The 57,704-nt window shown below is 35.6% G+C and overlaps 1 protein-coding gene, 1 long non-coding RNA gene and 1 pseudogene across 31 annotated transcripts; 1 reads left to right on the top strand and 2 right to left on the bottom strand.

Moving 5' to 3' along the window:
* Positions 1-9,441: 9,441 nt before the first annotated feature.
* LOC148296451 (uncharacterized) lies at positions 9,442-10,436 on the top strand. The gene is made up of 3 exons (XR_015833801.1): positions 9,442-9,599; positions 9,689-9,805; positions 10,359-10,436. It is a non-coding gene; the product is annotated as an uncharacterized LOC148296451 (long non-coding RNA).
* A 16,595-nt stretch (positions 10,437-27,031) lies between these two features.
* On the bottom strand, positions 27,032-40,894 carry LOC148296449 (DNA repair protein recA homolog 1, chloroplastic-like). Of its 30 annotated transcripts, none has more exons than XM_088248923.1 (15): positions 40,557-40,728; positions 40,404-40,468; positions 38,335-38,401; positions 36,118-36,184; positions 35,404-35,918; positions 33,895-35,277; positions 33,566-33,790; positions 30,652-30,807; positions 29,615-30,180; positions 29,229-29,541; positions 29,041-29,097; positions 28,351-28,430; positions 27,935-28,052; positions 27,658-27,727; positions 27,032-27,272 (listed from the first exon to the last, which is right to left on the bottom strand). In XM_088248923.1, exons 5-8 carry the CDS (start codon positions 35,879-35,881, stop codon positions 30,800-30,802), a joined length of 2,094 nt encoding a protein of 697 aa, XP_088105049.1. In that variant the 5' UTR covers positions 35,882-35,918; positions 36,118-36,184; positions 38,335-38,401; positions 40,404-40,468; positions 40,557-40,728; the 3' UTR covers positions 27,032-27,272; positions 27,658-27,727; positions 27,935-28,052; positions 28,351-28,430; positions 29,041-29,097; positions 29,229-29,541; positions 29,615-30,180; positions 30,652-30,799. The 30 variants fall into 30 exon arrangements, 24 of the variants coding, with proteins under 24 accessions (XP_088105049.1, XP_088105042.1, XP_088105052.1 ...); XM_088248916.1 differs by having other exon boundaries at positions 29,229-29,333; positions 29,442-29,541; positions 40,404-40,727; XM_088248926.1 differs by having other exon boundaries at positions 29,233-29,333; positions 29,442-29,541; positions 40,404-40,727.
* LOC148296450 (uncharacterized) lies at positions 31,985-33,558 on the bottom strand (annotated as a pseudogene).
* Positions 40,895-57,704: the final 16,810 nt, after the last annotated feature.

Raw genomic sequence — 57,704 nt, 5'->3', positions numbered from 1 at the left:
ACATGTTCTCCAAAAGGTATAAAACAATTCCTTATATTGTTTTGGTTTTTGGAGCCGTTAACTTGTTAAGTTCTTTTGTCTATGGCTTTAAACAAACAAGTGTGTTTAATGACTTCTCTATATATATATTCTATACCTATCGGCTGGAGGGGGCAGGACTTGTTTTTGAAATGGCATTGCATCTCATTTCTTATCCCTTGCCGAACCATTTCTAAGTTCCTCAAGAACCACTCATGCTAGTCATGTGAAAATAGAAAATCTGCATCCTTGATGCAGAACCGGTTCTATGTTTTTGAAACATTTTATATTTGCTATTGAGCATTCAAAAACTATTTTATTGTCTCAGCCATTGTTGATTACTTGAGAGTATGAGTATGATTGCATACACATTAATTTCCTCCAAGTATATTCACATTGATTTCGGCTGAGTTTATTGTTTCATTGTTGTTATGTTGAATTAAACTATTTGCTTCAAGTTCATTACTTCTAGTTTAATCATCACAACACTTAGGTTTCATTTGTCTAGCTCAATCACACTTTGTGATTGAGATAGATGAATATGTGAAACCATAACTCACTTCATACATATGCAACTTGAGCTTGGTGCTCTTGAGAGGATTTGCTGCTGCTAAGAAACAAAGGAATTGGTGCTTGCTGTAAGGTTGATTGAAGCTGCCTATAGGTGATAGATTGAGTTTTGTCTTCCTTCATTTCTTGTATTTCTTAATGAGTGGATTGAATCTCCCCTAGCTTGGTGCTCCCAGTTTTTTACCCACTTGGGTTTTCTGGGTTAACAAATCTGTGTGTATGTTTTTACTCTTGCTGTCATTGCTGTACTTGTTGCATATTGTTCAAATCACATCAGTACACTAACATGGATTAATACGACATTGCACTGTATTGATCCGAAATCACAAGAGTTTCTATTTGGATTAATACGTGGAGTTGTCTGTATTAATCCAGTTTCCGCATTTCATTCTTAGCTGGGCTTAAAATTTAATTTGGTAGGTCTTTGACCTCTAGCCTACTTCACCCCCCCTTTGTAGGATTTTAGAGCCTAGGGCCTGGTTTTACAATTGGTATCAGAGCGGGCACTACATTTTAATTAGTGTAGATCCGACTCTAAGTCATCTCTATGGAAAGAGATAGAGCTCTTTGCTCTCTGACTCATGCATTCTTTTTAAATGATGAAATTATGTGTTGCATGTTTATGTTTGTGTGGTTTCCTACTTATTGACCGGTTTCAATAAGGAAGGAAGTTTTTTGTTGTAAGTGTGCCATGTTTGTTATGGCGTGTGTTGTGTTTGAGGGGGAGCAACTCCATGTTGCTTTTAATCGTTCTCTTTTGCAACCTTCAAGTTTTTCTTTGACATGATCTTATTGGTTCACACTTGTGTTGGTTGCATGCTCATTCACTGATTTTAATGATTTACTCGTTGCTTTTGCTATCTTCTATTATTGCACATTGTGTGTTGCTTTGACAGGAGGAAGGTGCTTCATTTGAGGGGGAGATCTTATTTGGATCTTTGTTGTTTCTCCCTTTGTCTTTTCTAAGACAAAAAGGGGGAGAAAAATTGCAATTCTGTAGACTAATCCTTGTTTATTTTTGGAACCTTATAATTGAAATCTTTTAATCCTTCTTGTGAAGCTTGTGCAGGTTCCATGTTCTATCAATGTCTTTTGGCATTTTTTAGATGTGTTAGTCTTTGAATTGTAATTTGGTTTTTTGTTTAAGAAAAGGCCAAAGGGGGAGATTGTAAGGTTCTTATTTGAACCAATATTGTATTTTGGCTCTTCTCTTAAACCAACAAAACCCTTGTAATATTAATTAGATTCTAGGTTAGAATCAGTGTGGGTTGAAGGGCTTCCAAGTCTCCTCGTTGCAGATCAAAAGGTATAATCATTTGCATTGCACACATGGATTAATCCATATTCACTTGGATTGATCCAACGTACATTCATGCTGCTGTCTGTTCTTTGTATTAATACATTCTATGAATGTATTAATCCATGTTGCGTCTGTTTTCAAGCTGTTGGCAGATTTCTTTATTCATTCCTTGTTGAATGTTTCCTCCTTAGCCCAACGGGTGTGTGTGTGGAGTTTGGTTAATTTGTGTGTGGAGACATAATATATTATAACATAATATATTGTAGGGAGCATGTCTTTTGTTTATTTAATTAACCCTTACTCTTGCTTCTTACAAAATGTTTTCTTGTCTCCACCTTTTTAAAGTGATGGGATGTTGTTATATTGATTCTTCTCTTTGTTCAATTACCTTGTGCGGCTCCTCTTGGTTTTAAAGAAACACACCCATGCTTTTTATATCATTGTGTTGAAGAGTCCATGTGCATGTGTTTCTAACAAAAGCATGGGATGATTATTACATTTCTTTCCCATGCTTATTTCTTGAAGAATCCAACGGCTCTTTGCTCAAACACTCCCATGTTTTCTTTATTCCTCTCCATACCTTGTCTGCCCACATGTTCTCCAAAAGGTATAAAACAATTCCTTATATTGTTTTGGTTTTTGGAGCCGTTAACTTGTTAAGTTCTTTTGTCTATGGCTTTAAACAAACAAGTGTGTTTAATGACTTCTCTATATATATATTCTATACCTATCGGCTGGAGGGGGCAGGACTTGTTTTTGAAATGGCATTGCATCTCATTTCTTATCCCTTGCCGAACCATTTCTAAGTTCCTCAAGAACCACTCATGCTAGTCATGTGAAAATAGAAAATCTGCATCCTTGATGCAGAACCGGTTCTATGTTTTTGAAACATTTTATATTTGCTATTGAGCATTCAAAAACTATTTTATTGTCTCAGCCATTGTTGATTACTTGAGAGTATGAGTATGATTGCATACACATTAATTTCCTCCAAGTATATTCACATTGATTTCGGCTGAGTTTATTGTTTCATTGTTGTTATGTTGAATTAAACTATTTGCTTCAAGTTCATTACTTCTAGTTTAATCATCACAACACTTAGGTTTCATTTGTCTAGCTCAATCACACTTTGTGATTGAGATAGATGAATATGTGAAACCATAACTCACTTCATACATATGCAACTTGAGCTTGGTGCTCTTGAGAGGATTTGCTGCTGCTAAGAAACAAAGGAATTGGTGCTTGCTGTAAGGTTGATTGAAGCTGCCTATAGGTGATAGATTGAGTTTTGTCTTCCTTCATTTCTTGTATTTCTTAATGAGTGGATTGAATCTCTCCTAGCTTGGTGCTCCCAGTTTTTTACCCACTTGGGTTTTCTGGGTTAACAAATCTGTGTGTATGTTTTTACTCTTGCTGTCATTGCTGTACTTGTTGCATATTGTTCAAATCACATCAGTACACTAACATGGATTAATACGACATTGCACTGTATTGATCCGAAATCACAAGAGTTTCTATTTGGATTAATACGTGGAGTTGTCTGTATTAATCCAGTTTCCGCATTTCATTCTTAGCTGGGCTTAAAATTTAATTTGGTAGGTCTTTGACCTCTAGCCTACTTCACCCCCCCTTTGTAGGATTTTAGAGCCTAGGGCCTGGTTTTACACATTGAAGTTCCACTCAAGAAGGTGTTTAGGGATACTTCACAAGAACAGTCAACTGAAGACGTTCAGGAGGAGGTAGAGTCCGACCTTGAGGAGGAAGATGCTGGGCAACAACAACAAACTCAAGAAGAAGAAGAGGCTCAAGAACAGGTGGAGCCGTCATCTATAGCTCGGTCCAGGCCCAAGAGAACCATCAAACCACCACAAAGGTTTGGATGGGAAAAGGATGCAGTTCACTATGCTTTGAATGCTAGTGAAGAAGAACCAACCACATTCCAAGAGGCTGTTGAGAACAAGGAACGGGAAAGTTGGATGGAAGCTATGATGCAAGAGATGGAATCTCTACACCAAAACTCAGTTTGGGAGTTAGTTCCTAAACCCAAAGGTCGAAAGGTTATTGGCTGCAAATGGGTGTTTAGGAAGAAAGAAGACATGCATGGGAAATGAGCCACCATATTCAAAGCTCAATTGGTGGCCAAAGGATACTTGCAAAAGGAAGGAGTTGATTATGACGAAATTTTCTCTCCGGTGGTGAAACATACTTCTATACGACTACTACTCTCCTTAGTAGCTCAAGAGAACATGGAGGTGGAACAAATGGATGTGAAGACTGCTTTTCTCCATGGGGACTTGGAGGAAGACATCTACATGAGCCAACCTCAAGGGTTTGTTGAAGCAAGCAAGGAAAATCTGGTTTGTTGGTTGAAGAAGTCTTTGTATGGGCTAAAGCAATCTCCAAGACAGTGGAACAAGTGCTTCGATTCTTTCATGATGAAGATTGGGTATAGAAGATGTGAATCTGATTGTTGTGTATACCCAACTCATTTATCACGACGTGTCTTTTCTGAACGAACGCGTTCAGTAAAGTCTTCGCGCCTTTCCATGAGCCCGTAATTTTTGCTTGTGGAGTCTGCGGCGCCTCTATGCGTCGACACGTGTCTCGCCCTGTCTGTTGGTCCCTTACACTGAACCGAGACATCATGACCCATGTTAAAATCCCGCTCTTTGTGTTGCTAATCACGGTTCGATAGTTTATTTTTACAAAACTAAATAATAATAAAAAGCCGGAAATGAAAACAAATTGTGGGTCGGGTTTCACTTTAGTTTGGGTTTCAAAGTGGGTTAAATTCACCGTGGTTTGTGTTTCGAAATTGTGGGCTTTGGGCTTCAAAATTTTTTTGGGTTTCAGAATTGTGTGCTTAGGGTTTACTGTTTCATTTTTTTTTTTTGTTTGTTTGTGTTGTAATTTTTATTTTATAATTATTTTGTTTTTGTTTTCTTTTGTGATTTTGTGATATTTTTTTTTTAATTTGCTTTAATACCTTTCATTTGTTGTTATGACATTGTTTGTGGCTAATTTTTAAACATTGAGGACAATGTTCATTTCTAGGTTTGGGGGTATTGGAGTTTAGCATGTAAAATTGGTTTTTCCTTAATTTTTTTTTTTTTATTTGCTTGTTTTTATTTTTATTTTATTTGAGTCTTGCTTTTATTTTTATTTTTATTTTTATCTTATTCACTTTCCGAACACATTTGATGAGATTGTGATAAATGTTTGCATGACTTAAATGAAAATTGAATTTTATTTTATTTTATTTTATTTTTTATTTTTCCTTGTAAATTTTTTTTTTTTGTAAAAATAAAAATAATTAATTTGGCATCGTTCTAGCATGATATGTTTGAAACCTTCTTTGCACTTGCCATTTGTTTCATAATTTTCCAATTAAAGGATTTGCATGATCTAAAGAATTGTATGAAGCATAAATTAGACTTATATAACCAACCATATAAAGTGAGCTTTTGAGCCTTGTACTTCAATTCATGAGTGTTATACACATACTCTTAATTTCTTGTCATCTAAGTTGTTGTTTGATCTCATTATTCATTGATTTGGTTGAACACTTAAAAGTCATTTATTCTTATGCAATTTGACTTCACGACATTTAAGAAGTGATATTAAGGCCCTCTTTGGATCGTTTGTGCCTTTCAAGCTAACCTTTTGCATGCTTAAGCATGATTTTCCATTGTTAACCATATTGAGCCTACATGTAAACCTTTTCTTTCATTTACCAATTATATTTCCTCGCCTTAGCCTGAAAAACAAATATTTACCTTTCTAAGGAACTCATAGGGAATGGGTGTTACATTTCAAAAGAAAAAATATATATATATATATATATCACACAATTGATGAAAGAAAAGAGAAAAGTTGTGATTAAGTGGTGGTTGAATGAAATTTCATTTTTGGGTTTCATTTTTGGGCCTTCAAAATAAATTGGTGGTTGTTCAGGAAAGGAGTGAATCAATGTAAATGAAGGTATAAGGAGTTTTGATCATGTAAAAGAAAAATAAATTCTCATTGTGATGATTCGAAGTCTTGTAAACAATTGTTTTATGCTCTTATATTTTGAGTTGCTTGGACTTTGTTTTATCCATACCTTTCATTTCTTACTCACCTTACACCCTTGGCCCCATTACAACCTATGTTAAAGACCTAAATTGATCTTAAATGTCATGTGGTTGAATTGCATTCATTTTTCTACTTTTAAGTGTTTGGCATCCTTCTTGAGATCATATTAATGCAAGTTCTTCATCTTTCTATTTCGAGTTAAGTCTTTATGGTTTAACTCTAATCTCATGTTTATAACTGAGTGTTGCATTATAGCCCTCTTCCGAGTGATTCATTTGTGAGAGGACAACTTTGGTGAGATTTGAAGTTGAACTTGTGCTTTGTATGATTTTTGAAATTGTGTGAAAACTAAGATTGGGGAATTTGTTGCATTTGGCTATCACACTACCACACTTTGAGCATATTATGTTTTGAACTTTGCCGCTTTGTGAATAATGTTTAAAATTGAGCTTTTATTGTTAAAACTTTTGAGTCATGTGCATGAGTCATTTCTCTTCAGAAAATGTTCGGAAAGATTGTTTTGAGTTCTTTTTATTTTTGTAATTTTTTTTGTTTTGTTTTGTTTTGTTTTTGTTAATGTAATTATTTTTTTGTTTTTGTTTTTTATTTTGCTTAAGGACTAACAATCTTTTAAGTTTTCTAATTACCTTGTTTTACAGAGTCAGTAAAACGTTTGTGGGTATCGTATCTGTTAAACCCTCAGGAGACACAACTCCTCCTACTAGGGATGCCTAGAGGTTTAAAGGCTTGTTGCATATGCTCAATGCAATCGAGTTACCTACGAAAGTGGGAAGATGTGATGAGGTTTTTCTCAAGTGCAAGGGGTTGTGTATTTGAGAAAGAGATGAAGCAAGACAGCATTGTTAGAGGCAAAGTAGCTGGAACTAGTGAGTCAAGTAGAAGAGAGAGTTCTCAATTGTATCAAGGTGTTGAGCAAGGGTGTGAGAGAAACAGATTGTGAGGGTAGTGTTCTAAGGGGGTTTTCAGTTGTAAACCAAAGTTGTAACCTATCTTCATTAGTGAAATTTCTCAAGGGGATCACCAAGAGGATGTAGGCAAAATTTGCTGAACCTCTATAAACACTTGTGTCATTTGTGCTTGGTTATTTTCTGTGTGTTTGTGTAGGACTCATCCATCATTGAGTTTTGTCCAAAGTCCATCAACAACAAGGTCTAAAGGGGAGTGAATTGGTTTTAATTCACAACACTAAGACCTACGATTACCATCAGCTGCCTGATCGTTGCATATTTACATATCATTTTGTACCCTTCTAGCTTATGATTTGGTTATGTTTTTGAGTTAAACTTGTGCTTTTAATCCTTTTTGTGTTTATCTTTCAGTTCATTGAGCTTTAGGTAATAATGAGGGCTTTGGATAGTAAATGATGCAATCCATGCATGTTAGGGCCTAATTTGGATGAATGGATGAAGAGCTTAAAGACAAACTCAATTTTGGCTACAGTCCCCTGCCAGCTCAGTTTCGTAGGTCATATTGCAAGCTTTGTTTCAGCAACCTACATAGCTCGGATGAGGCCACATTCTTCATGAAAGTTGTTCCAATGGGTGTGTAATATAACATATCCAAAATTCAGCCCCATTGGATAAATATGGAGTCTGTTACCTAGCAAACACAGAGCCATGCTCAGGATGGATTTTATCAGCGCGCAAAATGAGTTAGCAATTTGTTTTGGCCTTAACTTCCTCCTCCGACCTTGGATTGGCCCAAATGATATATGGCTGGAAAGAAGACATTCGGAAATTCAAGTTTGAGTGCTTAAAGTCTTAATTTGCTTAAGGGAAGCCCAATTCGTAAGCCCTTGAAGTTGCTGGTCATGCTGACCTCAGGATGAGCTATTATTTCTGGTTGGAAGCTTGGTCATGGTGACATGAAGATGAGCTAGGGCTGCTGGTGGGATTTATTAGTGAAGTGCATCAACCATTTCAGATTTTATAATGGAAGTGTTGTATGCATTAGTGAAGTGCATCAACCATTTCAGATTTTATAAAACAAGTGTTGTATGCATTAGCCATACTTAATTCAGATTTTCAGCTTCCTTAGGCCTATATATAGTGAGGTTTCCCAAGCTTGTAAACAGACCCCAAGGGGGGGAGCTCTCAAACACTTCTCTAGAGCTCCCTTCCCTTCTCTCCCTCAAATTCTCTTAGTTTCATTTTCTAGTTTTCAATTGTTGTAATGAAATCTTTTGTGCTGAAATTTTCCTTAAGTTTTTCTTAGTTCCACTTTACTTTTCATTATGTAAATTCTTTTCTTTAGTTTTTCAAGTTTGATTAGTTTCCAAGTTTCAATTATGGTTCATGTTCTTATTCATTATGCTTATAAGTTAATATGCTAGTTTGAATGATTGATCACCATTTAGGCTTGCATGTTAGCTATCTTGGTTTGAATTAAGAGTATACACCATGCTTTAATTCGAATTGAACTATGAATAGGAAGAGTATGTATGGACATTCGACAACAGGGATTAGATACATACTTGGTTGTTTAAAATGTTCTTCTATGCTTAATGGGTTCCTAATGCTTAATTTTAGGTTAGACAACAAATGATCAAATTAGGGAATTAGGAACACAAGGTTATGACCACACACCATGGCTTAATCATACTTTAGCTAGAATCAATCCATTAATCTAAATTGAACTAGGGAACTTATCTGCTTGAGTTAGTTATTTCTTTCTTCCTTGTTTTATTTATTTCCTTTTGTTTTCATTTATGTTTTGTGTAGGGAAATGAATTGGATCATTCAATCACCAATCCTCGTGGGATCGACCTCGCACTTACATATGCTATACTACCTAACGGCTCGTGCACTTGCGAGTATCACAAGTTGAGGATGCAACTGAATCCATTTTGGTGCAGTTGTATCTACACAACACTGCCCGCTCCCTTTATTCAGGTTTTACTTACTTTCAATAAAGTTGAGCTTATTAATGCGTGAAGTTTTTGGTATGAGTAATACATGTTGCCTTTTATATTCTAGTTCTATCATGGAGTATTTTGTTATTGCTTATTAAACACCCGATGTCATCCATGCCTGATATTCTCTCTGCAGACCATGAATAAAGTGGTAAAATCATGGACATATCATGTTAGGAGGATGAGTTGCCACGTCAAAGAATTTGACACATAACTTACAGGTGTCACTTGTTCTAGTTAGTTATAAAATTATGTAAGTTACTCTCAAGCCATTTCATGCATATAACGTTTGAGACCTCAGAGGTGGATTTTTCCGAGGGTTTTGGTTTACCTCATTGCGAATAGAAGCATTTCTTATTACTGCTATGTTTGTTGTTTGTGATGAAAATCATTTTGATGTTGCAAAATTGCTAAGGCTTTTCATTCTTTTTGCCATTGAGTTCAACAATCCCTGACAAATTCAGCATAGGAGATATAATGCTGCATTCACCTTTTTATAGTACTGCTATTTGTGTAACATTTGAGGATTATATTCTAGTAGTATGTTTACAACATTTTGTGCATTGCTTGCTTCTGCACTATGTCTTAAACCATTTCCTTGCTTTCCCTGTTTCTGCATGTTAAAGAACTAAACTTCTTTATGTGCAGGTGGAGTCATATTTGCGTATAATTGGTGAGCCAAAGCTTCCATCTGTATTTCTTCAGGTACATTCTGTCCTCTCAGTTCTTTTCTTTATGTAGAAAATTTTGGAAGAATATTCCTGTTGATATCTGAATTTTAGTTGTGATCTCAGGTCATTTGTTGGGTTTTGGGGGAATATGGAACTGCTGATGGAAAATATTCTGCTTCCTATATCACTGGGAAGTTATGTGATGTGGCAGAGGCGTATTCAAATGATGAATCCGTTAAGGTATCCCTCAAACTCAGTTTTTTGTAACTAGAGGTTCATTATCTGCATTTGTAATTTTTTAGGGTTTGATTTGAAGAAATTTTCCATGCTTCTTAAATTTGGTAATGAGGTCAGGGTATAATTGTATTAAACGAGATACAATTTAATTATATCTACAATTAAAAATGCATATAAAGCTAGAATCCGAATAAAAATAATGGGAGTGCAAATCATAATTTGAAAAAATATTTTCTTAAGAATTGGGATTAAAAGGTAATTTGAAGTACAAATTTACTTTGATTAGAATAAGCAGGGTCCCTGTGTAGTTATAGAAACATGAGAGCTTTTGGAAAGAATAAAGAAGAGAGCGCAGGGCACACAATTTTTATTTTCCATTTGCTTAAGAAACAAACAACCACAAATTTTGTATTTTATGAGTATTTCATAGGTTTAAAATTTTCTTCTCTGAATTTTATATTTGGTTATCTATTCAGAAAAAGAGCACCGTTTGTATTTGTGTATATATTTGTATCTTACTTGTTGAAACTGAAGTGAGTCTGTTCTTCTCATACAGGCTTATGCGGTTACAGCAATCAAGAAAATATATGCCTTTGAAATTTCAGCTCAGAGAAAAGTGGATATCCTACCTGAGTATAATGAACTTTAATACTTTGACAACAATATCAATTTGCATGCATTAATCGTCAGCATAGATTTGAACACCTTTCGATGGCAATCTTGCTTTTGTACCATAATGTGGAATTTCAATTTATTTATTTTAATCTTGTCTTTATTATTTTTGGTTACCATTTTTTTTTTAATTTTAGATTAAATAGGTCATATAGGATGATCCCATCTCTCTTTTCCCAAGTGATGGTTTGCTAATAGCAAGGTACAAACTAGTTTTCTGTAGCACAGTACTTGGCTATCAAGGTGCCATCTTCTAGAACTTTGTTGCTGTAGGGGTTGTTAAAGCTATGGAAGTTACTGTTTTACCCTCATTGGGCTAGGGTGATAAAAAAATTGCTCCATGTTTGTTCAGTATAGTCCTAATTTTTGCATTTGTATTTGAGGTTGAATCAGTTGTTTTCCTGCGAGTGGTTTTTTTCTTTTAGTTTCCTGCTAAAAATAATGCATTATGATTAGTAATTATGCTCATAATTGTAAGAGATCTACTGGTATTTATGCCATTTTATTTTGCTTTCCCTGAGAGAAGATAAGATTTGTTAACTTGCATATCGGTTGGCACTAAAACTGAACAGATAGAGATGAGTGCAACTTACAAGTGATGTGGACGATCTTAGAGATCGATTGAGTGCTAGATGTTGATTCTTCCTGTCCTTGGATGCTGATCCTGAATAGAAGGAAGCTGAGACTCGTCAGGTCCATGGAACCGGTGTGGGACCAGCCTAAGACCCTCCGATGCGAAAGTAAGTTTGTTTTTTAAGAGCTTTTGCTGTTGGCAATATATTAGTATAAAAGTCAAGCTGAAAAGTCTTACCCTTGTATTGTAGTGAAGGGGCCTCTTTATAGAGGGCATTTTGTATGCTCTTGGTACTTAATTTCGATGTGGGACTCGTGGGAGGGCCCTATGAGGTTGACACGAGTCTTTAGATATTTTGGGCGGGTGCTTCGAGGTTGATTCTACGTAATCGGTAGGAGATACCGATTGTAGACTATGCTGGGCCTGTAGCTACCGTTTGCTGCTTTGAGACAATATCACCAGTAGCCGATGCCGATTGTTCGGAGCCTTGGGCATTTGGGGAGTTCCTCTGATCCACGTGTCACTCAATGAGTGGAGGGTCAGATATGGTACAAACAGTAGTCCCCCAAGTTACCGATTGAGAAGCGACTTCTCGGTTGGGGACTTGAATCTGTCTTCGGCATTCTGATCCGGACTCGATGGTCTCATTGTTGCCGATGGTGGCATGTAGTCCCCCAAGTGCCCGAGCGAGTGAGCTTGGAAAAGAGACGGCATGATGTGCCGAATGGTTCGAGAGGTGTGGAGGTATGGTTTTAGGAACATCTGTCGTTCGGCATGAGAGGTGAGTGAAAACTCATCAATGTGCGCCTGCCGTTCGGCACGAGAGGTGAGTGAAAATTCATCAATGTGCGCCTGCCGTTCGGCACGAGAGGTGAGTGAAAACTCATCAATGTGCGTCTGCCGTTCGCCAGTGGAGTTGTGCTCGAAAGTGGCTAGAGTGGAGCGTCTGGGAAGTTAAAACGTTTGTGAGGATTGGAAACGTTTCGAATGACGACACTTGAGCTCCCCCATGCATGCGTGACACGTGTCGGCATGGCTGTGAAGAGTCGCGTCGTTTCATATCCCGATGCGTCACTTCGCTTCCCGATGCTAGGTTCGTCCTATAAATGTAAGGAAGGGACGATAGTTGGAATACTTGAAGATTTTGAGAGCAATCAGAGCTTGTGAGAGGCGATTTCCGGAAACCGTACGAAGGCTGAGGAGGCGATTTTCGGCGAGTTTGAACAAGGCGGAGGCGATTTCCGGCGACTAGGAACCACCGTGTAAACAAGGTATGTTGTTGTGTTTATGATTTTTTGTGAATCAAATTGTTGAATTCGATGAATTTTGTATGAACAAAGCATGAACAAGCATGAACATAAGTTTTTAAGAGGTAGGATAGGACTTTTGATTCTAGCATGGCCCTTAGTGTCCCTTCGTTTGTGTTTGTAGATATCAGATACCGAATCCGAGGGTAGGCGTAGTCTGAGGGCATACGAGGACAAATCGTCCTTGGGGAGTTCGTCTGAGGGGAGTGAGAGTACCGATTCTGGGAGCTCTTCAAGTTGTGAGATAGTGGAAGGAGCAGGAGTGCGCACCGAGGCTGGTGGCACTTCGCGTAGATTGCCTCAAGGTAGTGAGCCTTCGACCTCGGGTCGTGGGGCCAAAGCAGGCGACGTCTCTGTTGCTGTGCCAGGGGAGCGGGTGCTGAAGGTTGTGGCGGGGAAGTAACTGATACCGATGGCGAAGCCTAAGGAATTGGTGTTCGGAGTAGATCACTTAGAGCCGAACACACTGACCGAGGCTGAGCTGGCTAAGATTCGGGCGGAGTATAATATTCCGGAATCGGTAGTGATGCGAATTCCGGAGCCCCTAGAGTCGTTGAGTGACAATGACAAGGGAGTGGTCTTCTTCACCGATGTTTTTAAACATGGGCTTCGGCTGCCGTTGAGGCATTCGGTGCAAAAGATCCTGGCGGTGCTTGGGTATGCGCCGGGGCAATATAATCCGAACTTTTGGATTACTTTGCTTGGGACGATCACTGCGTTCGGCATAGCGGACAAAGGAGAGCCGAGCTATGAGCAATTTGCCCAACTGTATAGTGTAACGAGGGCGAAGAGCGCCGATCAGGGGGGGTGGGTGCAGTCCAACTGTCTTTCGGCAGGGCAGCGTGGACACTTTGTAGTGGGGGTGCCGAGCTCTCAAAAGACCTGGCGCAAGTGTCGGGTAACTGTGTCTGGTGCTTGGGAATCGGCATCGGGGGTGATCATAGAGAGGCAGATCCCTACGACCTTCCAAACAGTCGGTAGGTTAAGGCCTGCCGTTCGGCAGGCGTGTTGTTGTTGTTGTTTTTTTTTTTTTTTTTTTTTTTTTGGACTGACCGTCGGGAGTTTTTGTTTCAATGTCCCTGAAACGGCCTGCTGCGCCGATCAGAGAAGTGGAAGCGATCGAGCGGGTGCGAGTGAAGATTGCCGAAGAAGATCGCTTTTTCAAGGAGCTTCTGTACTTTCGGAATCTGTTCAAGGCAGGCTTGATCGGCAAAGCGGAACACGAACCAAAGGGTGAAGGAGGGAGAGGAGGAAGAGAAAAGGCAAAGTAAGTGATGCCGTTTGGCAGTTTCTTTCTGTTCTCGTTTTCATGACTACCGTTTCCTATCTAACTTGTGTTCTTATGCAGTGGCAAGTGGGAGGCCGATGAGTGAGGCGACTAGGCAGCGTCTGGAGGGTCATGGGGCGCTGAGGCCGAAGAAAGGGGACTCCCCCAGGCCGAAGAAGAAGAAGGCAGCAAAGGCGACTGGAGGGGCTTCGGCTGATGAGACGACGGTGGCCGATCGTCGCCAGGAGAAGAGGGTGGCCGAAGCCGAGGCCGTTCGGGAGGTCCACCTCCAGGTGACGGGCAAGAGGCAGATCGAGGGTGCCCTCGATGTAACGCCGATGCCGAAGAAACCTAGGGGGCCGAACGAGGGGACCTCCGTGCTGATTCCCGACGATGAAGGGGAGGGAGAAGAGGGGCCGGTGTACATTGCCTGCCCTCAGAAGGCCATGCCGTTCATCAACTGCATGATTGATGGCGCTCAAATAGAGCTGTAAGAGATCGAGCAGTTGTCGATGAAGACGGTGCGCGAGCAGACCGGACACGCCTTCCGGCTTCAGGCTATAGTAAGTTTGCAGATTTTGTTGTTGTCAAGTGTTTATGCGTTCGGCATATACTGAATTTTTTGATGTGTTGCAGGCTGATATGGAGATGTGGCTCTGCATAAAGCGAGCCGTAAATGCTGCCGAACGGTACCAGAAGAAATTCGAGGAGGGCCGTTCGAAGATTGCCGATGCCGGAAAGCTCATTCAGGAGGCCAATCGGCGGGGCGAAGAGACACTACTACAAAAAAGGCAAAAGACGACGGAAATTCACCGTCGTGTATCGGGTTTTCAAACCGTCGTAAAATCGACCGACATCTTTTGCAAAGTAAAACCACGACGCGAAATCACCGTCGTTATAATGACAAACAACGTCATGAACAAAAAAAACCGTCGTCTGTATACTGAAAAATGAACCAAAAAATTGTCGTGGAAAAGAATAGACGACCTATTTTATACAAACTCCGTCATTTAAATAAATACAATACGTCTTTAAATAAATTAAATCTGACGTTATTTAAACATACGACGTCCAATGTATTTATATAACCGTCGTGAAATACTTTTTCCACTTCGTTTTTTCCATTAATATCGACGTGGAAATAGCGGTTAGGGTACATCACCGTCGTTGTTCTAACAAACAACGTCATTACCACAAAAAAAAACCAACGTCTGTATACTGAAAAATGAGCCAAAAAATTTTCAAGGATAAGAATAGACGACCTATTTTATACAAACTCCGTCGTGTAAATAAATACAATACGTCTTTAAATAAATAAAATACGACGTTATTAAACTATACGACGTCGGGAATATTTATATAACCGTCGTGAAATGGTTTTTCCACTTCATTGTATATAAAATAAACGACGTGGAAAATATGTTAGGCTCATGACTTACGACATATTTATTTCTATAAACGTCGTCGTATTTTATATACATCGTCGTGATCATGTAAAAGACAGCCGTGTTTCTCTATTTATACGTCGTCTTTACCAAAATAATAGTCGTCTAATATATCTGAGACGGCGAAGTTTTTCAGCCAATCGACGTGGAAAATATATGTAACGACATAAGAATAAAAAAAGAGACGTGGATATTTAATATAACGTTGTTTTTGTAAAAGAACGACGTCAAAATATTTTTTTTACGTCGACAAATTTACCTCTGGATATCAAATTATGTCGTGAATTGTTTATTTTTTACTTCGTTTTTGATATAACAAGCGACGTGGTAAAATTTTAAGACGACGATTTTTTATTTGTTACGGACGAGTTCATGCTCTAAGACGTCGTCTTTTGTAACGTTCAGGTTCAATATCTGTCCTTTTAGACGTCGGTATTATGGTACTGGAGTCGTGTTATTTGTAATTACATGTCGGCTCTTTATGCTTCTCCGACGTGATATCGTTAATAACTGTTTCACAATACCGTCGTCTTTCTTCAATTTTACTTCGCTTTTAGACGTCGGTAAATTCAATGCCGTCGTTGAATGCTCCAAAACGTCGTTTTTTATTGACAATTTTATGAAAACAGACGTCTGTTTTTCACAGTTTTATGAGGACCGTCGTTTTATAATACTGAACCAGTATTTTATGTACTGATTGTTTTGTGGCCAAACCCTGCATAATGAAAGTGAAGAAAACACATTACAATTTATTACAAAATTAATGTCATACAGTAGTGCGGTTTAGGGCATAAGTACTTTCATAAATTACAAGAGCATCATTCAATCCATATATCTTCACACCCATCTCGAATATTTTGACTCCCAAACTCACCCACTAGTTCATCAAATGTGTCAACATTTGGCATCCCTCTAGTAAATGGCTCACACTCAATTCTCACATCACCTAAGACATCATCACCAATAACATCATTGTATTCTCTATTAGGCGCTGATAACACTACCGACCAACCATGATGCATCGGGTCGTCAACAAAAAATACTTGTTTGACTTGAGAAGCCAAAACAAATTGGTCATTCCTATGTCCAATTTTACTCAAATCTACAAGGGTAAATCCAAGTTCGTCGACTACAAGGCCGGAAGTACTATCTATCCAATCACACCTAAAGACTGGGATTGTAAACTTTTGGTAGTCAAGGTCCCAAATTTCTTGAATGACACCATAAAAACCCATATTTGAGAGAATTGAGTTTTTATCCTTGGCACTAGCAACTTGCATGGTATGTGCAAGTAAATAAACTCCACTATTTTGAACTGTCCGCACATCATCTTGTGCCTTGATGTTAAATTTAACACCTTTAATAAGATAGCTCCTATATAATGGCACTGCCATGTTTGGACCAGCTGCTAGCTACCTTAAATTTTCTGATACCCCATGATTGCCTCCCTCATCAAGTTCACTTTGAACCTGCAAATTAATCATATCTTAATTCAATCTAACATAAAAAGAAGAAAATTAAAAGTCCAATATGTTATTGAATAACATATACCTTGAAGTGTAGCCCTTGAATAAAAGTGCTATTGTGCTTATCTTGCAGCCACTTTGTTCTCTTTCTAAATTTTGGATAAGCGGCCTTAATGTGGATCATATGTTCCCTACATGACACGAAAATTTCAAGCATTATGGTCCCAATCAATTATTGCATACCTTAAATTTAACATAAGGAATAATTTAAAATGGAAACTTAAAGAATAAAACTCATACTCGATATAAGGTAGGACTTCCTCCGTATTCTCCAAGACATATAGATGTGCTTGGTTCAACAGGTCCCAATCAACTACGCTCACTGTGCAACCTAATAATGGCTTTGAAACTCCTATCTTCTGACTTGATGGCACTCCAATTGTACTAATATCAGATAAATGTTCAATGCAAAATTCTACAGCTTCTTCAGCTATATAACGCTCCGCAATGCAACCTTCGGGATGAGTACGGTTCTGAACATACCCCTTTAGAACTTTCATATATCTTTCAAACGGATACATCCATCTAAAATATACTGGCCCACATAGACTAACTTCTCTGACAAGATGTACTACTAGATGAACCATGATATCGAAGAATGAAGGTGGAAAGTATTTTTCAAGCAAACACAAAATAACTACTACATCTTCTTCCAACTTATCTAGCTTGGAAACATCAACCGTCTTTGCACATATAGCATTGAAGAAGAAGCACAAACGAGTTATTGCATACCTTGCAGGCTTCTCCAAAACAGAACGAATTGCCACATGGAGCAATTGTTGCATTAAGGTATGACAATCATGTGATTTAAGGCCAAGAAGTCTTGAATCTTGTAAAGATACAAGATTTTTTATATTTGAAGAATAACCTTCAGGGACCTTCATACCATAGAAAGAATTGCAAACCGCTCTCTTCTCTGCTCTTGACAAATTCCAAGGCCCTGGAGACAAACGAGTACTTCTTTCTCCATACTCGGGTTGCAAATCAGTTTTGACCCCCATGTTCAATAAATCTAACCGGGCAACAATCCCATCTTTATTTTTTCCAGGGATCTCCAACAATGTACCAATGATACTATCACAAACATTCTTCTCAATGTGCATAACATCTAGGACATGCCTCACTGGAAGGTATTTCCAATACTCAAGATCAAAGAATTTTGACTTCTTCTTCCAACAAACTCTGTCACCATCATTTTCACCTCCACCTCCCCCTTTTTTCGAGCCCCATATGTAATTAATATCTTCAACCATATGCAGCACTTCTTCTCCCGTTAATGGCTCCAGAGGCGTGCCATATTCAGGTTTCCCATTAAAAGCTGCACGTTGCCTCCTATATGGATGATTGATTGGTAACCATTTTCTATGCCCAATGTAACAAATTTTGTGGCCATTTTTCAACCTGTGACTAGGTGTATCATCGCCGCATATTGGACAAGCTTTATATTCTTTAACAACCACTACTACAAAAAGGGCAAAAGACGACCAGTAAACAACGACGGTAGATCAAAAAACCGTCGTTGTTTTTTAAAAGACGACGGTAATAGAAACCCGTCGTAGAAACATACTTTAAACACCTAAAAAACGGCACACGTATAGATATTTTGAAACCACGACGCACCAAATTAAAAAAGCGTCGTCTTATTACAAAGGTATTTTCAGAGTTAAAATCTGAACCTAAAAACAACGACTGCATCTATGAAATCACCGCCGTAGAAAGTAAAGACGACGATATAAAAATAAGACGCCGTGTTAATTAATTAATAAACACGACCCAATTTTCTTAGTCAGCGATGCATAAATTCAAAGGAATCTACGACGGTTAATTACAAAAAAAATCACCGCTTTAAATTAAGTTACCACGACTGTAAATATAAATTTATCGACTTTTTAATTATAATATACTACGACGGTATCCATAACTCTACTGTCGCATAATTGTACTAACCACGACGGTTTGTTAAATTAACGACGTACAAATTTTATGCAATTATTAGTCTATCATTACCAGAATGAACTCTGTTCCTCATCATAATCGAACCAGAATGAACAAAGGCAATGTTTTAGAAGTGGATGATGTGCCAATTACTCTCACAAGGAGTTTGAGGGCAAGAAGCTTGTCTCAGCCGCCAAGGAAGGTCTCAAGCTTGATGAGAGTGAAGACGAGGCAAAGAAGAAGGAAGAGTTGAAGGAGAAGTTTGAGGGACTCTGCAAGGTTGTGAAGGATGTTTTGGGTGACAGAGTGGAGAAGGTTGTGGTGTCTGACCGTCTGACCGTGCTGGACTGCCAACATGGAAAGAATCATGAAGGCTCAGGCCTTGAGGGATAACAGAGCGGCTGGGTACATGTCGAGCAAGAAGACCATGGAGATCAACCCAGAGAACCCCATCATAGAGGAGCTGAGAAAGAGGGCTGATGCAGACCTTGTTCTCCTTCTGTGCAGAAAGACAATATTTAGATGATGTGTGCGTGTTTGTGTCTTTCAGATACACAAACGCGCCCACACATCAACATCCAAACTGAAAAATGAAAGCGAGATGAGACAGAGAGGTGATGTGCCTCCAGAGAATTGAGAAAAAGTTGAAACCCTAATTGAAAAATGAAGACGACAGAAAGACAGAAAACCCATTATTTATAAACAAATCTTATATACCACGTCGGTGTTTTAAAATATAGACGTTTATATATAACATACACGTCCTTTAAATTTAAAATAAGGTCGTATAAATTATTTAACAACGACGCTATATAAAAACGACGTTGTAATTTTTTGGAAAATTAATTTATTGTGTAATTAAAAAAATTACACGTCGGTATGAGTAATTAAAACGACGTGGTATTAATTTTTAACGTCGTTATTATTGAATATAAGGTCGTTTGGTAAATTGGAAAATGACGATTCATCTTTTTTGAAGAAACATGCGTCGTGTAATTCGATTTCAAAACGTCGTTTCATTAAAACATACCGTCGTTGAAAGTAATATTATAGGGCAGTGTTAACAATAGCGCCGTATAATGTATCATACTAGGGCGCATACTATTAATAGCGTCGTTGTTATGAAAAGGTTTTTTTTTATTATTTTAAACTTTTCGCCTTCCTGACCCATACTTGCATTGGTTCCAAACCCGAGAAAAACTTTCAAGCTTTTCTCATTTTTCATTCTCCAAGAACTGTTTCAAACTTTCAAGCTTATCTCCTCTTCGTCTTCATCTCTGAACTGAAACACCAAACTCCAGAAGAAAGCTTTCATCGCAAGCAAAGGGTAAGCATTTCTGGAAGGATTTTTGTTCCTGTTTTGCATGCGCATATCATTTTCTTTTTTTTAAATCTTTTTACATTTTTTCTTTCCAAGTTTGATAAAATTTGCAGACAAAGACGAAAAGTTTCCAAGTTTGAACACTACTCTGGTTCTTTTACTTCAACTAAATAAGACGACGGTGGCTTATTATTTACGTGGTTAGATTTATAGACCACGACGGTTCGTCAGTCACCCTAGCGTCGTGTGAAAGTGTTCGTCGTTGTTTTTTAAAATGATATCCTTTTTTTGTTTTTTATTTGTAAGGATATCATTTTAAGTTTCCAAGCTTTCATCGCATGTTTGATTTCTCTGAACAATGGTTTTTGTTTCGAAAATCTTTTTAATTATTTTTCTGCTGAAAATATTTTACGTTGTTCCTAATTTGTTTTTGTGGTATAGACGACGGTATATTAATATTTACGTCGTTTTATTTTCAATACCACGGCGAATGTTTATTATTAACGTCGTTGTAATATTTAATACTCTGTTTTTATTATATCATAAGACGTCGGTTGTTTATTATTGACGTCGTTGTAATATTTTATCACGTCGGTGATTAATTACCGTCGTGTAAAATTATTATTACGTCGTTTGTTTTGTTCTTACGTCGTTTGAAATATTATAATACGTCGTAGTTTATAAATAATCGTCGTGGTTTTTCTTAATTTCACTGATATATTTTCACTTGCAGGTTTAATTTGTCTGTAACCATGGTTTCTCAATCCCAAAGTAAGGAGTCTGGTTTGAAAAAAAATGAATCCTCGAAGGAGCTTAGAGTTGTAAATCCTCAAACCAAGGCCTCGAAGAAGATGAAGCTTGTTTCATCTTCTGAGACAGAACCAGCCAACACGGCAACTATTTCTGAGGAGGCAAAGTCAGGTCGGGGTATGAGCACAATGCCCCGTGTTGTGCAGAGAAAAATTCAGAAAATCAAGCCTGTTGTTGAGTACAATGAAGAAGGGAAACCTTATGGCCGTGCACATAATGAGATGCAGTCCTACATTGGTGTGTTGGCACGCTCCAGAGTCCCACTTGTGGACAAGAAATGGGTTCAAATATCCAAGGATATAAAAGAGCAGATGTGGGAAGCCGTTGACATGGCTTTTGTGGTTGGTAAAGGGGGCAAGCAAATGGTGCTATCTTCTGCCGCCAAGAAATGGAAAGATTTCAAGTCCACACTAACGAGGTTTCATATCCTTCCATTCATCAAGGAGCAGGATAGATTAAGGCAGCCCCCTGAAACATACAAATTCATAGAGAAAGCTCAATGGGATGCCTTTGTAGCTTCAAGGTTATCTAAAGAATTTGAGGCTGTGCATGAAGAACAATCACAGAGGAAGGAGAAACTCAAGTACAATCATCGATTGTCTCGAAAAGGATATGTTGGTTTTAAGGAGGACTTGAAGGAAATCATGCCTGGGGTAGATATTGATCGATCTACCTTATGGAAAAAAGCAAGAGAAGACAAACATGGTAACATCCCGGATCCAAAGACTGCAGAAAAAGCAAAATTAATTGTAAGCCTACTCACTCTGTTTTAAAAATTTTATTACGTCTGCTGTTATATTTTTCCGTCGTGTGAAAAGTTTTACTACGTCGAAATATTTTAAAAGGCGACGTTAAAGGTCTGAATCTGGAATCCATGCTCTGTTTTTTGTAATTATAACATAAGACGTCGGTGTATTATTATTTATGTCGTGTTAATATATTAATAACGTCGGTATTTAGTTAGCGTCGTCTTAAATATTATATTACGTCGATTGTTATGTTATTGAGTCGTGTGAAATATTATATTACGTCTATTTTTTATAAATAACCGTCGTTTGTTTCCTTATTCTGACTTTTTATTATGTCTTTTTGTTAGGATGATTTGCAAAAGCAAGTCTCTGAAGGCACAATTTCTCTGTCAGGATCCAATGATGTTTTGACAATGGCTTTGGGTCCCGAGCATCCAGGAAGAGTTAGAGGTGTAGGGGCTGGGGTTTCCCCTAAGCAATACTTCAACTTACCTAGACAACAGAAGGTTAGGTTTGCTGATCAATTGAAGGAAAGTGTAAGACTTGTCCTTCAAGAAGAGACTTTGAAAATGGAGGCTAGATCAAGGGAAGAGAGTTTAAAGATGGAGGCTAGGACGAAGCAATTGGTAGAAGCTGAGAGGGAAAATTTGCTGAGTCAGCTTTCAAAAATCATCCCCAATTTTGATCCAAGCCTGCTGAAACTGAATACATTGTCCCAAATCCAAGGGCAAAGTCCCAAAAATCCAATGTCTGACAAAGCAAGCTGTTCTGGGGCACTTGATGTTAGAGCCCTACAATTTGAGGAGGATACTGCCAAGAATGGGGAACAGCAGGAGGAAATGGTAACGTCTTTGAACTTTGAATTTTCTGTTTCTCTGTTTATATTTACCGTCGTCTGTTAATGTTTACCACGACGGTTTATTTATTTGTTTTAATTTTTCTACAATGTCATTTATATATTTCTTTATTTCTTATAACAGAAATCAGGGGAAGTTGAAAAGAGAGTAGAAGGAAAGATACTTGAGATAGTTGAACAGGTAAATTCTCATAACTTTGCTTTTTTCAATTTTTTTTTTCAATAAAGGAATTACCACGACGTTTAATGAATGTTACACGTCTGCAATTATTTAATTGAATGTTTAAATTGTTGTACAAGCTTAGATACCGTCGTAGTATATGAAATACCACGACGTTTATTATTTACCGTCGTGTGATTAAATATACACGTCTGTAATTATTAAATACCGTCGTTTGTTATTATTACCACGACGGTTTAATTTAATTGTTTTACTTTTTTTTTTTGCCCTTTTTGTACTATGTCTTATATATATTGAGTTTATTTCTTATAACAGAAATCTGGGGATCGTGAAAAGATTGAAGAAAAGAAAGATGAAAAGGTAAATTCTCTTAACTTTGCCTTTTTCATTTCTTTTTCAAGTTTCAGACGTCTATATTTTCTTTCAACCGTCGTTTGTTTTAATTGAATGTTTAAATTATTGTACAATCTTTCTTATATATATATATCTCTTTATTTATTAAAACAGCAATCCAGTGTTGGAGAAAAGAAAATTGAAAAGGTAAATTCATTAATTATGAATTTTGCATTTGAATTAGACGTCGGTTTTATTTAAACGACGTAATAAAGTATTCATTACGACGGTATTTTGTTACCGTCGTGTAACTCATTTTAAGACGACGTTTTGTTATTTAAACCGTCGTTGTTATTTATTTACCACGTCACTTATGTTGCTTTATTTGTTCAAACAGAGTACTGAAGTACCAGATTATACAAAGCTGGAGTTGCCATCTTCTTTACAATCCCTTTGTAGTTATGTTGAATCGACACTAAAGCCTCAGGAGAAGGCTATGAGCTTTATGATTGAGAAGGAGGTGTTTGGCATAGATCGTAACACCTTCGTCTTGCATGAAGATATTACCCAATTTGCTGGCATGGAAGAAATTGGGGTTACTGTCGTTGCAATATATATGAGGTTTGTCCTTATCAAATATTCATTTGACACTCTCCTTTTGTTTAAAAAAAAAAACACTCATGGTTTCAATTCATATATTTAGGTGCCTGTTTGATCATCTGAAAGCTGCAAATATGGTGAATATGGTTGGCTTTATAGACCCTGCTCTAGTTAGTGCTGACGCTGGTTCATTAACTGAAAGATCACGTCTCGTAGCCAATCGTCTTCAAAAAACAGATGGTGAACAGATTTTCTTGATGCCTTACAATCCAGGGTTAGTCTCCAAAACAAAAAACAGGATTTTGTTTGTATGATGCTCTGCATATAACACTATTTAACCTTTATATTTATTTTGTGCAGCCGTCATTGGGTCTTGATCATTGTAAGAGCAAAGAAGGAAACCGTATATTTTCTGGATCCACTGCCTGGAAATCGGTTTGTGGATGAGGACGGGAAAAACATTGTGAACTCTGCTCTAAAAATGTATAATACACACATAGGCAGAGTATGCCGTAAAACACCTCTCTGGAAAACTCTGCCCGGCACTCCAAAGCAACCAAGCAGTGTAGAATGCGGGTATTATGTCATGCGCTTTATGAGAGACATCATAAAGGATACTTCCCTGGAATTTGAGAAGATGGTAAGAAGAAAATTTTCAGATTTATTTTTATGTGGGTTTTTATATTATCAACGACGGTAAATTAAAAATACCGTCGTTGAATATATATACTATGTCGGTGAATGAATAATAGCGTCGTCTGTGAGATTAATCTTTGTTTATGGACTGCAGTTTGCCAAAGGAAAGGATCAAGCGCCATACCCCCAAGCTGCCATTGAAGAAGTTAGGAAAGAATGGGCAGAGTTTGTGTGTGTTCATATGGAGTAGAGGAATTTTAGCATACTTAAACATTTTTATAAAATGTACAAATTTTGTTAGAATTAGACAAGTTTTTGTACAAAATTGGTTAGAATTCCCAAGTTTTTGTTGAAATCAACGTCCCTGTAAATTTGTTGAGGTTTTCATGTTGTGAAAAACCGTAGTTTGTTCAAAAAGACATTGTATACACATAACAACGTCACAGTTTTTAAAAAAGCGACGTAAGAGGTTTTTCAAACGACGCTCTTGGTTCTATAGACGACGTTGTTTTTTTGATATTGGACGGCGAGAAGTTAAGAGTTGTGGTCGTGGAAAATATTTTGTACGTCGTTTTATGTGCAAAAATGGTCATGGTTTAGAATTTAAACGACGTTTTGTTTTAAAATTAAGTCGTTTATAATAATTTAAAACGTCGTTAATTTATTAACGCCGACGTGGTTTGTGGGTTTTATTCATAATATTTTATTCCATTTCATTCAAATATTCATAATAAATTGAAAATAAATCCAAAAAATGCAACGTCAACTCCTATGAAGTCATTGAGATATTTTCTTTCCCCTTAAGCTTTAAAAAATTAAGTTTGAGTTATACAAATTTAAAATTACCACCAAAAAGAAAAATGTTTTCACGAGTCACAACATCACTTATACTTTAATGGTTTAGGGTTTAGGGTTTAGGGTCTAGGGTTTAGGGTTTAGGGGGATGAAGGTTTATTTTTGGGGTTTAGGGTTTATGATTAGTATATATTAGGCCCTAAAACCATAAATCCTTTTCTATAATTATTTAAAAATATATATATAATTTATGGTTTATATTTTATGGTTTAGGGTTTAGGGTTTAGGGTTTAGGGTTTAGGGTATAGATGTCATATTTAACGACGGTTTTATTGTTTTCCGTCGATGATTTACGAAGAGCGCATTTCTAAACCTTGGTTTCTTTAAAATGACGTTGTACACACATAACAACGTCATAGTTTTTACCAAGCGACGTAAAAGGGTTTACAAACCGTCGTATTATAAATTTATAACGACGGTAAATAATTCATAACTGACGTAGTTATCACAACTGCCGAACGACTGTATTTTAATAAACCGACGTGGTTACTTTGGGGTTCTGAAAACGACGTCGTTCTCTTTTTAATACTCGCCAAGTGACTTTTGGATTTCCGATGTAGTTATGACGGCGCTTGTTTATCTAAACGGACGTTGATTATTAAAATATGACGTCGCTATGTATATTAGAACCGACGTTGTACTTATATAATTTGTTTAAATATGATTTTTTCACGCGTTTTTTAACTCTCAGTTTTCAATTAGGGTTGCAGAATGTTTCCTCACAAGAAATTGTCTTTCTGAAAGCAAATGGGTTTGCAGAATGATTCCTCACAAGACCAAGCATGGGTTTGCTACATCCTCCTGTGTAGCAAGGGTGGAACCAGCTTTAGAACCTGCATGGGTTTGCAGACGCACAACCCACAACAGGATCTAAGGCTGGTTCCCCCCTGCTACACAGGAGGATTGAAGTTGATCACTGTGGAAAAGGGGACTACAATGTAACCAGGAATCGAGGAGTGAGCTTTTCACACTTTGTTGATTTTGATTTTCTGAAATTATTATATATTCATCTGTGGCTGTGCAGGAGCTTGAGAACAAGAGGAAGGAGAGGGCCCAGCTTGCATATGAGAGGAAGAAACAGTTGAACAAGCTGAGGGTGAAGGCAGAAAAGAAACCACGATGTATTTGCCAAATTTGTGTACATATATTGTGTAAATATTGATCAATATTTAACACGAAGAGATTTGCCTTTTAAGATGAAAATGTTGTTAAGGATTGAGAATTAAATTTTGTTTTGTGTTAAGAAAGATATTACCAAAATAAAAGAAAAATTAATTAATTTTAAAAAGCTATAAAAATAAGACGGCGGTTTACAGAGAAGGCAGACGTATAAATTGAAAAAATACGACGGTAATTTGAACTTAGGACGTGGTAAATAAACACGACAGTAGTGTTGTAGGTACCGTCGTAGTATGCTCCAAAATAATAAGTCGATAAATTAATCTCTCGCGTCATGGTATATTATTTAACACGTCGTTTTTTGTAATATACCGACGTGTATTAATTACATATACACGTTTAGGTTGTGGAAAATGGTTTGTACGTCATTTTCTGTGTAAAAATGGCCATGGTTTTAACTTTAAACGACGTTTTTTTAAAAATTACGTCGTTTATTATAATTTAAAACGTCGTTAATTTATTAACGCCGACGTGGTTTGTGGGTTTTATTAATAATATTTTATTCTATTTAATTCAAAATAATTATAATAAATTGAAAATAAATCCAAAAAATGCAACGTCAACTCCTATGAAGTCATTGAGATATTTTCTTCCCCCTTAAGCTTTAAAAAATTAAGTTTGAGTTATACAGATTTAAAATTAAAACCAAAAAGAGAAATGTTTTCATGAGTCACAACATCACTTATACTTTCATGGTTTAGGGTTTATATAAATTTAGAAAAGGGATTAGGGTTTAGGGTTTTATGGACGAGATATTTTAGGACATAAAACCATAATCCCTTTGGAGAAATTATTTTTTTTTTTAAAAAAAATATATATAATTGTTGTTTTATTTATTCGGGTTTAGGGTTTAGGTTATACTAGCAAAGGTGCCCGCGCGATACTGCGGGTTATAAAACCGTTTGAAATGTGTACAAAATTATGAAAATATGTAGGAAGTTTAAGTTAGAAAATAAAGACTAATAACATGTTTTATATATTGCTTGTCATATTAAAATATTGATTATATTTTATTAAACCAAGCAGCAATCAAAATATCAACAATTGAGGTGCTCCTTGTTCAAAAGAGTTTGGACATGTCTTTACATATATGCTATTGGTGGGGGAAGGGGCTTTTTCTGCCTTGATGTCTGTTGAAAGGGGATCTATCTAGGGATCTGTCTCTTGTTGGCTCTACCGTAGAAGTGGTTTCTATTTTTCCTCGTCTTCTGCAGGGTTTTAACTCTGTTGGTACAAATTCAGAAAATGGTAGGTGTTAATGTAGATAAATGAAAAAATTTGAGTGAAGTCAATAACTATTATCACATAATTAATATCAACAGGACAAAAAACAATTTAGATGCATCAAGTATTCTATTAACAGTGAGAAATTAATGTTCAAGCAAATATGTAGGTTAAAATCAAGTTTGTAACAAATTATTAAAAATGGTATAATAGCAGTTGGCTATGAACAAATTTAAAAGAAAATTCCAAAAAAAAGGATGAAATATCAAACTTTCATTGAAATCAAGAACACAAATAAAACATTTAGGACAAAAATTTAATTACTTTGAGCATAATATTTAGGGAAAATAAGTGAACAAAAATAGGGAGAAAAAAAAAAGATAACCTTTTTCAATCTTGTCTAGCCTGCAAAGAACCTCCTTCTACTCATAGCCTCTTCTTGATTCTCTTGTACACTGCTAACATTTTGCAAAAATTGAAAAGCCACAAAAAGAAAATAAATGAAAATCACCAACCTCAAAAAAAAACACCAAATGAACTAATGCTTTCTAATTGAACACATTGTAGTCCATAAAAGCCAAGAAAAATGTCAAATTATGACCAAATAAATCCTGCATATTTTCCTTATGACAGAATATTAGGAAACAAAACAATCGCTTTACCTATGAAGCATTTTGTGGAAGGCATTGAAATGAATGAGATCTAAATCACACAGAGTTCTATCAATATCAAATAGCACTGCTTCAAGTGGAGCAAGTCCAGAAAGTACTTTTGCTGGTTCTAGAGACACATCATAGAAGGAAAAAAAAAAAGGCAATGAGGCATTAGTATAACAAAAGAATGAAACCAAAAAAATACAAATGTAACATTTGCACCACCTGTTTCTCTGTAATTGATCTTTCACCTTTTTATTGCTCAATTTGTACGCAACATGAGATGATACCGAATATATATATACTTTTGAATAATTGCGATAATTTATTTAATTGCTTTGGGCATAATATTCAAGAAGAATAAGTGAACAAAAAGGGTCTAACAAAAGCAGGAAAAATAACATAAAATAAAAACTATTTTCAACCTTGTCTAGCCTGCAAAGAACTGTCTTCTACTCACGGCCTCCTCTTGACGCTCTCATACACTATTACCATCTTGCAAAAACTAAAACTCCACAAAATGAAAATGATCACAATCTCAGTTAAAAACATCAAATGAACACTTTGTACTCTATTGCTAAACCCAATAAAAAGGCTATATAATGCATAACTGCTATTTCTTAATCTGGGCTCTCCATATACATATAGTTCACAAATTTAAGCAAGAGAAAAGAAGTGTAAATCTGTTTGAAACTGAAAAAGAAATGAAAACAAATCATCCATGCATATAAGAATAAGAAAAGAAACAGTGCAACAAAAAGATGGCAAAATATTTAATCCCTTGAGCATAAACTCAATTTAGTTTATGAAGATAGATGTCTTCTTGAAGAATAGAACCAAGCACTTGATTCAAAATACCCTTTAAGAAGAATTTAAATATGCTACTACATTATTTACACGTCATTGATAAACAGATCATTAAGTAAAAAAAAAACAATAATTGGAAGAGCAAAAAGCACAGAGTAAAACAAATTTCAGTACAAATATTCCACTGAATAGCAAATTTTTTCATGTCTTTAAGTAATCATAAAGGCAAAAGTAATAGAAATGTTTTTTTTGTACATGGCATACAACTCTCATAGATGCAGAAACCATTTTGATGCATTCAAATTTACCTCACTTTTTTGCACTCTTAGACAAATCCGAACCCCAATTTCTTCATCTCCATTTACCTAATCAGTATAAAAGCACATTCTATTAACAAACAATATAGATCAAACTCTATTAGATGACCTATAGAGATAAATATACTCATTTATCAAGTAGCTGTCATGCAATAAGAAACAATGGCTATTGTTCTTACAGACTTTATCTTCCTTGTAGAACGTATTTCTCTCCGAACTGTGGCAAAGAATTTTAATGCAATTCCTCCAGATGTCACTTGTGGAGTAGCATAATATACACCAATCTTGCAAAATGAACAAATGATGTCATTAGTTTCTGGAAGTGAAAGAATTGTCATTAGGGGAAAATAACTAATAAAGAAACCTGAAGGAATAATCAAAATCATATACACCTGAAAAATTAATGACTCAAATTCAGCTGCTTAGACCTAGGCACTCAAATCTCAATTACTGCAACGGACCCAAGTATAGGTCATCATAAATATCTGAAAACTTTAAGGTTCAAAGTCAGCTGCTAAGATACAGGCAATCAATCTCAATTGTTTCAATGAATCCAAGTACATACCATCCATTTAGCTGGTTATCTCATACTTTAAAATCACATCCCAAATCCTTCAGTTGCTTTTCATAGTGAAAGGAACCAACCCAAAAACCAGGCAATAACCGCACTGGAGGGAAGCGTAAGGTTTCACATCCAACTTTTTCATAATGCACGTTGAATTTGGGCTTCCATTTCCAAAAGCAACTACTTACTGGCACATCCAATTCGCCTTTGGATTCATCTGGTAGACCAGGAATTGAAACTTTAGTTACTGGTTCCCCTGTTTCTGAAATACTTTCATCCTCTTTCCCTCCAATTACGTAGCCATCAGAGCTTCCAGTTGATAAAATTCGACCAACATGTTTCAAGTTTTCACTGGTGTTTAATGACCTAAAACCTCCTTGATTATTTAGTTGCTTCAAGAAAGGCTGATCTAAATTGTAACAGCTCAAAAACTTCCTTCTCCCATCAAAGTTAGCACAAAAAACTCTTTTTCTTCTAAAACCTGGGAGACTGAATTTATGTGAACTTGACTATCACAGCATGGTGCAATTTCATATGAGAGTACTTCCATACCCACAAACTGAATTCTGTAATGATCAATCAAAACAATGATTCAACAACAATTTGATTTTATCCTTTATCGCATGAGACCAATTGAGAAAATGAAAACGCATAATTTGCAAATCATATGTTGTATGTAGCTTTGATGCTTCCACCTTTTCCCCAACACAAAAAAAAAAACGCACAAACCGATATGAAGAGAAGTTAATATCAATTACTAATCCTAAGCTTCAGTTAACACCCAAAAACTGGGTAAAATATTTATTATAACTTGAGAAAAAAGACTAAACAAAATTAGCAACCTGTAGCTTTCCTGCACAACTCTGAAAGAAACACAAAGATTTATGGCAAAAGAAGAACTAATTTCTTGAATATATTAGTTGACTTTAAAATGAGAGCAAAATGCATTAGTAAAATTGAATCTAGTTGGATTTAATTCTTTGTAAGGGAAGTTATCATAATTAAATTGAAATAATATAATAAAGAGATTTGCTCACCATTTGGTTAACCAGTATACACTGTAAACCACTATATTGATCATACGATCCGATAAGTTTTGGTTCCCACATTCTATAGATGCGAACCTTGATCTTCTTGTTAAATTGGAATGGTTCGAAATCACGAATGCGACCGAAACTCTTTGTATTATAAAGCTGAAAATAAAATATATTTATTGTTAGTATAAAAACGTATGCAGGTATGTATCAAAAGTGACAGTAAAAATATAGAAATGTTTAACTATGAATAGATCAAAGTTAAAACCTGATTGTAAATTTTGAAGAACATCTTTATATACAATGTTTTTAGTGTAGTTGTTTGGCACTTCTTTATTATTTTCTATTATAATTTTAAGACCCTGTCTTGATGTAACTCTGGACAGTGCAACATAAAGTTGTCCATGGGTGAACACAGGTTGAGAAAGATACAGTCCAACTTGTTTTAAAGATTGGCCTTGACTTTTATTGATCGTCATTGCATAGCATGGCCTAACTGGGAATTGGCGCCTTCTAAAAATGAAAGGCCATTTGTTTTCAGTTGCCGTAAGGCTTATTCTAGGTATGAAAACTTTGTGGCCAATGTTGCTACCAGCAAGTATTTTTGCTTCAATAAGTCTATCATACAATTGGGTGATAACTAATCGTGTTCCATTGCATAAACCTGAAGATTGATTTAAGTTTCTCAACAACATGATAGGCATTCCTATTTTTAAAGTCAAACTATGTGAAGGCAAACCATTGAATTCAAGTTTATTCAGAAATTCGGTAGGGTACATAATGATAAGGTTTTCAGAATTTCCAGATGATGAACATAAAGAATCTGAACTTAAATAAATGTGTTCTTGTCCGGGTAATAAATCTATTGCATAATTATTTATCTCTGTTACAGTTGTGTTTCTAGGTGTAACAATGGCGCGTTCTCTTAAATACGCAAAATTGTTAAAATTTATGTCAAAATTTGGGTATGTTGCTGAAAAAATGGAATGAATAGGATGTGTGTATGAATGAATCAGTAAATCTTCAGGAATTTCAATCCAAGATGCATCTTTATCATTTGGATCATCTATATCAACAATTTGACCATCACCGATGCGCAGAATCCAAGCAGCAAAATCACTTAGTTTCCGTTTTTCTTCGGCGCTTAATCCATTTTTTGATAGCCTCATATTTTCTGTTAAATGAAAGATTTTAAAAAAAGGCCATAAATAGGAACTATTAAGAGAGGCATCTATTATTTCTTCCCTTGTTCCTCCTGGAATAACTGGTAATATTTGTCTAAAATCACCACCTAACAAAAAAGGTTTGCCACCAAATGGAGCATTATTATCTGAAATATTCAAATGTGACAAAATGTCAGAAAGTGATTTATCCAATGCTTCAAAACAATGTTTATGATTCATAGGAGCTTCATCCCAAACAATTAGATCGGCTTTTTCAATCAATTTCGCAAGATGAGTTCCTTTTTTTATCTGACATGTTGAGCAATTGCTAACAGTTAACGGGATCTTAAATCTGGAGTGAGCTGTTCTACCACCTGGTAGTAATAATGATGCTATTCCTGATGAAGCAACAGCTAAAACAATTTTGCGTTCAGATCTAATTTTACTTATTATTGCATGCCACAATAAAGTTTTTCCTGTTCCTCCATGGCCATGAACAAAAAAGAGGCCTGGCTTTTTATCATTGACAGCCTTCATGATACAATCATATACATCTCTTTGATCTTTGTTGAGCTGTGTTACTAAAGTTGAGTGTTCTTTGTCTAAATTATGATAATCATAATTCAATTCTTCTCTCAGCAACTTATTTCTAATTTCAAACATTCTAGATTCATCAGGCATAGGGAGATGATGCTCTTTTAAAGAGCTGGATGATGCATTAAAAAGCTGTTCTAATTCAAACAAAAGAGAATTTTTTAATTCAAATTCTGACACAATTAGATTTGGCATTGCAAAAGTTTTTCGCAATTTGTACAAAATGTCATCACACATATTTTGCCAATAAGTGTCAAAAAGGAGTTGAGGATTTCCTACATCACAAAATAAAATGATCGTGACAAACAATTGTCTTAATTCAGGACATAAGGCTGTGTTTACAGCATTTGCTAAAGCTTCAATCCACTCTTTATCATCTCCTAACAAACCTAGGGCCTTGCATGCAGCTTGATATGATGGTTGTATGATACCATTAATAGTTTTTATGTCATCAAAATGAAAGGCCCCTTTTTGCAAATTCAAAAGCATCCTTAAATAATATAACTCACCAGATGCAGGATGCACATAAGCTATTCTACCTATGGATCCCTTTTTTTTCCTAGGCTTCCACATCTTAGTGCGAGAATCCCACACAAATTTTGAGGGGAATTCTGTATAAGTTAAAGTTCGCGCTTGCACAAAAGTTTTATTGGCTTCGAACCAACTTGTTAACATTGTATGCTCAATACCCTTTTGCCTAACAATTGACTGAAGTGATCGATCACCATTGAAAACAACGTTTTGTTCTAAAGGCAGATGTATTGGCAATCGTTCAACAGAGGGTTTTCTAGAATGAATAGGATATTGAAACAACCTCCAAACAGCTTCATACGGAGATATATATCTACAATTAAGATAGGCTAGTATTTCATCCTCTTTGTTCTCTTGAAAAACCACTCTTGCTCTATCTGAACCTTTGTTTATATATTTGAAAAGGTATTTTATAAGCATTGATTGACAACATGATTCAACATTTATATGAGCATTGTATCTCAGTAGTAATTCAGAATTGTAAGGCACTACAAAGCTGTTGTCAACTCGTATTCCATTTTTTAACACAAATTTTGTTGCGTCGTCACGACGTCTATACACAGGGAAACCATTTGTTTCAAAAATTGTTTCACTCTTATATTGTTTGGGGAAAGATTTAGAACACTTACCTTCCCGCATGCACGGAGAATTAGGATTGATTTCTCCGCAAGGACCGTGGATCATAAATTGATTAACAATATCATAAAGAACAGAATCCACAATCTTGTCCGGTAATTCAGCAGAAATGATAGAGTCTATATCAGCTGCTGAAAAACATTTATAACTTCGCTTCAACCAAATCAACATGTGAGCATGTGGCAATCCTCTTTTCTGGAATTCAACTGTACAAACTTCTGTTGTTGATTCGGTGAGAAACCAAAAAATACCTAGTCAGTTTTATCATCTTAAAAAATGATAAAATTGAGAACACTAGAAATTACGGGTTTTTAAAATTCACCTGCCTCAACTTCTCCAAAAGGTTCTCCTGATTTGATATAACTAATCATATCATCAAGCTTCATTTTAAATAATCTCGAAACTATATCAGGCCTATCTTCCGGTTTGTATCCAGGTTTTGCATCAAACTCTCTTACGATTTCAGGCCATTTGACATTGCAGGTGAAAGTTATGAACAAATCAGGATGTCCATATTGTCTACAAATTGCCATAGCATCTTGATAATTATTAAGCATGTATCTAGCACTTCCAGTATATGAGCTAGGCAATATGACTCTTTGGCCTACGTTATTGGCATCATTATCACCCTTTGAAATTGCATCATAAATGCCTTTATAAACCTCACTCCTTAAATTTTTTTGATTTTGTCTAATGTAATCCAATCGATCCTCTTCAAGAGTAGCATAAGCGTCGACTAAAAATTGTTGGAACAATCTTCCGCCTTTTAATAACGTGTCCAATTGAAGCATTCTTTCTTGTATTTCATAAGCTATAAAGGCTCTCATAGGAATTCTTCCTCTTTTAGATTCATGACCTCTACAACTGTTGTTCCATTTTAAATTAGGTGTGTACCCATCTTCACCATAAGGAAAAAGAATAGGATATTGCAAAGACATGAATTTTGGATGTAATTTTGTGACACGTTTTAACCCTCCATCTTGAAATTCTATAACAACATCTCTATTCGAATAAAAAAGGCCTATATCTCCCACTATCAAACCTCCAATTTCATCACATGTTGGCTGTTCATATTGTCTATTATCATTTGGTTGTCTGCCTAACAATGTGATTTTTAAAGGAGCGAGAGAACCTTCTTCAAATTTATCTCTGACTGTTCGAAAAATTTTAACCAATTCATTTGATTCATCAAACATTTGAATCAAACCTTGCACAATGCTTTGATCAAGCTTTTCATTCTTTTGGTTACAATTAACTGCATCAAGGCGATTCATTACCTCATTATGGGTATCATGTATATAAAGTTGAGCAAATTTTGGAGATTGACCCTCGGGAGGCAGCAAAGAGCCCATTAAATGATGAACTTGACCACTAATTTTAAAAATGTAAGGGCTTGATCCATTGTTAATTGATTTATCAACTTTGGTTCCCATTGAAGTAAATGCAAACATAGAATTATAGACCCTGATATTCTCTCTGAACAATACACTTTTGTGGCCTTTATTTGGATCAAGCAAATTTTCTAAAAAAACAGGTGTTGGTTTTGGCATTCTAAGTTTGATCTTTCCCTGTTGGCAACAAAGAGTAAAAAGAGGCTTATTGCTTTTCAATTTTTGCTTAATGGATTCTTTTAACCAAAAAAGTGCACCACAGTAAATGCACTTATAATTCTTGTCTCCGAAATCCGCATATCCTTGAATGATTCCTAGAGAGAAAAAAGATGTAGAATGGGGAGAATAGAAGACACAAATGGAGGGTATCAGGAATAGAACCATAATTCAAATTTATGAGAAATTTTAAGCGAAGGTTTTAAGCAAAGGAAAAAACCCACCCTGCCTGTTTCTCTGAAAGAAGGCCTGGCCCTTACTGATTTCATCAAAATGGCCAAATTCGATCTGATTTGCAGTTGTTTGAACTGTATCCATATTGTTGGATGATACATTTTCAACACATTTTTGTTTTTTGTTATGGGTTTGAGGAATATTTTTATGGCTGGTGGGAGAATTTTTTTGGGCCGAATGCTTATTTTGATCGTCTGGATGATAGACATTTCGAGTAGGAAATTCTGTATCTGCTGAAATGCTAGCACCACACCCTTGTTGCATGACGAAACTTTGTTTGGTAGATGTAGGGTTTTCAGGCAACATATGAGTTTGAGGATTGTTTCTGCGACTTTTTCTACAATTTTGTTTCACTCGATGGTCATGCTTATCATCTGTATGATAAACATTTTCATTTGAAATGATCAAACCATGAGCTTCCTGTATCATCTGATTTTCTCTGCTATTTCTAGTTCTTTTGGCCATCATGCGCAGAAATTTAAAACCCCAAGCAACAAACTGATGACTGGAAAGAAAAGAAAAAAAAACACAGATAAAAATAAAACTATAGATTATCAATCACACCTAAATTGTAATTAAGTGAAACAAATGCACAGTGATGATGACAGAACCATGTACATGAGAATTTTCAAATAGCATAATATGTGACAATTAATCAACTACAGGCGCTATACAGTCTTTTAAAAAATGGACAACACACTGACCTGTAATGCGAGAAACTATCAAGCACTTGCAAAAACAGGTACACAAAAGCAGGATAACAGCAACTATCTAAAATACAAAGACAAAAAAGGAAAATTCGGTCAAAACAACAAAGAACTAAAAACTTGAATATTTGTTTGATAAATATAATTTTTATTTTCCATGTGAGATAAGACAGAGTCTCAATTAATTAATCAGTTGCAACACTGTTCTGGATATTAAGGAATATAAAAAATAAGGACGCCAACAGAAATCACAACCTTTGTTACATTTCCTTTTTCATACAAACAAATGGGAACATGAAAATATGAGGGTATTAAGGAAGACTGGTTTGTTTTCAAATTCATTCAGAGGACAATGACATCTTAATTGTGAGTAGTGTATATAATTTTTGGTTCATTTCAGAGAAATGTTTACTGCAAAGCATTTGAAACAGAGTAAATACAGTCCAAAAAGTCAGTTTCCTTGACAATACCTTTACCAAGCAAAATTTAAAAATCTAACAATAATAGAAACCCAATCACAGCTGCCTTCCCATTTATCAAAACAGAACAACACACTCATATAACACACAAAGACGCATAATTTCACTCACACAATCGAACCCAATTCCCTCCACTTCCATTTATTTCTCAAATTCACTAAAAGCAGAAAATTTAACAACGAAAGGAAATGACGTAATGGAGAAAAGAGTGATATCGGAGAGGCCAAGCGAGAGAAGAAACATAACATTCAACAAATGAGCACAAAGTCTTACTTGCTTTCCAAAACGGGAATGCAAGATAAATACAAACAGAAAGAAAAAAAAAATCAGCTACATAGGAAATCTATAACCACACGCAAACAGAAAATCTATAACATCTATTAGAATTATAATTAATTCTGATCTGGAGTCATTAAAAAAGAAAAAAGAAAAAAGAAACAAAAGGAGGAGCCTATAACCACACGCAAACAGAATATTAGCTACAGAGACATCAATGACCAGTGAAAAAAAGAAAAAATTATTCTACCAACTTATTTAATGAGTAACTGTATGCATGGAGGTAAGAGCGATGAAAAGCAACATGTAGATAATGAGATGGAAAATCTTGTTAAGAATCATCCACATTTGCTTTTGACACCGTAAGTGCTCTGCCATTCTGTTCTAAATTTCTAAGTAAAAGTCAAAACTTGTAATGGCTAACTTTTGTATCCATTTTCGGTGTAATTCAAAGGGAATTACCATGAAAGGCTTAGAATATTGTTCATATTTCAGGGAAAAAAAAAAAATAGTCTTTGAAGTTTGGAAGGAGTGGGAAAGAATTTCCTACAGAAGGGTTTAATGGTGAACTTAAGAAAATGTTATAGCTAATGATGCTTAGTTTATGTGACATTCATATTCAAGAATCCAAGAAAATGTTGTTGATCCATAATTACTCATTTATCAACAGATATTCTGAGAAATTATCTTCTTGTTGATCAACCTCATGCATTAAAAAGCAATTTTTTAATTTAAAATAAAGAATGGTGATTTCCCCACTCCAATTTTATCCACTTACACTCCATTTTATAACTAAAAAAGGAGTGTAAGTGTGTAAAATTGGAGTGGGGAAATCATTACCCAAAATAAAATATGACAAAAAACCTCCAAACAATCCAAATCTAAAGCAAAATCATCAACCAGTTTAGTCAAAAGCAAGAATGAAAGGGTAAGATAGCTAGAATACTTTAGTTGCAATGAATCAAAATGAAAAACATAGAAAACAAACTATGCAAGCAACAAAATCCCAGAAAGACAGTGCATAAACAAATTATACTAATAGAATCAATAACAATTTTCCATTTTTTCTTGTAAAGTAAAAAACGGAGAATTTCAAAAACTCATCACAGAGTTCTCATTCATAATCTCGACCCTCAATTAATCAGAAAAAATGTATACACAGAGTCATCCTAAACAAATCGTGTTGCCCATCATGATCCAATTTCGTTTGCTATTTCTAGTCCTTTTGTGCATCATGCACAAAAATTTAAAAACCCAAGCAATAGACTGAAAACAGGAAAGGAAATAAAACATGCATGAATAAACTTTTAAATTATCAATCACAGTTAAACTATAATTAAGCAAAGCAAATGCACAGTGATATTGATAGAACCACAGAAATAAGAATTTTTAAATGCCATAATATTTGATAATCAATAAGCTTATGTATAGTCTTTTAAAAAATGAATGAAATACTAACCTGTAGTTAGAAAAGCTATCAAGCACTTCCAAAAACAGCAACACAAAAGTAGGATTACAACAACAATCTAAAATACGAAGACCAAAAAAACAAAATTAGCTCAAATGAACACAGATTAACCAAAAATCTGAATATTAAACAAATTAAAACATGAAAATATGATGGCTATGCATTCCCAATGACAGACCTCTCAAACTTTGGTGTGCAAAATATCCATTCCAGACCATAATTTTCAAAATCCTTCTATGTCTCATCCTTTACATAGATTTATTTTAAATAATATATAAAAAAAAGGTATTGCTCTCATGAGTTATAATTCGTGCAAGAATTCATGCCTTTGTAGGTACTTTAGCCTTTCAAGTGATAGATGAGGGACTGAAAAAGGAAAGAAATAGCTCTTCAATGAACCTTCTAACAGAAGACTTGCACAAAAATAAACCTAAGAACTCCAACTTCGAACTATGCGGTCTATATGAATTTAAAGTTACACTTTCTAACAAACCATTTATATTTCCACAGAGATCAAAATTCCATACATACACAACAGTCCTCTACAGAAGCATTTTGAACGAATTTATACCTACTTTATACCGTTATAGCCTCCCAGAAAAATGGGTTCAGTGTCAGTAACAGGAAGAACACACACTTACACGCCAACATCCACCAAAAACTAAGGGAGCTCAATAGAAACAGATATTGGAGGTAGTGTTCAAACTTTGAACATCTCCAACATGACATCACCAAATCAGTAAATATTACACAAAATTAGTATATAAAAAAACACGAACAGAAAAACTAAAAATAAAATAAGAAAGCAAATATTAACAACAATAGATCATTACACAATTTGTGTAATTAGTGCCACATGTGTTACATCTTTGTCAGTGTTTTGATATGTAGCCAACCTTTTAAAAAAAAAATCTCATTGTCATTGTTAAAAATTGATGATCTTTTCCCACTTTAAAATTATTTCCACTATGAATTGAAAACAAAAAAAAAAATTATTAAGAAAAACTTCTTTCACTAACTGTATTGCAATACATAACACACCAATTTTATTTTTTTTTCCCATATAATATCCTAATTTCCTTTGTTTCCATGGCAAATTGGCATTCTTCAGATAAGGAAAAGCTAGAGAACAATTTCATTAAGTAGAGTCTCAATTGCATTGCATTGAACACTTGTTTTTTTATTTTATTTTTCTGGTTTAATCCAAAAGAAACAGAAAGGAGGGGAAACATTATGCAGATAAGATTCGAGTCTCTGACTAACATATTAAAAAAAACACACCAAAAAGCATTATCCTGAACTGAAATCTTTCAATTCCCTTATCTATATCAAATTCCAAAAAGTCCAACTTCTAAAAACAAAATACATAAAAACCAACCCATGAATCAAAACAGCATAGAAAATAGCCCCAAATAAAAAAAACAGAAAATTGCACCAATATCCATGATCCATCCATTTATAGTTACTGTCACTCTATACATTAGCTTGCTTTTAGAGCCTTCAACTGTCGAATGAATACCAAACCACTAAAAGAAAGAAAGTCTCTTGACAAAAAATCTCCCAGCCAACAGATAAATTCTTCAGATGAATACCAAAATATCTGTTAAAAAGTTTACGGCATGTATATATATACCTGAAGACAAACAATGCAACGGACAACCAAGGGACAAATCTCTAATTCAAAATTTCCAATTATTGAATTGGTGGTGTTTTGCTGTAGAAACGATGAAACGTTTGCAACAGAAGAGTACGAATGGATAGGCAAATAGGGAAGAGAAGAATGATAAACCCAAATAACATGATTATTAACTCATAGACAGAAACCCCAATAATAAAAAAGAAAAAAGACAAAAAAGAAACCCCAATATTAACTCATAGCAGATAAAAAAAGGGATTTTTTTCTTTTTTATAAAGCACGCTTGGTCTTTGCTTTCCAGCGTTTTATCGGCAACCAAACCAGAAATTGGGAATGATTTCCATTTCTAAGATTTCTCCAAGAGAGCAAAGTCATTGAATTGACAGTTGATTAAAAAAAATAATAATAAGAACGATGGAAATACCTGAGCTACTCTGTGAGACTCAATCCCCTTCCTGATAGAACCCTAGGGAGTCGGAAAGTGAGCACCTTGGAAGATCAGAGGAAGATCAGAGCAATGAAAAAGAAGAAGGCAAGGAAGTCGGTGAACAACAAAGAAACAACAGTCGAAGCCTACTGATGTAAAGCAGTCGAAGCCTCTAGATGTACAGACATCAAAGAACCAACCCAACCCAGCTCTCCCAACTTTACCCCCGAAACTCTCCAACCAGCCAGTCGAAATCGAACCAGACGCCTCTCAAGAAGAAACAACCCTCTAATTACATCCGAATGATAGAGAGGGCAAAAAGGGGAAAATACAAAACAATCAGTCAAGGGCAAAATCGTTAATTTACTGTGTAAGGGGAAAAAATAAACTGGCAAACAGTGAAACGGGGGTCTTTTTTGGCAGTTCACTGTTCAAGGAACAGTGCCTTATGAATAGTATCTCGTTGCATTGGGCTTTAGTATATATATAATATAATTTGTCTATTAGGGTTTAACGACGGTATTTTGGTTTTGCGTCGTAAGGATATTTACAATGACGTCATTTTTAAAATAAGCGTCATGTTTAGGTTGAACTTTTAACGACGATTGTGTTTTTGTTTCCGTCGATGTTTTTAAAAAAGCGCGCTTTCTAAAAATTTCACCTCGACCTAAAATTTTCAGATTTCGCTCTAACTCTTATACAAGTTGCCAAAATTTCTGTGTCCTAAAACATTTCGCTCCGCTCTCTCACTTCAACTCTAATTCAAAGTTGGTCTCTTCGTCGAATCCAAATTGGCCAAGTTTACAACTCCGTCGAATCCAAGTTGGTCATAAGCTGTGAGCTCTGCCTACCTGTAAGTGCAAACCCTAATCTCATGCTTGTAAATTCATTGAATGATATTCAGTTCTGTGGTAAAGGGTTTTGTGATGTTTTAATGTTGTCGACGGTATGGGTTAATGGATTTAATGTTTATTGTTTTCATGAATCGGGTTTAGGGTTTAATGTTGTCGGATCTTTTAATACTCTCTGTTATTATGAATCGGGAATGGATTTAATGTTTTCATGCTTAGTATATGTTGGTTTCGTGCTTAGTATTAAAGTATATGTTGTGTTCTGAATATATTTTGGGTTCTTGAAAATAAACTGGGATTTCGATATCTTTTTATGCATACGACGACGGTTTTTTTAACAAACCGTCGTTTGTAAATATATACCACGACGCAGTTTTTAACTACCGTCGTGGTTCAAGTTCGCTGGCGTCGTTTCTTGCTAGCATTAGACGACGTTTCTTTTCAAAACCGTCGTCTATATATGTGTAATACGTCTGTTGTTGTTTAAAAACCGTCGTCTGTTTACTCTATTATTTGCTATTAAAACCTTATATAATCTGCTATAAGTGATAGTCATTGCTTGTCTTTTCACCTTATTATAGATAATAGGATATAGTGTCGGAGATGGATAAGTCATGGATGCACTCGGATAGAAGATCGAAGGCATATGAGTTAGGGGTGGAAGCATTTTTGCAATTTTCTGTAGAAAATCTTCTAACTACAACGCATATCCGTTGTCCATGTGTTAAATGTGCGAATTTGAAATTGTTTGGGGTTGGAATTATAAGGGATCACTTATACTTTAATGGAGTTGACCAAAGCTATAAGAATTGGACATTTCATGGAGAACCTTGGGAACCAATTGCAACTAGTAATGCTAGTAGAAATGTTGAAGAAGATGATGACCATAGTAGGTACAGTTTTGTGTCTGAAGAAATAGAGATGGATGATAATGATTTTGGTGATTTTGGATCCGATCCTTATGAGTTTGCTAATGTGATTGGGGATGGAGATCAACCATTGTACCCTGGTTGTAGAAAGTACACCAAGTTATCGGCATTAGTGAAGTTGTATAATTTGAAGGCAAAACATGGGATGAGTGATGTATGTTTTACAGAATTATTGATACTTCAGGGCGAGTTGCTTCCAGAAGGAAATACAATATCGGCCTCTTTGTATGAGGCAAAAAAGACTTTGTGTGCATTGGGGCTGAGTTATGAGAAAATCCACGCATGCCCCAATGATTGCATCTTGTATAGGAAGGAGTATGAAGATTCAACTAATTGTCCTACTTGTGGTATCTCAAGGTGGAAGGAAACCAAAGATGGATTCTTGAAAGAGGGTGTGGCAGCGAAGGTGTTGTGGTATTTTCCTCCAATTCCAAGGTTTAAAAGGATGTTTCAATCACATGAGACAGCTGCGAATTTGACTTGGCATGCTGCTAGAAAATCAATTGACGGTCAGATGTCTCATCCGGCGGATTCCCCGTCTTGGAAACTTGTTGATGATAAATGGCCCGAGTTTGGTAATGAGCCGAGAAACTTGAGATTGGCTCTTTCATCTGATGGATTCAATCCCCACAGTTCTCTAAGTAGCAGATATAGTTGCTGGCCAGTTATCTTAGTTACATATAATCTCCCACCATGGCTGTGCATGAAACGAAAGTTCATGATGTTGACTTTATTGATTTCCGGTCCTAAACAACCCGGAAATGATATAGACGTCTACTTGGAGCCTTTGATTGATGATTTAAAATCTTTGTGGGATGGGATTAGAGGAGTGTATGATGCACACATAGGAGAATATTTTACACTCAGAGCTGCATTACTGTGGACCATTAATGATTTTCCCGCCTATGGAAACTTATCTGGTTGTGTTGTTAAAGGATATAAAGCTTGTCCAATATGCGGCGATGATACACCTAGTCATAGGTTGAAAAATGGCCACAAAATTTGTTACATTGGGCATAGAAAATGGTTACCAATTAATCATCCATATAGAAGGCAACGTGCAGCTTTTAATGGGAAACCTGAATATGGCACGCCTTTGGAGCCATTAAGGGGAGAAGAAGTGCTGCATATGGTTGAAGATATTAATTACATATGGGGATCGAAAAAAGGGGGAGGTGGAGGTGAAAATGATGGTGACATAATTTGTTGGAAGAAGAAGTCAAAATTCTTTGATCTTGAGTATTGGAAATACCTTCCAGTGAGGCATGTCCTCGATGTTATGCACATTGAGAAGAATGTTTGTGATAGTATCATTGGTACATTGCTGGAGATCCCTGGAAAAAATAAAGATGGGATTGCTGCTCGGTTAGATTTATTGAACATGGGGGTCAAAACTGATTTGCAACCCAAGTATGGAGAAAGAAGTACTCGTTTGCCTCCAGGGCCTTGGAATTTGTCAAGAGCAGAGAAGAGAGCGGTTTGCAATTCTTTCTATGGTATGAAGGTCCCTGAAGGTTATTCTTCAAATATAAAAAATCTTGTATCTTTACAAGATTCAAGACTTCTTGGCCTTAAATCACATGATTGTCATACCTTAATGCAGCAATTGCTCCCTGTGGCAATTCGTTCTGTTTTGGAGAAGCCTGCAAGGTATGCAATAACTCGTTTGTGCTTCTTCTTCAATGCTATATGTGCAAAGATGGTTGATGTTTCCTAGCTAGATAAGTTGGAAGAAGATGTAGTAGTTACTTTGTGTTTGCTTGAAAAATACTTTCCACCTTCATTCTTCGATATCATGGTTCATCTAGTAGTACATCTTGTTAGAGAAGTTCGTCTATGTGGGCCAGTTTATTTTAGATGGATGTATCCGTTCGAAAGATATATGAAAGTTCTAAAGGGGTATGTTCAGAACCGTACTCATCCCGAAGGTTGCATTGCGGAGCGTTATATAGCTGAAGAAGCTGTAGAATATTGCACTGAACATTTATCTGATATTAGTACAATTGGAGTGCCATCAAGTCAGAAGATAGGAGTTTCAAAGCCATTATCAGGTTGCACAGTGAGCTTAGTTGATCGGGACCTGTTGAACCAAGCACATCTATATGTCTTGGAGAATACGGAGGAAGTTCTACCTTATATCGAGTATGAGTTTTATTCCTTAAGTTTCCATTTTAAATTATTCCTTATGTTTATCTTATATGTTTGGGACCGTAATGCTTGAATTTTTCGTGTCATGTAGGGAACATATGATCCACATCAAGGCCGCTTATCCAAAATTTAGAAAGAGAACAAAGTGGCTGCAAGATAAGCACAATAGCACTTTCATTCAATGGCTACACTTCAAGGTATATGTTATTCAATAACATATTGGACTTTTAATTTTCTTCTTTCTATGTTAGATTGAATTAAGATATGATTAATTTGCAGGTTCAAAGTGAACTTGATGAGGGAGGCAATCATGGGGTATCAGAAAATTTAAGGTGGCTAGCAGCTGGTCCAAACATGGCAGTGCCATTATATAGGAGCTATCTTATTAAAGGTGTTAAATTTAACATCAAGGCACAAGATGATGTGCGGACAGTTCAAAATAGTGGAGTTTATTTACTTGCACATACCATGCAAGTTGCTAGTGCCAAGGATAAAAACCCAATTCTCTCAAATATGGGTTTTTATGGTGTCATTCAAGAAATTTGGGACCTTGACTACCAAAAGTTTACAATCCCAGTCTTTAGGTGCGATTGGATAGATAGTACTTCCGGCCTTGTAGTCGACGAACTTGGATTTACCCTTGTAGATTTGAGTAAAATTGGACATAGGAATGACCAATTTGTTTTGGCTTCTCAAGTCAAACAAGTATTTTTTGTTGACGACCCGATGCATCATGGTTGGTCGGTAGTGTTATCAGCGCCTAATAGAGAATATAATGATGATATTATTGGTGATGATGTCTTAGGTGATGTGAGAATTGAGTGTGAGCCATTTACTAGATGGATGCCAAATGTTGACACATTTGATGAACTAGTGGGTGAGTTTGGGAGTCAAAATATTCGAGATGGGTGTGAAAATATATGGATTGAATGATGCTCTTGTAATTTATGAAATTATTTATGCCCTAAACAGCACTACTGTATGACATTAATTTTGCAATAAATTGTAATGTGTTTTCTTCACTTTCATTATGCAGGTTTTGGACACAAAACAATCAGTACATAAAATACTGGTTCAGTATTATAAAACGACGGTCCTTATAAAACTGTGAAAAACAGACGTCTGTTGCCATAAAATTGTCAATCAAAAATGACGTTTTGGAGCATTCAACGACGGCATTGAATTAACCGACGTCTAAAAGCGAACTAAAAGTGAAAAAAGACGACGTTATTGTGAAACAGTTATTAACGATATCACGTCGGAGAAGGATAAAGAGCCGACATGTAATTACAAATAACATGACTTCAGTACAATAATACCGACGTCTAAAAGGACAGATATCGAACCTGAACGTTACAAAATACGACGTCTTGGATGGATTAGACGACTATTATTTTATTAAAGACGACGTATAAATAGAGAAACACGGCTGTCTTTTACATGATCACGACGTTGTATATCACATACTACGTCGTTTATAGAAATAAATATGTCGTAAGTCATGAGCCTAACATATTTTCCACGTCGGTTATGTAAATATATAAGACGTAGTAAATATTAATAACGTCGTATTTTATTTATTTAAAGACGTAGTATATACATACACACGACTGCGTTTGTATAAAATAGGTGGTCTATTCTTCTAAATGAAAATTTTTTGGTTCATTTTTCAGTATACAGACGTCGGTTGTTTTTGTAAATGACGTTGTTTATTATAACAACGACGGTGATTTACCTTAACCGCTATTTCCACGTCAATATTAATGGAAAAAGTGAAGTAACAATACTATTTCACGACGGTTATATAAATATATTCGACGTCGTATGATTTAATAACGTCATATTTTATTTATTTAAAGACGTAGTGTTTTCTTTTACACGACGAATGTTGTATAAAATAAGTCGTCTATTCTTCTCCATGACAATTTTTTGGTTCATTTTTCAGTGTACAGACGTCGGTTTTTTTTTGTAAATGACGTTATTTGTTATAACAACGACGGTGATTTACCCTAACCGCTATTTCCACGTCAATATTAATGTAAAAAACGAAGTGGCATTACTATTGCACGACGGTTATATAAATACATTGGACGTCGTATGAATTAATAACGTCATATTTTATTTATTTAAAGACGTATTGTATTCTTTTACACGACGGAGATTGTATAAAATAGGTCGTCTATTCTTCTCCAGGACAATTTTTTGGTTCGTTTTTCAGTATACAGACGTCGGTTGTTTGGTTGTTAATGACGTTGTTTGTTATAACAACGACAGTGATTTCGCGTCGTGGTTTTACTTTGCAAAAGACGTCGATCGATTTTACGACGGTTTGAAAACCAAATTCACGACGGTGAATTTCCGTCGTCTTTTGCCTTTTTTGTAGTAGTGAACACAACCAGATAAGTTTCCATATGCGGGAAAATCATTAATGGTCCACAGTAATGCAGCTCTGAGTGTAAAGTATTCTCCTATGTGTTCATCATACACTCCTCTAATCTCATCCCACAAAGATTTTAAATCATCAATCAAAGGCTCCAAGTAGACGTCTATATCATTTCCGGGTTGTTTAGGACCGGAAATCAATAAAGTCAACATCATGAACTTTCGTTTCATGCACAGCCATGATGGGAGATTATATGTAACTAAGATAACTGGCCAACAACTATATCTGCTACTTAGAGAACTGTGGGGATTGAATCCATCAGATGAAAGAGCCAATCTCAAGTTTCTCGGCTCATTACCAAACTCGGGCCATTTATCATCAACAAGTTTCCAAGACGGGGAATTCGCCGGATGAGACATCTGACCGTCAATTGATTTTCTAGCAGCATGCCAAGTCAAATTCTTAGCTGTCTCATGTGATTGAAACATCTTTTTAAACCTTGGAATTGGAGGAAAATACCACAACACCTTTGCTGCCACACCCTCTTTCAAGAATCCATCTTTGGTTTCCTTCCACCTTGAGATACCATAAGTAGGACAATTAGTTGAATCTTCATACTCCTTCCTATACAAGATGCAATCATTGGGGCATGCGTGGATTTTCTCATAACTCAGCCCCAATGCACACAAAGTCTTTTTTGCCTCATACATAGAGGCCGGTATTGTATTTCCTTCTGGAAGCAACTCGCCCTGAAGTATCAATAATTCTGTAAAACATACATCACTCATCCCATGTTTTGCCTTCAAATTATACAACTTAACTAATGCCGATAACTTGGTGTACTTTCTACAACCAGGGTACAATGGTTGATCTCCATCCCCAATCACATTAGCAAACTCATAAGGATCGGATCCAAAATCACCAAAATCATTATCATCCATCTCTATTTCTTCAGACACAAAACTATACCTACTATGGTCATCATCTTCTTCAACATTTCTACTAGCATTAGTAGTTGGTTCCCAAGGTTCTCCATGAAATGTCCAATTCTTATAGCTTTGGTCAACTCCATTAAAGTATAAGTGATCCCTTATAATTCCAACCCCAAACAATTTCAAATTCGCACATTTAACACATGGACAATGGATATGCGTTGTAGTTAGAAGATTTTCTACAGAAAATTGCAAAAATGCTTCCACCCCTAACTCATATGCCTTCGATCTTCTATCCGAGTGCATCCATGACTTATCCATCTCCGACACTATATCCTATTATCTATAATAAGGTGAAAAGACAAGCAATGACTATCACTATAGCAGATTATATAAGGTTTTAATAGCAAATAATATAGTATACAGACGACGGTTTTTAAACAACAAAAGACGTATTACACATATATAGACGACGGGTTTTAAAAAAACGTCGTCTAATGCTAGCAAGAAACAGACGCCAGCGAACTTGAACCATGCGTCGTGGTATATATTTACAAACGACGGTTTGTTAAAAAAACCGTCGTCGTATGCGTAAAAAAATATCGAAATCCCAGTTTATTTTCAAGAACCCAAAATATATTCAGAACACAACATATACATTAATTTTTATGTTGGGTATTAAGAACACGTATACTAAGCACGAAACCAACATATACTAAGCATGAAAACATTAAATCCATTCCCGATTCATAATAACACAGAGTGATTAAAAGATCCGACAACATTATATCCATTCACGATTCATGAAAACATTAAACATTAAACACATTAACCCATACCGTCGACAACATTAAAAAATCACAAAACCCTTTACCACAGAACTGAATATCATTCAATGAATTTACAAACATGAGATTAGGGTTTGTACTTACAGGTAGGCAGAGCTCACAGATTATGGCCAACTTGGATTCGACGAAGAGCCCAACTTTGAATTATAGTTGAAGTGAGAGAGCGGAGCGAAATGTTTTAGGTCACAAACTATGGCCAACTTGGTTCAGGGTTACAAGTATAAGAGTTAGAGCGAAATCTGAAAATTTTAGGTCAAGGTGAAATTTTTAGAAAGCGCGCTTTTTAAAAAACATCGACGGAAACAACAACAAAACCGTCGTTAAAAGTTCAACCTAAACATGATGCTTATTTAAAAAATGACGTCGTTGTAAATATCCTTACAACGCAAAACTAAACTACCGTCGTTAAACCCTAATAGACAAATATAACCTAAACCCTAAACCCTAATAAATAAAACCACAATTATATATATATATTTTTTAAAAATAATTTCTCCAAAGGGATTAGGGTTTTATGTCCTAAAATATCTCGTCCATAAAACCCTAATCCCTTTTCTAAATTTATATAAACCCTAAACCCTAAACCATGAAAGTATAAGGGATGTTGTGACTCATGAAAACATTTCTCTTTTTGGTTTTAATTTTAAATTTGTATAACTCAAACTTAATTTTTTAAAGCTTAAAGGAGAAGAAAATATCTCAATGACTTCATAGGAGTTGACGTTGCATTTTTTGGATTTATTTTAAATTTATTATGAATATTTCGAATTAAATAGAATAAAATATTATTTTAAAAACCCACAAACCACGTCGGTGTTAATAAATTAACGACGTTTTAAATTATAATAAACGACGTAATTTTTAAACAAACGTCGTTTAAAGTTAAAACCATGGCCATTTTTACACAGAAAACGACGTACAAACCATTTTCCACGACCTAAACGTGTATAATGTAATTAATACACGTCGGTATATTACAAAAAACGACATGTTAAATAATATACCATGACGCGAGAGATTAATTTATCGACTTATTATTTTGGAGTATACTACGACGGTACCTACAACACTACTGTCGTGTTTATTTACCACGTCCTAAGTTCAAATTACCGTCGTATTTTTTCAATTTATACGTCTGCCTTCTCTGTAAACCGCCGTCTTATTTTTATAGCTTTTTAAAATTAATTAATTTTTCTTTTATTTTGGTAATATCTTTCTTAACACAAAACAAAATTTAATTCTCAATCCTCAACAACATTTTCATCTTAAAAGGCAAATCTCTTCGTGTTAAATATTGATCCATATTTACACAATATATGTACACAAATTTGGCAAATACATCGTGGTTTCTTTTCTGCCTTCACCCTCAGCTTGTTCTCATATGCAAGCTGGGCCCTCTCCTTCCTCTTGTTCGCAAGCTCCTGCACAGCCACAGATGAATATCTAATAATTTCATAAAATCAAAATCAACAAAGTGTGAAAAGCTTACTCCTCGATTCCTGGTTACATTGTAGTCCCCTTTTCCACAGTGATCAACTTCAAAACTCCTGTGTAGCAAGGTGGAACCAGCCTTAGAACCTGTTGTGGGTTGTGCCTTTGGGGTGGGGAGAGTGGGGGCTGGGAAGAAGCTGGGAGTGGGCTTGAGGTTCAGAATGAATAGACTTTTCTCTGATTTGGGAGGAACCCACTACAGCCACCACCTGAGTCCGTCTCTGCGAGTGTTTAGGGCTTTGTCTTATCATAAGGAGCATCAGGAACCCACTACAGCCACCACCACCTGAGTGCGGCTGCAAACCCATGCAGGTTCTAAAGCTGGTTTCACCCTTGCTACACAGGAGGATTTAGCAAACCCATGCTTGGTCTTGTGAGGAATCATTCTGCAACCCTAATTGAAAACTGAGAGTTAAAAAACGCGTGAAAAAAATCATATTTAAACAAAATATCGTAAATATCCACGTCGGTTCTAATATACATAGCGACGTCATATTTGACTAATCAACGTCAGTTTAGATAAACAAGCGCCGTCATAACTACATCGGAAATCCAAAAGTCATTTGGTGAGTATTAAAAAGAGAACGACGTCGTTTTCAGAACCCCAAAGTAACCACGTCGGTTTATTAAAATACACAGTCGTTCGGCAGTTGTGATAACTACGTCAGTTATGAATTATTTACCGTCGTTATAACTTTATAATACGACGGTTTGAAAACCCTTTTACCTCGCTTTGTAAAAACTATGACGTTGTTATGTGTGTACAACGTCATTTTAAAGAAACCACGGTTTAGAAATGCGCCCTTCGATAATCATCGACGGAAAACAAAAAAACCGTCGTTAACAATATAAATAAACATGACGCTTATTACATCTATACCCTAAACCCTAAACCCTAAACCCTAAACCATAAAATATAAACCCTAAATTATATATATATGTTTAAATAATTTTAGAAAATGGTTTATGGTTTTACTGCCTAATATATATTAACCATAAACCTTAAACCCCAAAAATGAACCTTTATCCCCCTAAACCCTAAACCCTAAACCATTAAAGTATAAGTGATGTTGTGACTCATGAAAGCATTTTTCTTTTTGGTGGTAATTTTAAATTGGGAGTTTCACTAAAACACCCAAAATGGTGGCTGAAATTATAAAAAAACCCAACACCCAAAACACTTTATAAATAGTGCGTGGGTTTTTTTTTTATAAATACATGTCTAGGATTGGATTTATTTATAATAATCTATTTTAAATTTGTATAACTCAAACTTAATTTTTTAAAGCTTAAGGGGGAAGAAAATATCTCAATGACTTCATAGGAGTTGACGTTGCATTTTTTGGATTTATTTTAAATTTATTATGAATATTTTGAATTAAATAGAATAAAATATTATTTTAAAAACCCACAAACCACGTCGGCGTTAATAAATTAACGACGTTTTAAATTATAATAAACGACGTAATTTTTAAACAAACGTCATTTAAAGTTAAAACCATGGCCATTTTTACACAGAAAATGACGTACAAACCATTTTCCACCACCTCAACTATTAACTTCTCGCCGTCTAAAATCAAGAAAACAACGTCGTCTATAGAACCAAAAACGTCGTTTGAAAAACCTTTTACGTCGCTTTTTAAAACTGTGACGTTGTTATGTGTGTACAACGTCTTTTTAAAAAACTACGGTTTTTCACAACATGAAAACCTCAACAAATTTGGTTCAGCATGATCTTGGGTTTTTCACAACATGAAAACCTCAACAAATTTACAGGGAGGTAGACGGTGCATTTTTTGGTTATATTTTAAATTTATTATGAATATTTTGAATTTTGATAGTTATAAAGACGACGGTATTCTATATAATTATGTCGTTGCAAGTGCGTTTACACGTCAGTCACACAATTTCCGTTTTTTAAAAATATTGAAAACCTATTTGAAATTCATAGGGAAAAAAAAGAATGTTTAAGAATGTTTATGTCTAATTCTAACCAATTTTGTACAAAAACTTGTCTAATTCTAACAAAATTTGTACATTTTATAAAAATGTTAAGTATGCTAAAATTCCTCTACTCCATATGAACACAAACAAACTCTGCCCATTCTTTCCTAACTTCTTCAATGGCAGCTTGGGGGTATGGCGCTTGATCCTTTCCCTTGGCAAACTGCAGTCCATAAACAAAGATTAATCTCACAGACGACGCTATTTTTAATTTACCGACATAGTATATATATTAAACGACGGTATTTTTAATTTACCGTCGTTGATAATATAAAAACCCACATAAAAATAAATATGAAAATTTTCTTCTTACCATCTTCTCAAATTCCAGGGAAGTATCCTTTATGATATCTCTCATAAAGCGCATGACATAATACCCGCATTCTACGCTGCTTGGTTGCTTTGGAGTGCCGGGCAGAGTTTTCCAAAGAGTTGCTTTACGGCCTACTCTGCCTATATGTGAATTATACATTTTTAAAGCACTGTTCACTATGTTTTTCCCCTCCTCATCCACAACTCGATTGCCAGGCAGTGGATCCAGAAAATAGACGGTCTCCTTCTTTGCTCTCACAATGATCAAGACCCAATGACGGCTGCACAAAATAAATATAAAGGTTAAATAGTTTTATATGCAGAGCAAACAAAATACTGTTTTTTGTTTGGAGACTAACCCTGGATTGTAAGGCATCAGGAAAATCTGTTCACCATCTGTTTTTTGAAGTCGACTGAATACGATACGTGATCTTTCAGTTAATGAACCAGCGTCGGCACTAACTAGAGCAGGGTCTATAAAGCCAACCATATTTACCATATTTGCAGCTTTCAAATGATCAAATAGGCACCAAAATATATGAATTGAAACCATGAGTGTTTTTTTTTTTTCAACATAAAGGCGAGTGTCAAATGAATATAAAAATAAGGACAAACCTCATATATACTGCAACTACAGTAGCCCCAATTTCCTCCATGCCAGCAAATTGGGTAATATCTTCATGCAAGACGAAGGTATTACGATCTATGCCAAACACCTCCTTCAATAGTAAAGGTCATAGCCTTCCCCTGAGCCTTTAGTGTCGATTCCACATAGCTACAAAGGGATTGTAAAGAAGATGGCAACTCCAGCTTTGAATAATCTGGTACTTCAGTATGCTGTTTGAAGAAATAAAGCAAGATAAAGTGACGTGGTAAATAAATAAATACGACGGTTTAAATAACAAAACGTCGTCTGAAATTAAGTTATACGACGGGGAAAAAAATACCGTCGTAATGAATACTTTATTACGTCGTTTAAATAAAACCGACGTCTAATTCAAATGCAAAATTCATAATTAATGAATTTACCTTTTCAATTTGCTTTTCTCCAACACTGGATTGCTGTTTTAATAAATAAAGAGATATATATATAAGAAAGCTTGTACAACAATTTAAACATTCAATTAAATAAAAAATGCAGTGGAAATTTAAAACAAATGACGGTTTAAAGAAAATATAGACGTCTGAAAATTGGAAAACAAATGAAAAAGGCAAAGTTATGAGAATTTACCTTTTCATCTTTCTTTTCCTCTATATTTTCTACTATCTTTTCTACTTCCCCGGATTTCTGTTATAAGAAATAAAGAAATATATATGACATTGTACAAAAAGTAAAAAATTAAATTAAACCGTTGTGGTACTCAATAACAGACGACTGTATGTAATAATTACAGACGTGTAAAATTCATTAAACGACGTTAAATAAAGAATTACGATGGTAATGAGAATTGAAAAAAAAATGAAAAAGGCTAAGTTATGAGAATTTACCTGTTCAACTATCTCAAGTATCTTTCCTTCTACTCTCTTTTCTACTTCCCCGAACATCTGTTTTAAGAAATAAAGAAATATATAAATGATATTGTACAAAAATAAAAAACAAGTAAATAAACCGTTGTGGTAAACGTTAACAGAAGACGGTATAATAATTACAGACGTCTAAATAACATCAAAAGTCGGTTTAATAAAAAATGCGTCGTGGTATAACTTTAACACGACGGTAAATATAAACAGAGAAACAGAGAATTCAAAGTTCAAAAACGTTACCATTTCTTCATGCTTTTCCCCATTCTTGGCAGTATCCTCCTCAAATTGAAGAGCTCTAACATCAAGTGCCCCAGAGCAGCTTGCTTTGTCCGACATTGGATTTTTGGGACTTTGCCCTTGGATTTGGGACATTGTATTCAGTTTCAGCACGCTTGGATCAAAATTGGGGATGTATTTGGAAAGCTGACTCAACAAATTTTCCCTCTCAGCTTCTACCAATTGCTAGGTCCTAGCCTCCATCTTTAACCTCTCTTCCCTTCATCTAGCCTCCATTTTCAAAGTCTCTTCTTGAAGGACAAGTCTTACACTTTCCTTCAATTGATCGGCAAACTTTACCTTCTGTTGTCTAGGTAAATTGAAGTATTGCTTAGGGGAAATCCCAGCCCCTACCCCTCTAACTCTTCCTGGATGCTCGGGACCCAAAGCCAATGTCAAAACATCATTGGTTCCTGACAGAGAAAGAGTGCCTTCAGAGACTTGCTTTTGCAAATCATCCTAACAAAAAAACATAATAAAAAGTCAGAATAAGGAAACAAACGACGGTATTTATAAAAATATCTACGTAATATAATATTTCACACGACTCAATAACATAACAACCGACGTAATATAATATTTCAGACGACGCTACCTAAATACCGACGTTATTAAGATATTAACACGACGTCAATAATAAACCACCGACGTCTTATGATATAATTACAAAAAACAGAGTAGTGATTCCAGATTCAGACCTTTAACGACGCGTTTTAAAATATTTCGACGTAGTAATATTTTTCACACGACGTAAAAATATAACAGCAGACGTAATAAATTTTTTAAAACAGAGTGAGTAGGCTTACAATTAATTTTGCTTTCTCTGCAGACTTTGGATCCGGGATGTTACCATGTTTGTTTTCTCTAGCTTTTTTCCATAAGGTAGATCGATCAATATCTACCCCAGGCATGATTTCCTTCAATTGCTCCTTAAAACCAACATATCCTTTTCGAGACAATCGATGATTGTACTCAAGTTTCTCCCTCCTCTGTGATTGTACCCCATGCACAGCCTCAAATTTTTCAGATAACCTTGAAGCTACAAAGGCATCCCATTGAGCATTCTCTATGAATTTGTATGTTTCAGGGGGTTGCCTTAATTTCTCCTTCTCCTTGATGAATGGAAGGATATGAACCCTCGTTAGTGTAGACTTGAAATCCTTCCATTTCTTGGCGGCAGAAGATAGCACCATTTGCTTGCCCCCTTGACCAACCACAAAAGCCATGTCAACGGCTTCCCAAATCTGCTCTTTTATATCCTTAGATATTTGAGCCCATTTCTTGTCCACAAGTGGGACTCTGGAGCGTGCCAACACATCAATGTAGGACTGCATTTCACTATGTGCAAGGCCAAATGGTTTCCCTTCTTCATTGTACTCAACAACAGGCTTAATTTTCTGAAATTTTCTCTTCACAACACGGGGCATTGTGCTCATACCCCGACTTGACTTTGCCTCCTCAGAAATAGTTGCCGTGCTGGCTGGTTCTGTCTCAGAAGATGAAACAAACTTCATCTTCTTCGAGGACTTGGGTTGAGGATTTACAACTCTAAGCTCCTTACTTTCATTTTTTTTCAAGCCAGACTCCTTACTTTGGGATTGAGAAACCATGGTTACAGACAAATCAAACCTGCAAGTGAAAATATATCAGTGAAATTAAGAAAAAACACGACGATTATTTATAAACTACGACGTATTATAATATTTCAAACGACGTAAGAACAAAACAATCGACGTAATAATAAATTTTCACAACGGTAATTAACCACCGACGTGATAAAATATTACAACGACGTCAATAATAAAAAACCGACGTCTTATGATATAATAAAAAACAGAGTATTAAATACTACAACGACGTTAATAATAAAAATTCGCCATGGTATGAAAATAAAACGACGTAAATATTAATATACCGTCGTCTATACCACAAAAACAAATTAAGAAAAACGTAAAATATTTTCAACAGAAAAATAATTAAAAAGATTTTCGAAACAAAAACCATTGTTCAGAGAAATCAAACCTGCGATGAATATATCCTTAAAAATCAAATACAAAAAAAGAATATCATTTTAAAAAACAACGAAGAACACTTTCACACAACGCTAGGGTGACTGACTAACCGTCGTGGTCTATATATCTAACCACGTAAATAACAAGCCACCGTCGTCTTATTTAGTTGAAGTAAAAGAACCAGAGTAGTGTTCAAACTTGGAAACTTTCCGTCTTTGTCTGTAAATTTTATCAAACTTGGAAAGAAAAAATGTAAAAAGATTCAAAAAAAACGAAAATGATATGCGCATGCAAAACAAGAACAAAAATCCTTCTACAAATGCTTACCCTTTGCTTGCAATGAAAGCTTTCTCCTGGAGTTTGGTGTTTCAGTTCAGAGATGAAGACGAAGAGGAGAGGAAGACGAAAAGTTTTCTCTCGGAGATAAGCTTGAAAGTTTGAAACAGTTCTTTGAAAATGAAAAATGAGAGAAGCTTGAAAGTTTTTCTCGGGTTTGGAAACAGTGCAAGTATGTGTCAGTAAGGCGAAAAGTTTAAAATAATAAAAAACCGTTTCATAAAAACGACGCTATTAATAGTATGCGCCCTAGTATGAAACATTATACGGCGCTAGTGTTAACACTGCCCTATAATATTACTTTACACGACCCTATGTTTTAATGAAACGACGTTGTTAAATTGAATTACACGACGCATTTTTCTTCAAAAAGATGAATCGTCATTTTCCAATTTACCCAACGACCTTATATTCAATAATAACCACGTTGTTTTAATTACTCATACCGACGTGTAAGTTTTTTAATTACACAATAAATTAATTTTCCAAAAAATTACAACGTCGTTTTTATATAGCGTCGTTGTTAATTTATTTATACGTCTATATTTAATTTTAAACGACGTTTATGTTATCTTATAAAGGTCGATAATTTAAAAAAACCGACGTGGTATATAAGATTTTTTTATAAATATTGGGTTTTCTGTCTTTCTGTCGTCTTCATTTTTCAATTAGGGTTTCAACTTTTTCTCACCTCTCTCTGTCACCCAAAAATCCTTCACAACCTTCTCCACTCTGTCACCCAAAACATCCTTCACAACCTTCTCCACTCTGTCACCCAAAACATCCTTCACAACCTTGCAGAGTCCCTCAAACTTCTCCTTCAACTCTTCCTTCTTCTTTGCCTCGTCTTCACTCTCATCAAGCTTGAGACCTTCCTTGGCGGCTGAGACAAGCTTCTTGCCCTCAAACTCATTGTGAGAGTAATTGGCACATCATCCACTTCTAAAACATTGCCTTTGTTCATTCTGGTTCGATTATGATGAGGAACAATGGTAAAAAACGAATAATGGTTCGATTATGATGAGGAACAGAGTTCATTCTGGTAATGATAGACGAATAATGGTAAAAAATTTGTACGTAGTTAATTTAACAAACCGTCGTGGTTAGTGAAATTATGCGACGGTAGAGTTATGGATACCGTCGTAGTATAGTATAATTAAAAAGTCGATAAATTTATATTTACAGTCGTGGTAACTTAATTTAAATCGGCGATTTTTTTTGTAATTAACCGTCGTAGATTCCTTTGAATTTA

The sequence above is a fragment of the Prunus avium genome, chromosome 2 (genome assembly GCF_965620075.1).
Source record: "Prunus avium chromosome 2, drPruAviu1.hap1.1, whole genome shotgun sequence".
Classification (NCBI taxonomy): domain Eukaryota; kingdom Viridiplantae; phylum Streptophyta; class Magnoliopsida; order Rosales; family Rosaceae; genus Prunus; species Prunus avium.
The sequence above is the reverse complement of the archived record's forward strand: the minus strand, read 5'-3'. Positions and strand labels throughout refer to the sequence as shown.

What these genes read in the sequence shown, in the direction of transcription:
- LOC148296449 (XM_088248915.1), bottom strand. Translation starts at nt 35,881, where the DNA reads ATGATGGCCAAAAGAACTAGAAATAGCAGAGAAAATCAGATGATACAG. An exon ending in CTTTCAGAGAAACAGGCAGG is followed by an intron (nt 35,278 to 35,403) that starts GTGGGTTTTTTC and finishes TTTTCTCTCTAG; the next exon opens with GAATCATTCAAGGATATGCG. An exon ending in TTTTGGAGAAGTTGAGGCAG is followed by an intron (nt 33,791 to 33,894) that starts GTGAATTTTAAA and finishes AATCAACAACAG; the next exon opens with AAGTTTGTACAGTTGAATTC.